The 72089-nt window shown below is 40.4% G+C and overlaps 4 protein-coding genes across 5 annotated transcripts; 2 read left to right on the top strand and 2 right to left on the bottom strand.

Moving 5' to 3' along the window:
• The first annotated feature begins 36558 nt into the window (after positions 1 to 36558).
• On the top strand, positions 36559 to 37687 carry LOC117374498 (somatostatin receptor type 2-like). Its single transcript, XM_033970638.2, has one exon. It carries the CDS (start codon positions 36559 to 36561, stop codon positions 37669 to 37671), a length of 1113 nt encoding a protein of 370 aa, XP_033826529.1. The 3' UTR covers positions 37672 to 37687.
• Positions 37688 to 40482: 2795 nt separating this feature from the next.
• On the bottom strand, positions 40483 to 60196 carry LOC117374497 (ubiquitin carboxyl-terminal hydrolase 22). Of its 2 annotated transcripts, XM_033970634.2 has the most exons (14): positions 59695 to 60186; positions 58938 to 58970; positions 52507 to 52639; positions 50519 to 50632; positions 50319 to 50420; positions 49455 to 49621; positions 48244 to 48403; positions 47403 to 47508; positions 44915 to 45073; positions 43578 to 43704; positions 43057 to 43148; positions 42367 to 42429; positions 41918 to 42067; positions 40483 to 41433 (listed from the first exon to the last, which is right to left on the bottom strand). In XM_033970634.2, exons 1-14 carry the CDS (start codon positions 59812 to 59814, stop codon positions 41391 to 41393), a joined length of 1569 nt encoding a protein of 522 aa, XP_033826525.1. In that variant the 5' UTR covers positions 59815 to 60186; the 3' UTR covers positions 40483 to 41390. The 2 variants fall into 2 exon arrangements, with proteins under 2 accessions (XP_033826525.1, XP_033826527.1); XM_033970636.2 differs by lacking the exon at positions 58938 to 58970 and having other exon boundaries at positions 59695 to 60196.
• Positions 60197 to 67422: 7226 nt separating this feature from the next.
• med9 (mediator complex subunit 9) lies at positions 67423 to 68765 on the top strand. The gene is made up of 2 exons (XM_033970639.2): positions 67423 to 67546; positions 67708 to 68765. Exons 1-2 carry the CDS (start codon positions 67464 to 67466, stop codon positions 67925 to 67927), a joined length of 303 nt encoding a protein of 100 aa, XP_033826530.1. The 5' UTR covers positions 67423 to 67463; the 3' UTR covers positions 67928 to 68765.
• LOC117375042 (dexamethasone-induced Ras-related protein 1-like) lies at positions 68727 to 69983 on the bottom strand. Its single transcript, XM_033971289.2, has 2 exons — positions 69655 to 69983; positions 68727 to 69542 (listed from the first exon to the last, which is right to left on the bottom strand). The coding sequence occupies exons 1-2, from the start codon at positions 69923 to 69925 to the stop codon at positions 69019 to 69021; spliced, it is 795 nt and encodes a 264-aa protein (XP_033827180.1). The 5' UTR covers positions 69926 to 69983; the 3' UTR covers positions 68727 to 69018.
• Between the last annotated feature and the right edge of the window lie 2106 nt (positions 69984 to 72089).

The raw sequence follows: 72089 nt of genomic DNA on the forward strand, positions 1-72089 counted from the left end.
GTCAATCAAAATGTAAGGAGACACATGCTGACAAAGATGTTTGTTTGTTTGTTTGTTTGTTTGTTTGTTTGTTTGTTTGTTTGTTTGCTTCTATGCAGACCACTTAAGCTAAAAGCTATTATGTAAGTAAGGCTCAAAAATATTATTTCTAAAGATATGCGAACTTAACATACAAAGTTAGAGTTGGTGATATAGGCTACATTTGAAACACATCCAGAGCATTAACATTTAAGAAAATTAAAATATGAACTGCTGAATTAATACAAGAAGAATTCAAAACATGTTTTCTGGGGTATATGGCAAGTTGATATACTTAAAAAGACACGAATATTACCTACATTGGTTGTGATTCATTGTGCAGCCCAGGAGGTACTACTACTACCACTGACTGTACTACTACTACTGCCATTACCACTACTGAAAGCATAAACTTTACTTTTTTTTTTTTCAGATCATAGCTCACAATAACCCAAGGAGACTGTTACTTTTACAACATTTCATGTATTTTTGTTAAGGTTTCCAATACTTCTCACTCTGCAGTGTAAAAATATCATACAGCTTGTAGTTTCTCCATTCAGTCTGGCTGTGGCCCTGCTCCGAGACAAAGTGTGCAGACAGGATCTTAAAATGATTTGTGCACTGTGTACGAGGGCTTTCCTCGAGATGTATTTGTCTGCCATAGATTTCTCTGATTTACTGAGAAACTCAAGTGTAAAAGTCTATGAGATCATACCTTTTACGACATCTTAAATCCTTACGGCAGCTGAAATGGAAAGGAATTGAGGAAATAAACATTAAGAATTTTTTTTTTTTTTTTTTTTTTTTTGACAGAGGATATGTCACTAAAGATTTGATTTTAGACATCCTATAATGTATTTTGGGATTCAGTATTTACTGTGTGCACATTTTCTTTGCACTTATGTGGAATTATTTCTTGATTGTTTTGTCGTACAATAAGACTTGAGCTGTTGAGGGTCCAATAAGTAACTTAAATGAATCATTGTGGACTCATGAACTACTTTATGTACTGCAGATTATCGTGACAAGCCCAATTGTTGGTGGATAATGCCACTGTATTATATATTGGTGATTGTTGAGAGCCGAGACAAAACAGGTCCTCTAAAAAACAGCAATTTGTTGAAATATATTTTCAAAATATCATAATCAACATACTTGTAAAGTTAAATCTAAGGGAGAGCTGTACACGCTAAATATTTATTTTGTTTGTTTTTTGAAAAATGTTGACGTACATGTAAATGAGAAATTTAAAGTCAATGGATTTTTTTGGTCTTTGTCTAAGGGTTTTGCGTGTTCACCTGATCAAAATGTGTTTCCCTTTCTCCACTGAACACAGCACTACCACACGCACTCTAGTATCTTTTAAACTTTTTGATATTTAAAAACAATGTTGAAATTTCTCCCATCACAGCTGAAAACTGTCCAGTCTGTCTGTCCTTTATGATACACTAATTGAATCAGTGCTGTGAGTCTAAGCCTGGAGTCTACCATATCTGTTTCAACAACAAACATGAAATTTGAGTAAACCACTGACGTAGTTGACAAATCCACCTGTAGCCTCTAAATGGACAAATTAAATATTATTAAGTTAGAAATGGGTTACATTTCACAGGAAGGATTATATAATATATAGATACAGCATAAATAACATATAATATTTCATAACATCAAGTTCAATGTGTGACTGAAATGACATTTTAGGCTTATGGAGTTGACAATGTAAAGAATAATATTTTAATTCACAGTTTTCATTTGATGGATTATTATATTTTGCATCTCTTGAAATAGTTTGATCAGCTGTCACTTATATTATGAACCTGCTATAGACAAATGCACAGTAAAATATGTAAAATCATTTTCAGACAGTATGAGATTTGTGTCTTTTTTAAACCCACAAAAACTGATCCACCCTAAGAACAAAACCCCGAGCCATAAACAAAGTAATGTTTTCTACTCCATTCAGTGTAGTGAAGAGTGCAGTGAGCGTTACACTGAAGAAACTAAACAGATGCTCCATAAGAGAATGTACCAATACCAGCGTGAGAGCCCCTCTGGACCCCAGTCTGCTGTATATCTCCATCTCAAAGACACTAACCATTCCTTTAAAGATAGTGAGGTTCAGATCTTAGCCAAAGAAAAGAAATGGTTTGAGTGGGGAGTTAAAGAAGCCATTTTTGTTAAGAAAGACGATCCTTCCTTAAATAGGAATGGGGGCCTGAGACATAATCTCTCCCCCATCTATAACTCCATCCTCAGAACAATGAGAACAATAACAGGGTCATTAAAGGCTGAATAGGGTGGTTTCAGATGAAACTGGAAACAATATCTGTTTACAGTTTCAGTGTAGTTAGCCCCTCCCTTCAGATAGATATAAGGCAGTGTCCACCAGTAATCTGACCAGACCAGAAATAGATAAACTCAGTGCCTGTGTGAAGGACATCAAAACCTGGATGACCTTGAATTACCTGCTCTTAAATCCTGAAAAAACAGAGGTCATTGTCGTTGGTCCCAAAGGTCAAAGAGATTCTCTGTCAGACCAGATAATCTCACTCGACAATGTGAATATAGCTTCTAGCCCTACTGTAAAAAATCTTGGAGTCCTATTTGATCAAAATCTCTCATTCACAGCCCATATAAACCTAGCTTGTAAAACCGCATACTTTCACCTGCGAAATATAACTAAAATTAGAAATATTTTACCTAAAAACGATGCTGAAAAACTCATCCATGCATTTGTTACTTCCAGACTTGATTACTGTAATTCTCTGCTCGCCGCCTGCCCCAAAAGTACTATAAGGAGCCTCCAGTTGGTCCAAAATGCAGCGGCCAGAGTCCTAACAGGAACTAAAAGAAGAGACCACATCAGTCCTGTACTAAAATATCTGCACTGGCTTCCTGTCGAGCTTAGAATCAAATTCAAAGTCCTCCTCCTGACATACAAAGCCCTAAACGGTATGGCCCCATCCTATCTGCAAGATGCTATTGTCCCGTACCAGCCAAACAGAGCACTCCGCTCTCAGAATGCAGGACTATTAGTGGTTCCTAGAGTGTCCAAAAGTACAGTGGGAGGGAGAGCATTCAGCTACCAAGCTCCTGTGCTATGGAATCAACTCCCTGCTGATGTTAAACAGGCCCCCACAGTCTCTGTATTTAAGACCAGGCTTAAAACCTTCCTCTTCGGTATAGCGTATGACCAGGTTACTTAGTGAGGGAGTTAGGGTTATTAAAACCCGGGATAAGATAAGCTGCAGTAGGAGTAACTAGCTGGGGGAAGTATGGCAACCTGAGCACTATCCTCTACTTTGCCCTATTTTCTCATCAGCAATGCTATTCACATGTTGTCCCCTGTCCCACTCCCCCTGTGGAGTGTATCTCTTTCAGATGCCCCGATGACAGTTGGATCTCCTCCTTGCCTGGCTCTCCTCCTCCTCGCCCGGCTCTCCTCCTCCTCGTCTGGTCTCCTGGCCGATTTCTTATGTTGTCTGATTTTTCCTGTTGTGTCTGATTTTTCTTGTTGTGTCTGATTCTTCCTGTTGTTTTGTTTTTTGTGTCTTGGCGGCACGGTGACTGAGTGCCATCACTCATGTCTCACAGCAAGAAGGTTGGTTCGATCCCCGGGTCACCAGGCCTTTCTGTGTGGAGTTTTTCATGTTTCTCCCCGTGTCTGGATGGGTTTCCTCCGGGTACTCCGGTTTCCCCCATCAACCAAAACATGAACGCCCTTCGAGACAACTGTTGTTGTGATTTTGGGCGTTACAAAAATAAATGAATTGAATTGAATTGAATTGAAAATTGAATTGAACTGAAGAATGGATGAGCAGAGAAACGTCTTCACTCCTACAACGATTTGTCCAGTTGACAGATTTAAACTTCGGCTTTTGCTATAATTTTTATCCTGAGATATTTTGAAACTCAGATTCATAAAAAATAGATATACTTTATCTGGATACAACAGTAAATAATTGTTATTACAACATAGATTGTAAATAAAACTTTTTGTTGGACTCATATAAATCAAATTTGTGCTGACAATAATCAAATAATATAGGGAAATATGCCTTTAAAAAAAAAGTTTTAATTCATAACCCGTTCCTTTGCATTTCAGTACAGCTCAGAGCTTACTCTACAAAGATATATAACTCTCATGAATGTAGAATGCTTTTGAAAAAACTATTTTCAAAACCTGTTTTGTCTCAAGGATCACTGATATGTGATAAGCAGCTATACATTCTATTAGAGCAATTAAGTGTGAAATGAATGCTTCAGTATGAGCCTGTTTATTCCCTTGGCATTTGACATCACAGGTAATTAGGAAGCCTTCAGTGGGAATAGACTGAATGGAGATGTTGCTGTTTATTACTCTGCATTGGATAATGGGGAGTGAGGAGCAGAGAAAGCTCCATTTAAAGGTCGACTCCCACAGAAACGCCTTGTCACATGATTAAGCTGCAAGTACGTCCAGAGACCACAATGGATATGTACGAACTGAGACACTGCATAGTTAAAAGGTTTTATTTCAACAGCCAATCAATGATGGAGAATGTAGACTATAGATCAGAATACTATAGTAGTTTTGACAACAACGTAGCTTGAGACTGATGGTACAGTAAACATTTTTGGGACTAATAATCCCAAAATAGTGGTGTAACCTACTTTTAAAGAAGTTTAGGAGATGTTTGTTTTTGGGGGGGGGGGGGGGGGGTTAATCACAAAAAGCTATCTCTATACTATTTGGAACTATTCCCTTTCAGTACATTTTATCTCTGCTGTACTAATAATATCTTCACAGGAAAATCTGCATTTGACCAGGTCCTGGGCGTGGTGCCAATCAATTTAGCTGTTAAAGATTTTTATCAGTCCTCTATTTCCTTCTCCCAACCTTCTGAGAGGAATGCGTGCACCAAAGTCAATTATATTTCTTACCCTGTTCTTGTTATTAGATTTGCCAATTAGACTGTGTTACGTTCACTTACCAGTAGAACTTTTAATGAAGCGGGACATTACTTGATTATACAGGTTTTGCAGACACATTGCATTAGCCATTACAAACAGAGGAGAACCATGTCGCCTCCCTCTCCTCACCAGCCTCAGCACACCCCCAACACACCCCTGCACACCCCCTGCACACCCCCTGTAGGACTGCATGCTAATTACTCAGCACACTCCTCCGTATATCTTCTCCTGCCTCCACATTACACCCTAAAGGCAGCCTCCAGTTTGTCCACTTAAAATCAGCTTGTAAAATGAACATCAAGTGCTACTCGAGGTGTGATGAGACCGCCCTCCTTCAGCCTCTGTTTACCCATAATTCACTGCGACGCACCATTCTGAAAACTACTCCAAGCTAAAGCCGTTACAAGAGACAGGATTCATGGTGCAAGAACTGCATCTGTAATGGAGAGAAAGAAATGAGTGTCTGTTCGGAAGAAGCAAAACACATTAGTAGTTTCCCCTTCAATCTAATACTGGGATTTTTCATTTAGTGTTTCAAGACAGCGTCAAGAACGAGATAACAGTCAAATAGCTAATTGAAAGCCTGATAACTCCTAGGTTTAAAAGGTTTGTGCCCGATTTTTTTCCATGTATTTGAGCAAATTTAGCAGCTCTCTCAAAATAAGTCCATTGTGTTCTGTTTACATCTAATTATAACCTGTCAGAGAATCAGAAAGTTCAGATTAGCATGCAATTCCTTGTTAGCATTACCATAATGGCAAAACTCTGCTTTGGCCTGTTGTGAATGTTGTAAAAAGCACGTATGAACTCATTGTGGTGAATAATTAGAATGCTCAGTTATATAAGTGAGGAATAACTTTGGACCACTGCAAAACCTTTTTTAATGTAATGAATGGGATGATGAGTCTTTTCTTCAAAAAACTTCAAATATCTTCAAATATCCATCTTAATATTACACAGATATGACTCGGATGAACTTTAAACCATGTTAGTATGTTGTTACCTCATCAAAAACATATCTGGACTTGTGTTTTGTTTCATTCACACATGCTTGAGTATTCATTTATTATTAGACTGTCTACATCTCCAAAGCTCAAAATGCTCTGTACCACCTTGTGATGTCATGAAGTGGTAGTTTTCACATTAACAGCTCTATTACGGCTCTAGGCCTTAAGTTCTTTTTTTGTTGTTTGTAATTATACATTATGTTTCTTGTGTTTGACCTTGAATCTTCGTCCTTCCCCATAATCATGCATGTGGGACACCTTGGATGCAATTGGAGGAGTGTTTTCCAGCCTGGCCAATCAAGGGGTCTACCTTCAGCCGCCTCTCATGTACTTAGAAGATTGGGGACACCTGTTGGGGCTGCAGGCTTGGAGTGGCCAGTATGTCAATTCATACGTGTCTCTTTTGTTCCAGTCACTATGGCGTAGTGACTTTTTTGTGATGAGACACTTCGTCGTCAGTACTGACTCTGTTTGTTTGTAAGATTTTGTTATTGTGAAATATGTGTTTTAGTTAACTTTACCTTTGTTTTTGGTTTACATCCTTGCAAGGTACCCTTTGTTGAGACATGTTTAATCCATTTTTGTTTAGTTTACCCTTACTATTCCTGTTAATTAAATTGCTTCTTATTTTACCATTTTTCCATCTTGGTTTTCTTTTTGTTGCTTCCCTTTCCCACACGAGCTGGGTCGTAACAAGCTCCTTTTACCTTTTGTGCAGTAGAGGCTGGTAATTCCAGGGCTGAAATTATCCAAATGATTCTAGTGAAGGTGTATAAAAACACAGTGGGGTGCTTCCCATATCACCACATGACATCATAAGGTGGAACAGTGTTTTCTGTTTGAGAGAAGATCTCATGCTAAATATGCAGGGTTTATGTGTTTAACATGTGTGAATGAAACAAAACACAACTCCAGGTCTGTTTTTGATGAGGAAACAGCATTATAATATAGATCATAAAATGGTGTAAAATGGGCAGTTTAATGTTTGTGTCAAGGAGTTAGCAAAGTTAGATCTTCCACAATCTCATTAGTGAATAGTGGGTAATTTGAAGGCACATAATAGCAGCACATATAAAGTGACAGCTGGTCTGACACACAGGAGGTGACACAGTATAACAAGTGCACATGTCCTTCAGCTTTGGTTACCGTAGAAACAGCTTGAAAAAATGTACTTTATAAACTTTAATTTTAAGGAGGATTTTCAAATTACCCAGGATTTGAACCATATCAGTACTTCCTGGCAGCTTAATGGTCTTTGAGGCTACAAGATTTAGGGATCAATTAGATGTTAAGAGGGAATATGAAATGATAAACTAATAAAAGAATCCCATCCGTTTCAGAACATGTTTGTAGAGGTCTAAACTTCAAGTACAAAAGATTTTCTTCTATAAAGGACATGATATTTAGTCATTACATATTTTGCAGCCCTTGCAAATTTAACATTGAGATTTTGTTTCAGTTGTGATGGATTCTGAAACCCTAATGGACTTGATGGCCAATAGGAGCTACATAATAATTTCACATGACATTAAGGAAACCAGCTTGAGTTTCTGTCATCATAAAATAAATAAATAAATAATAAATTAACAATAATAAATTAACAATAATAATAATAATAATAATAATAATAATAATAATAATAATAATAATAATAATAATAATAATAATAATACATTATCAGCTATTAAACAGTCGTTAGTTGCAGCCCTAATGGTAGCTTTAAGATATTTCAGACTAACCTCACATCGATAAGGCTGGTTAAGCAACAAAAATACAACAAAAAACAAGCTCCGCGGTAAGAACTTTGACAGTAACCTATTCCAAAGGGAGCAAAGCCACACTTTTCAGAATCTGGACTCTCTGCTCTGGTGTGCTGTGGTAGATCGGCGGTCATGGAGCTGTCTATCAGTGGGAGTGACAGTTGAGAAAATCCCAGCAATACTTGTGGCTGTGGGTTTATTGGACTCAAAGGGATATGGACAGACAGGCCATGAGCCAGATCAAACCAGTTATGAGAACAAGATAAGATTAAAACGTGTGTCTGTGGATCAGTGTGCTGACAGTAACTACCTAAACAAGATGCTTACACACCAATCTACAATATAAGACGCCCATGCCAGGATATTAACAGGAAATTGCTGTGTGATATCATATTAGCCATGCAACCCTTCATAGATCAGAATGTAGGGCATGGTAGCTTATTATAGCTTAGCTTGGACTTTGGTTATCTATAAGCTTAAGCAAAAAATGAATAGGCTTTATGCACAGCTGCATGTTAACTAGTGCACTGTGTGTCAAAGCCAAGAATCACTTTCATTAAACTTGGAAAAGATAAAATAAACAAATTCATTAAAATAAAGACTACCCAATTATTTTTTTTATATGTAGAATACTTCTGTTTATAGCATTGTTTTAATATGTATTGTGTTTATTTTATTTATGTATTATGTTTATTTATTGTTCCTCAAAATCAGCATTAGCACTGAGACACGAACATCCATCTTTCTAAACACAGTCTCCTCCGGTGAAATATTCATTTTATTTGTATAGCATTTAACATGTTGTCCATGACATCCACCCACAGCTCCCTGTCCACTGCCTTATCTTTAAATATTTATTATTTATTTTAGCACATCTCAGCAAAAACCTCATAGAGATGGAATTGGACAGGTAGTGATGTTAACAGTGAGGTTGCCAGGTGCTGTTATGCACAGAGCTAATGGGTGAACAATGATCCAAAACATGCACATCTTATATGCATATGCAGTTTAGATACTATGTACTTAGCGAGGGCAATAGTACTAGTGATGTGCAAGTGAGTATATGATGAGAATAGCAATATAATAAGTAAATTTTTTAAACTTTATGCTTTACATTCCCCCCTTCTCCATCCAGCAGTGTCAATAGCATCATTAGCATTCGCTCTAATGTTTTGCTGGGTTGTGTTGACTCAAAGGCTTTCACATCTGTCTCTGCAGTGTGTGTCTGTTTTAGTGAATGGGAGATCTGCTGTTTCTAAGGAGTGCACTGATAACACAGCTCTGAACACAGGCCAAAACAAACATGTCCAAAGGGCCATCAAAGGCCACCACGAGCTGTCCAACTGGGTTTCCTATCCTTTGATTCCACAAACTTATCTTCATATGGGTGTCAATAGCACAAAGTGAAAGACTGGTGAATGTGTTTGTGTTAGTGAAAATGTGTATTCTTTTTGTAGATATATAAGACATCAAACATTACTATACATTATGTCACTGCATGTGTTCTATAATGGGAATGTATTGCATATAACGCTGAAGTTAACTTGCTGAAAATGACAAAAAGTAAAATTATCACATGAAAAAATCAACTTCAGAAAAAGAATTTCACACAGATTTTGATAAAGTGTTGTTAATTTGTTAATGTTAAATGTAGTGATATGAATGAAAAAAATGTATTTATATATGTACTTGTACTTCATTATCTTCCACCACTGTAAATCTTTACAATAAAAAAAATGATGCATTAAAAAAAATGAGCAAACCATGAGAAATTGATGAGAGTTTCTTACCCGCTCATGTTTTATCCCTAAAATGGGTAAAGCAAAATGTTTGTTCAATTAACGTTTAACTGTCACCAGTAAATGTATATTTACAGCTCTTCCACTTATTACGTGAAGAGCAACATAAAGATTTGCTCCATTCAACACAATTCTGCAACTTTGTGTTCTCAAGTAGAGCATGAAATTGGAATAGATTTTATTTTATCAAACTAAAATTGCTTCAGTATTTATTTTACTGACATAAACAAGACAGACTTATAATCATTGCCATTTTACACAGCTCAGCTCCAAGACATATGCTTTTCATGAAAGAAGATTGGCTGTAGACCTCTCATTTAAAAAGACCCAAGCAAAGCATTAACATTAGACATGACTGAATTTCAGTCTTGATTAAAATTCTAATAATTGCCCAGCACTAAGCATCTAAAACCATTGATTTTCTTATCCCTCTACACGTTTAAAACCAAGCTTCCCTACACGTCCAAACCAACATCATCTGGCAGTCTTTGACTAAATGTTCTCAAACATCTGACATGAGCGGTCTTTGTGATGTAATCAAACAATTATTTTGGTTAGGGTCAATCTCGAGTGAGGCTGTTGAAGGTAACGCCCCTTCCCACAAGCACCACTGGTTTAGCAGGGAGGGAGTGCTTAGCAACGGTGTCAATCAAACCTGTTGCTAACACTAAAGGGAGCGACCACGGGAAAAGAAGGTGTGATTTGTCTTTTATTAATGTTCCTATTTTGATTTATGGACACAATAGAAATAAAAATTACAGGAACATGTAGAGCGGGTTAATATAGGGTGACCGGACGTCCCTAAATAATAATAATAATAATACATTTTATTTATAACGCACTTTACATTTGACACCAAATCCCAAAGTGCTACAGTACAAAAAGACTTTAAAAACAGAAGACAATTAAAAATCGATATAAAAACAATAAGACAATAGCCGGTATTTAGCTGTAGGCCAGGATAAAAAGGTGAGTCTTTAGTCCTCTTTTGAAAGCATCCACCGGAGCAGCCACTGAGAAGGCTCTGTCGCCCATGGTCTTGAGCTGTGTCCTGGGCATGACCAGACGGTGCTGTTGGCCTGACCGAGTCTAAGTGGAGGTATGTGGTGTGAGCAGTTCAGTGAGGTAAGTGGGGGCCGCACCGTGGAGACAGTGATGAGTGTGCAAGAGGCCTTTGTATTGAATACGGAAATGAATGGGGAGCCAGTGCAGAGAGTGAAGAATGGGGGTGATGTGCTCGTGTTTACGCACCCTCATCAGGACCCTGGCGGCGCTGTTTTGGACATACTGAAGCTTTTGAATGCTCCTGCCAGAGATCCCGATGAGGAGTGCGTTACAGTAGTCCAGCCTGGAGGAGACAAAGGCCTGGGGGTCAAATTCTGTTTTGGAGCCATTTAGCTGCAGGAAGTTTTGACTCATCCACACCTCTATCTCCTCCAGGAAGGAGCTGAGATGAGAGACTGTAGCAGAGTCCCTATTTACCTGGGACAGTCCCAGTTTTGAGCCTTGTGTCCCCCGTCCTAGCAGGTTTACCCAAAACCAACTGATCTGTCCCAGTTTTATGCAAGGCATGTTCCAGGTGTCCCTATTTTTGACCAATCTGATCCCCAGTGAAAAGGGTAATATATTGTCAAATGTTTTTGTTCAAATACAGAAAACCGTGCTCTCAGTTGCAATGACAAGTCTTCCATGTTATATACTGATTCACAAGTGAGTTGAGAATGAATAAAGTGCCTAATAATGTTCCTAATTACAAGCTTTTTATTATTACAAACCACCCCAGCCCGGGTGTGTCCCTGTTTGAAAACTGCACAATATGATGTGAGTAATGAGAGACGATCAGAAAGAAACCAGATGATGCATGTATCTGCAGTGTGCATGTAACTGCAGCCAAAGTTTCCCTGCATGTTTAAAAATCTACTCATTTAGAAAAAGTTAACATATAATCAAATTAAAAGTGTAAACTGTGTAAAAACAGATATACACTGATTTCATTTTTGCCCTTTTTTTTTTTTTTCAACTGCACATCAGTGAAGAGTTAATTGATTTAACAGTTCATGGGTCTGAAAGACCTCCAGCTTTTCCTGGACTCCTTACAGACTGTCCTGTGGTCCTGTCTGTAGCTGGGTTGGTACATTCCCACAGCTCCTTGTTGTGGTGTTTTGTAGAGGGTTTATCCAGGTATAGTCCCCTCCTGCGCCTCCACTTCTCACTATTTTTGGGACCTTGAGAGGGATCATTGTAAGCACCTTGGTTAGCAGCACCTTGGTTAGCCACACATTGCTTAGCAGCGTGTTGGATATTAGAACGTTGGTTAGCAGCATGTTGGTTAGCAGCACATTGATTTGCAGCATGTTAGTTAGTAGAACTTTGGTTAGCAGCTCGTTGGTTAGTAAAATGTTGGTTAGCAGCGTGTTGGTTAGCAGCACGTTGGTTAGTAAAACGTTGGTTAGCAGCATGTTGTTAGCAGCGTGTTGGTTAGCAGCACTTTGATTAGCATCTTGATACACTTGTGCACCGGTGGTCTGGATTTGGACCACCCTCTCCTGGCCGTTCTGGATGTTGACTTTAATGACCAGTTCCTGTTGTTTGGTCTGAACTGGCCTCTTCGTCTGGACCTTCTTGTGAGGGACTGGCTGTCTTTTGTACTGGTTCACCGAGTCCTTCTTTCACACCTTCTTTGAGTTTTTGTTTTTTTTCCAGGGTTGTCTGTGTGCCCTCTTCGGGTGGTGAGTCTCTGCCTCAAGTGGAGGAGTTCAAGTATCTCGAGGTCTTGTTCACGAGTGACGGACGGATGGAGTGTGAGATTGACAGGTGGATCGGCGCAGCGTCTGCAGTGATGCGGTCGCTGTATTGGACTGTTGTAGTGAAGAAGGAGCTGAGTCGAAAGGTGAAGCCCTCAATTTACTGGTCAATCTACATTCCTACCCTCACCTATGGTCATGAGCTCTGGGTCATGACCGAAAGGTCAACATCGCGGATACAAGTGGCTGAAATGGGCTTTCTCCGCAGGGTGGCTGGGCGCTCCCTTAGAGATAGGGTGAGGAGCTCAGTCACATGGGAGGAGCTCAGAGTAGAGCCGCTGCTCCTACACGTCAAGAGGAGCCAGCTGAGGTGGCTCGGGTATCTGTTCAGCATGCCTCCTGGACGCCTCCCTAGGGAGATGTTCTGGGCATGTCCCACCAGGACGACCCAGGACACGCTGGATGGACTATGTCTCTCGGTTGGCCTGGGAATAACTTGGGCTCCCACCGGAGGAGCTGGAGCACATGTCTGAGGTGAGGGAGGTCTGGGCGTCCCTTCTTAAACTGCTGCCCCTGTGACCCGGCTCCAGATTAGCAGAAGGAAATGGATGGATGGGTTGTCTGTGTTTTTGTTGTTTTTTGTATTCTTCTTATAAGTATTCTTTTTGGACCAAAGCCTGGAGGATGGGGTTGTGCTGCTGGACACTGGTGGTCCTGCTCTCTGTCCCTGGACAGTTAAGTGCAGGCCTGTAGACCAAGAGATTGGCACCTTCACTAATTGTTAGGTGAGCCATCCCAAATGTGATCTCCTCCATCATCTCTGTCATGTTGTTTTTCACAAGCTTGTCGGGTGGGACAGAGGTACACTGCACTGGGAGTCTTCCTGTTTAAACCACTCATTGGTTTTGAGTAGGGTTTTGGGTACAACTCCCTCTGACATCTCCCCTGGTATGCTGACGGCATCTTGTTCATGTGCTCCATCGTATCTGCTTTCTCTTCTGTCTGTTGTGTCTGAGTTCTGAAATGTGTGGCAATCTCTCTCAAGTGTTTGTGTAAAATGAAGGTATGGCCCCTTTGTCTCACACAAGTGAACCGCGGTGATGTGATGTTTCAGATTATGATATTCCTGCTGATCTCCAGGCAGCAGCTCCATAATAATGGAACCACTGGAATATGTAAAATATGTGTGAATAATATTTATTTAGCATATTGATTAATTTGCATTTTATTGTTTTATAGAGCTCAGGGTAGAATGCTAAAAACACAGTTACTATGGAAATCCAACAAACATTTGACGCTATAGTTACACAACCCTATATGCTGCTGGGTCACTGCTGGTACAGGGTGACTAAACCCTGTTTACTTGGGACAGTCCCAGTTTTGAGCCCCATGTCCCCTGTCTCAGTAGATTTATCCAAAACCATTGATTTGTCCAGGTTTTATACAAATATGTCCCATATGTCTTTATTTTTGACCAATCTGATCAAAAAAGGGTAATATATTGTCAAACGTTTTTGTTCAAATACAGAAAACTGCTTGAAAATAGCCAGAAGACTGACAGTTGCAATGACAGAAGTCATGTTATATACTGATTCACAAGTGAGTTGAGAACCATTTGAGTGCTTCATAATGTTCTTTAAGCTGACCTATTATGCAAAAACAACTTTTCAGAACTTTTAACCATGTTATAGTTGTTTCCCCTTCTCATTTACTCTCTGAAAATTGTTTGTGGAGTGGCTTGTGCATGTTTAAGCAGTCTTTATTCGCTTATTTTCAAGACATATTGCTGCTCAATCCCTCTCTGTTCTCTACTTCTTCTCTACATTTTTCAATTAAATTTTCTTAATCGATGATGATCTTAATCGAGCTACATAGCCCTTTGTTGTGATGATGTTTATGCCGATGTCAGCTCCCAATGTGGACGTCCCAGGATTTGTTTTGTTTTTTTAAATTAACTCATTTTAGGTGATGAATATTGCAATTTAAAATGTGCAATTTAAAAATTATAACATAATGCCCCATCGGTGTCATAGATTATAACTATACAGCAGATACAAGCACAACAGATCTTATTACAGATCTTATTTACAGGCTCTTTATTATTACCGACCACCCCAAATCCAGGTTTGCCTCAGTTTTGAATTTTGAAAATCTGCTCACCCTTGGCTAATATGAACATTTTAAGACCAAAATGACAAGTCTGATGGCAGCAGGTACAGGGAGAGGGGCGACAGTTTTTCAGTGTAAAATGAATTGGATTCAGAGTCGATGGAGCCATAAGGACGCCCATGCTCACTTCCTATTTGGAACAGGGCGGCTAGCAGTTTAGCTATGTCCCTTTATATGTAGTCTATGATTAGGGTTAGTAATATTATTTGTGAAATTGTGGAAATCATCTTTAACAGTTATAAATTAATCTATAGTAATCTCGCATTATTTAGCAACGGTTTTTAATAGATGTGAGGGTCAACTGGGATTTCACAGCTGCATCCTCCATGGTGATACTTTAATATTAGCTTATCTTATCAACAAGTCACAGCCTAACAACTCCACTGTGTGATGCATGTTTTTCTTTACATATAACATGGACCACTGTTTATTCTTTCATGTTGACCTCTTATCACTGGAAACCAGCGGGCTCGTCACATTAGCTCATGGTAAAGCTACAAGTGTTTATCCCACACTGGGTTGTGCAATACAGTTATTCTTTCCTCTCCCCATTGTGAATGACCAAAAACCCACCGATAATAGATTCAGTCACACAGAGAGCTGCGTGCAACATCAGACCATTGAAGGAGTGATAATGAGGAACAGAAATACAATGCGTTTTGATGAATACAGCATCTATGATTAGTGCCAAAGAAGACAAGCATCCATACAAACTCATATAAAAGACTCAATTTAGACATTTTAACAATGAAAAAGGCCCCATATTGATCTTGGATGTAATTTGTAAAAGTCTCTCAGATGCAGAAGACATCTCTCCTCTGTAATATCCTCATAGGCCTGTCCTTCAACAAGAGAATGAACTTCTTTTAATCCACATTTACAGAGATTAGTGTTTGGCTCAGTAATTCAGCCAAATGTTTACTGTGTTATTTTTCATTTTCTGTTTTACTTATGTCACCATCTTTGTTTATAGAGATATGGACAATGCACATCTCTGATTGGTTAATCAACCAGGCCGAGATACACCCATCAGAACTTGAGGAGATTAGACCGGGTTCTGGACTAAACAGCTGTGTAAAACCGTGTAGTCTTGTCTGACCAGACTGCTGTTTTTAATGTTCTACTGAGGACGAAATAACTGGTACTACTAATTCAAGTACTCAATACATCAAATACCCGTCTCACTCTGCTGTAGAACTGAAGTTTAAAAAGTGCTTTGTCCCCACATCCATCAGACTTTAATGCCCATCTGTCTAAACGGTATTATTTTACAAAAGCAAAACCTTAAATTGTGACCTTTACTATAACGTAACATCAGTTATGTCTTTGCTATGGATCAAATATCAGATATCGAAAAAACACTTTCAAAGCTGCTATAGTGCTTATTTCTACAAACTTAATTATGACAACATGCTTCCTATAAACTAATCTCCAGAGTGGACTAATTAAAATGGAATTAAAGACAAGAATAAATTGAAATTCTAAATTAATTTGCCACAACCGTGACTTATCTCATGTTGATTAAAGAAAAAATAGCTTCAGGCATATTGAGAATGACTACTTACATTGAGCCTAATGCCAATATGATTACAGTGTTTGGTCAGCTTTGTTTACATGTGTTGGTATTCTCTCTTGTATGTTTTCATTCAGTGTTTTCAGAAGTCTTTGCTAACAGTACAAAGCTCAGTGTGGATGAGCTGGACAGACGTGACGTTTGGTACACTGCGTCCTAATGTCTCCTCACTCACGCTGAGACGAGACAGGTCACAGCACAGTGAGGAGCCGGCCCCACTCAGATTTAAATGTGCTCATCTTCAGAGCCAAATGGATCTTTAACCAAACTTGAGCAAAAGAATTTCTATGAAGGTAAACAAAAGGCGATTAAAAATGCACAAATTGAGAAAACTATAAAGGAGCGTTCGATTCGCAACAGATTAAAGTTTAACAAGACAGCGAGAGGCGAGACAGTGTGTGCTGCAGTGATGAGATTTTTGGCTCTTTTATGGGATCTGAATCTTTTGGATCTGTTTATTTCAAAGAGCCGTTCAAAAGACTGGCTCTTTTTATGTTTATTTATATGACAGAAGCCAACGTAAGAACTCATTGTATTTGCAAACTAGTCACAGTTGTAAATAACCAAAGCTCAGATGTGTTTAAAATGGTTCAAACTGAGAGTGGGAGAGTGTTTACTCTTTGGAATTATGCATTATCTAAGTAAAACGTTGAGAATACAATAATAAAATGATCTGTTATTGTGATGCCAAATATGTTTTTTGTGAACAAAGCTCTCACGTGTATCGCCTGCTCTGATTCGGTGCTGATTCCTGTGCTGGTTTCAGGTGAATCGGTATAAAATGCATACAAATTAGGAAGAAAAAGATCTGGTTCTCTTAAAAAATGAGACCCCATTCCAATCATTCTCTCGAAGGATGGAGTCAAAAGAGTCGACTCTTTCATGAATGTCACATCACTAGTGTGCTGTTCTTTCTATTCCAGGAAGCCTTGATTACTGCAAAGAAAACTGAAAATGCAGGTGAATCAGATTTGCATTGAACAAGGCTCCACACTGATGGTCTAGTCTAGTCGATGCAGACAAGAGCGGCTCCCGGGGCTGAATATTGGTTGGTCACAGCCAGAGCCTTCATCTTCTCATTGTTGTGTTTGCATTATACAACACCTGCAGCTAAAATCCATTGTTATTAACTACAGAAATGTCACAGTATCAAACTATGTTCTTTTAGAAACATTTGAGCATTTCTTCAAGTGAATGAATTTTTAATACAGTTTAGTTTTATTTAAAAGTAACTCTCACTCTGTAAGTCAGACCTGGTGATTGGTGCTCAAATGTAGTGTTAGTTTAGACACAGCAAACCGCACAGAAGTACACAAAATAATATATACTACACGTACTGATTGAGAAAAGACAGAGGGTTAGGCCTGTCAATATATGAAACCTGGAATAATATTTTCTTGGAGTCAATATTGTAGATTTTCTTTGCTCTGCTGGACATTTTTTTTTTTGGCTATATGATCAGATTTAAGCAGTAAAAGGTTGAATTAATAACTTCTATGACTCATTACAGATACAAACTAAGAACAAAAGAGTTTCATTCTCCTATTTATTAATCGCAGCTCATGTTTTTATTATTTTTATATTGTAGATTTAGAATAGCTTTTGTGGTTTAAATCAGCTCTTGGGTTGTTGTGTCTTTGTAGCATAAATTTGTTTCAATATAATCGTTTAATGTCTATATATTTACATCATATAGTTATATATTGCGAATCAAACTTATCTTAACGTCGAATCAAACTTAACTTAATGTTATCGTGACAGGCCTGTGAAGAGTGCTCAATCACCAGATGCAAACCACATGCAGATGTAAATAATTAGAGCCTCCCTTCTGCTGTATTCCCTGTTGTCTCCACCTTCCTTCCTTGTTGTCCGTGTCTCCTCCCACCTGGGCGTCGACTTACCTCATCTAACAGATGGTACACCTGATTTCCCTCATTACCTGCAGTATAAGAAGCCTGGTTTTTCATCCACTCCTTGCCAGTTCGCTGTTGATACTACTCCAGTTAGTAGATGTGTTTGGCTCTGCAAGACAAGCTCACTTTTTTCAGTGTTTTTGTTCTACAGTTGCTTTGTTCTGTGTCCAGGTGATTGTGCGGTTATTTTTGGAAGCTGACTGCCTCTCTCCTCTCCTGTCTACCTACCTATCTGCTTGCTAGCCAGCCCAATACCTACCTACACCTCTGGACCCCCCAGCCTGATACTTACCACATTTACCTGATTACTAACCTGGACAATAAACAGTTGAACTACTTAAAAACTGTATGCTGCTTCTGGGTCCTGAGTAAAACCGCAACAGTTTGGTCATGCACACATAGAATCCTTGTATACAAACCAAAAACTATCTGATCTTTTTAGCTAAATGGGTAATTTCTCCAACTTGCACACAAAAAAAAAAGACTAAACCACAATCGTTTAGCTTATTTATAGAAAGCTATTTGCGCAAAGTTAATATTAACACAGAAACATATGCAAAATTCATGCTTTCCAATCGAATCACATCTACGTTGCTTGGAGCTATACCAAAAGATTTCCACCCAGAATCCATTTAATTTAATATTTATGTTTCATTACAGCATCAGTTTTGCTCAATTACACGGCCGTGGCCGACACCAAAAGCAGCTCTGCGTTCCCATCCAATATTAAAAATTCAATGGGAGCGGGGCATGATTTAATGAAAGAGGGCACGCTGCAGCACCCATAGGCGTCTGAGCTCTCCATCTCTGTCAGCAGGGCCCTGTGTTTGTGTACGACTGCACACCTCAGCGGTGCATTAACAGCTCACTCTGCTTCTCTCCTTACAAAGCCATCTGTCCCCAGCACGATGTGGCACAGTGAACACCGCGCGAGGCCAGCGAGTCAACAGGTCCATTTTCTTTTTTTTTTTTTAATTATTATAGACTAGAAAATAGAAACAAAGTATAATTCTATCTGCAAATACTCAAAAAAGATCCATAGCTTCCTATCTGTTTGAAGGTGCACTGTTTAACTTTTCTGGTTGAGGATATGTCACTTTTTTGTGGCAGATGTTATTGCTTTAAATAGGATTTTTCACAGTATGGCATTAAGCTTATGAATCTCCATGGAGACAAGCAGGTGGCACAACCAGGCCAAGTTACACGTCAGATCTGTGAATAAATGAATGTGCGATAGATAAATTGTGGAACATTCCAGGCAAAGCATTAACATCTCTATGTAGACAAGCATTTACTGAAACCTCCAGCAGAAAAGTTACATAGTCAACCATTAAGTCAAACAAGCAAAAACACCATGAATCCAAATTGGTACTCAGTTTAATTAGCAGCGCTCTCGTAATGGTGTGCTTCACATTCAGACAGTGCAGTGTAATGGAAGGATTTATTATAGTGTGTACATTCTACCTAAAGTTTTACTCAAGTTCAACATTGGTAAAAAAAAGTCAAGAAATCTTTTCAGTCCAAAAACATTTTCCAGCTCAGTGAAAAAAATCAGTAGAGGGCTACAGGCAGCATTTTAAAATAGGGAGCACTTCCACAGCAAGCATTTAAACTGTGAGATTGTGTTTTGTCCCAATAGGAAGTATAACTGCTGGACTACAAGATTCCTGAGTTGAAGTCCTCACTTAGAAACAATGAGGGTAACAAAATGTATTAAAACAACAAGTGTACAAGTTTTTTTTTGTTATCAGGGACTTCACATCACATTTAACAACTTACCCTTACCCAATAACCCACCCATGCAGACATCTATATGTATCCTATTAACAAGAGCCTTCAGCGAGAGATTTAAAGGAGTGCAGGTGTGTAATAATGGAGCGAGTGCATCAGGTGTGTCCACACTGAATAAAGAACAGAACACGTCCATAGGAGACAGGTGACAGAGGCTGTTCTCTCCTCCGGATCAAATACAACTTTTACATAAGACTTATCTGCACATTTTGTTTAAAAAATTTGATCCATGTGATCATCAAGATAAAGGGGGATGGGTGGGTTTCAGGCTCTAGAATGATGGAGAGCATAAGGCTTAATAGAAATATAGAAATAGCTAAAGGAGGTGTACAGATGTTATACAGTGAACATGCTACATTACATTTTCAGAGTCACACAAACAGACAAGCAATCTGCTCTTCCAGCAACAGCTATGATCAGACATGGGCAAACTACGACCCAACGACCACACACGGCCCTTTGGTCTTATCAATCCGGCCCGCCAAATTATATTAAAATAGATCAATTTACCTTTTCAACAAGTTGTTGATATTTTGGCACTTGATAAAACTGAATGTGGGTTTTTCGGCTGTCTTTATTTAACTGAAATGTAATCAATTAATTTGTCATGATCCCTGCCCTGCTCTCCCTGCGCCCTCATCTTCCCTCTTCCCTCCTCCCTCACCTGTCTGTCTCCGGAGCTGGGCGGAATCCCGACTCCTCCCGCGCGCACCTGCCGTCCATCAACGCAATCAACACCACCTGCCGTGGATAAGAGGGGTCTGGACGAGTCACTCGGCGCTGGAACGTCCGCGTACTCACGTGAATATGCTCTTGGCTTTACACTTCTTCTGATCGCTATATGCTCATGCTTATCGGAACTTTTTTACCCTCCTCCAGGAATCCGCCGAGAACCAGCTTCGGATCTCCCCTGCCCCTGCACCTCAGCCCTGGTATGGTCCTGTCTCGTCTTGCTCACCATGCACCTCTGTCTCTCCACGTCCACGATTCCGCACCTACGCTCCCCAGCTCCTATGGATTTTGATTCACGACTTGTTAAAGATTCCGAACTAAGCTTTGAACTATTACCTTTGTTATCACGTGTGTGAATAAAGACATTGTTAAACCTTCGTGAGTCTGCACCCTTGGTCCTTACGCCACGCTGGTTATGACATAATTATTAATTTAATTAATGCTTTTGGAAATCAGTTTGTTCAATGAGCCTTGCATATTCATGCTTTGCTACATGTTACATGCCGAATCTAAATACACACATATATATATCTCCTGGCCCGGCCTCTGTCAAATTTTAGAACCCACTGTGGCCCATGTGTCAAAGTTTGCCCACTCCTGAGCTAGATAGTTTAAAGTGAATTTAAAATGTCTGTGTAATCCCTCAGTCGTCTAGGTCTGATCCATAGCAAAAGACGAAGTTTAAATCTGTCAACTGGACAAATCATTGTAGGAGTGAAGACATTGCTCTGCTCATCCAAGCCGCTTCTTCAGTTCTTGTCAGATTGTTGCTGGACACTACCATATATCTATCTGAAGGGAGGCGTTATCTACACTGAAACTGTAAACAGCTATTGTCTCCAGTTTCAGCCTTAATGACCCTATCCAAACTTTCATGGCCCTCCTATTGTTCTCTTTTGTTGCTTTTTATTTGCTTTGGAATCCTAGATCTGTGAGAGATTATGTCTCAGGCCCCCATTCCTATTTAAGGAAGGATTGTCGTTCCTAACAAAAATGGCTTCTTTAACTCCTCTCTCAAACCATTTCTTTTCTTTGGCTAAGATCTGAACCTCACTATCTTTAAAGGAGTGGTTAGTGTCTTTGAGATGGAGATATACAGCAGACTGGGGTCCAGAGGGGCTCTCACGCTGGTATTGGTACATTCTCTTATGGAGTATCTGTTTAGTTTCTTCAGTGTAACGCTCACTGCACTCTTCACTACACTGAATGGAGTAGAAAACATTACTTTGTTTGTGGCTCGAGGTTTTGTCCTTAGGGTGGATCAGTTTTTGTCTTATAGCGTTTGTAGGTTTGAAATGGACAGGAATCTCATACTGTCTGAAAATCCTCTGAAAGTTTTCAGAAACACCCGCAGTGTAAGGGATAGTAACACCTCTCCTAAGTTCAAATTCCCTGTTGTCCTGTTTTTTAGCTCTTAGATCTATTGAAGGCTCATTTTGGATATCCCCAAGCAGAGAGGGTTTTCTCCACATGTTTTTCTTCCTTCACTTTTCCCTCTGTTTGTAGGCACCACTTGAGCTCTGTGGTGTAGAGGACGGATAACTCTGAGTTTGTGCTGCAGCGGATGGTGTGAATCAAACAGAAGGTATTGGTCAGTGTGTGTCTAGACTTCTACCTGGAGACACCGGTCCTCTCCTATAGTTACTGCACAATCTAAGACGGCCAGTTTGTTCTCCTTGTTCTCTTCCCATGTGAACTTGATGTTTGGATCCACAGCATTAATATGTGCAGTAAATGGCTCCAGATCTTGAATTTTGATTTTAGTCCAGTTGTCATCCACATATCAATATCAATGCATGGGTGGTGCCTGGAAATGAGGCCAATGCCTCCTGTTCAAATTGTTCCAGGTATAAATTAGCCATAATAAGAGAGACCAGTGAGCCCATGGCACAGCCGTGGATTTGCCTGTAGAATTCTTGAACGCCTCCCTAGGGAGGTGTTCTGAGAAGTGTCTTGGAAGAGCCAAGACACGCTGGAGGGACTGTCTCTCGGCTGGCCTGGGAACGTCTCGGGGTCCCACCGGAGGAGCTGGAGGACGTGTCCAGGGTGAGGGAAGTCTGGGAGTCACAACCCGGCCCCGGATAAGTGGAAGAAAATGGATGGATGGACTTCTATGTTGTTGTTTTTACTGCAAGCATAAATTAAATAAATCTAATTAAACTGAATAACACCTAAGTTACGTGTATTTACAACAGAAAACTGAGGTCAAACTTAAAACCTTAAAACCTAACGTTTAAAGGTCACCATCTTGTCTCACCAGAACAATATGTGTTAAATCGATCCATCCTGCATTTATGTAAATACAGGTGTTTTTATAGCTCAAAACATTTAAAACTTCCTACTGTGAGCTGGCTTGCCTCTCCAAAGGTCTGATCTGTAACTTGCTATGAGGGTGTCAACCAGCGGTGAGTCCAGACCAAACCAGAGCAAATAAGTTTCAAAGCAGCAAAGACCATACTTCTTCATTATGTGTCATTATTTAAACTGGAAGCATTCTAAAATAACCTTGTAATCAGTGGGAAGGTAATGAAGTACAAGCAGTGAAGTACTGTACTGAAGTGGAATTTTTAGATATCTATACTTTAACTTTACAGTGTATAGTTTTAACTTTTACTTCCCTATGTTTGTGAGCAGTATCTGTACTTTTTACTCCACAACATTTGGACTGAAAAGTAAAAAGTACTTTTCATATGAATTGAGGGGTTATTTTTACCATGTTCGTGGAAACATCCTGACTAAAGGTTTTGAGTTCAAGCTTTGTCTTTAACTCAACAAAAATTAAATACACAAAACTCATAAAAAAAAAACAAAAAAAAAACAACATTGATTTGTATTGCAACTGTTGACCAAAATATGTATCATTTTTAATCAATATCACTACATTTAACATTTTACACAATTTTTAAACAGGTGCTTTAATACTTTTACGTAAGTAGATTGATATGTGACACTTTTACTTGAGTAACTTTATATCTCTATCTGTACTTTTACTTCATTAACAAAATTGAGTACTTCATCCACCACTGCTTCTAATGCACCCTCCGGAAAAATTACAAGTGTGTCTTTTCATACACTCATGTTCAGATTAATTAATTCCATTAATTTAGAAGAAGCAAAATGAAATCACCAGCATCTTGTGTCTCAGCTGGGGAGGGGTATGATGGCTGGGGGTGGTTGGATAACTCTCACACCCAGAGAGATCTGAGAGGGGAAAAACAAGAACATCCCCAAGGTCATATTTGAGTGTGATTTTTCACTAAACAAACAGCAACAAAACACAAACAGCAAAGTCTACACCAGCTTCAAGTCCAACATGTCCAAGGGCTGTCATTAAGGGCCTGATTATAACCCTGATCAGGAACCATTTGAAGCTTAAGGGCTATTTACTGAATGTTTGGGCATTAGCGGCTGGGGAGAAGACTCAGTGCTAATAGGCTAATTTGTTGGCGTATTACAGAGATAGCAGGTGTTACTGTTGTGAGGTTCACTGAGGTCTGTGAGGTGCAGATGGCTGGGAGTTCAGAGTACACCACACACAGATCTGTACTGGACTCAGTGGTAACACACACTCATGTTGATGCAGCAGGACCGTCATAAAAATCAGGGTCCTCCCACACAGTCCATGGGTGCACTCATACACATTCTATAGGTCTATGTTATTCAGTGAAGATGGGGACAGATACATTGTAGATGGAATATTTCAAGTTTAAGTACATAATGGCTAATGGAAATGATTGCGTTAGGATTTGTGGATTTTGCATTTGGATATGTTTAAAGAAAATATCATAAAAATGATGATGTCCTGATGATGTCAATGCTACATGCACAACATAAAGAAGAAAGTTTATGCATGGTACAAAGCTGCAAATACTTTCTTCAGATTTTGTATTAGCATTAGCATTGGCATAAGCTTGACCAAATGTACTGCTGTTCTAATCATGCATCACTGCACACCAAAAAAGACCTGTGCTTTTGGATATCGAGCATGAAATTCTTACCTCTTTTTCAACTGAATTCTATTATTTAGGCTACATTATTTCTTCTGCAAACAACTAAATATACTGTGGTTTTATGTAGAAAACCAGTTAAACATGAGGTTTACTTTAGCACCTACAAACAGATAAAATACATGTATTACAGTCTTCTCTCAAATGGTAATACTGCATTTTGCACAATCCTAAATGTAGGATTGTGCAACATAAATCACAAATCTAATCGCAACTGCAATGCTTGTCAGAAAAATCGTAATTGCTGAAGATAATGATCCAAACTCTTTCAGCCCTAATATTGCATATCCCACGGCACTAACTAACCAGCATAAAAATGACTCTTAGAAGCATCTTTGAGGCACGAATAATTATTCCTTCATATTCATTAGACAAATGCAATAGCTAAACTTCATTTATACCTGCACCTGGCATCCTACTTGTTTTACATTACAGTTTATCCAGCTGGACTGTTTCTTTTAAAACAGACACACTGGTAAAGAGAGACATGGAGAAGCTGTACAAGACTTACATATTGTCATAATAAGGACTATTTTGCCCATTCACAATTAGTCACTTACAAATGAAATCATTGTAACTGATGGTTACAAAATATTACTGCGTGGAGAGTAGGAATATAAATAATATTCAAATGAATACTCCTTAGTAGATTTGCACAATAATAGCTAATGAAAATGTTCCACAAGCAGTCAACAATTGTGTTTTTGATAAATCACATGAAAAATTAGCAGTCGGATGCTAATGCCAACACACTGTGTCTAGTATCATTTAGTTGAAGTGTCTTGCCTAGGATAAGATTTGATCTACTCACCCGTCAGTCCCTCATGTATAGGTCTATAAAGTGTGTGAAATAGAAAATGAAAGCAGAAAGGAGCCTCCTGTGGGCAGTGTAATGTTTTGAATAACTGTGTATATGTCGTAACGGTGCGGATAGGACCAAAGGATGCAGACCAGAGCAGTTTTAACAGTGTTTATTTACAGCGGTGAAAATGCAGTCTTTAAACAGGTCACAAGAGCAGGTACAGGAACCGGGGAGCGGGAGACGGGTCAGGCGGGTGCGGTGCAGGTAGAGGCGGGCAGGACAGGACCAGGACGGGGATAGAAGCAGGTGCGGTACCAGGGCGGGCGGAGCAGACGAAGACCAGAGCGGGGAGCGGGTGACAAACCAGAGACCAGGACCGGACAGGAGACGAGACGAGCAGGAGACGAGACGAGCAGGAGACGAGACGAGCAGGAGACGAGACGAGCTGGAGACGAGACGAGCAGGAGACGAGACGAGCAGGAGACAAGACGAGCTGGAAGCGATACCGGGACTGGAACGTGGCGGCAGGAGCTGGGCGAGTAGAGGCAGGAATCTGGAGGGTGCATAAATCCAAATGAGCATTTGCAGGAAAGTACCATATAACAAAGCTTAGCAAGAAACATTCACGTTTTACACGCGGACGGTCTGGCACCGAGTGTAGACTGCCAAGCCTTCTTGTACTCAGCAGCAGGTGGTGGTGATTAGGCTGATGCACCCCAGGTGTGCACGGGAGGAGTCAGGCACTCCACCCAGCTCCAGACACACAGGTAGGGGAGGGGGAGAGAGCACGGGAGGACAGGGAAAACTGACATCATGACAGTACCCCCCCCCTAAGGTCCACCTCCTGGTGGACCCCCAGGCTTGTCAGGATGAGCGCGGTGGAAGTCTCTCACCATGTCGGGGTCCAGAATGCGTGCCCTGGGCACCCAGGATCGCTCCTCCGGACCGTAACCCTCCCAATCGACGAGGTACTGGAGGCCCCTACCACGGCGACGAACGTCAATCAGGCGGCGGACGGTGAACGCCGGGTGGCCGTCAATGACTCGGGCGGGCGGTGGGGGATCGGCCGGAGGGCACAGGTCGCTGGTCCGGACTGGTTTAACCTGGGAGACGTGAAAGGTCGGATGAATCCGGAGAGACGGGGGTAACTGGAGGCGCACCGCCGATGGATTTATGATCCTCATGATCTTAAACGGTCCCAGGAATCGGGGGGACAGCTTACGGGAGTCCGTCTTCAGCGGGACCGTCTTGGCGGAGAGCCAAACCATCTGGCCAGGTTGGTATACGGGCGCCGGGACACGGTGGCGATCGGCCGTCGCCTTAGTGCGCGCTCCAGCCCGAAGAAGGGCCGCCCTGGCCTTCTTCCAGATCCGGCGACAGCGCTGGAGATGGCGCTGAACAGACGGGACGGCGAGGTCCCTCTCCTCCGTGGGAAAGAGAGGGGGTTGATATCCCAGCGATGCCTCGAAGGGAGACATACCTGTGGCGGAACTCACGAGGGAGTTGTGAGCGTACTCTATCCAGGGCAGGTGAGTACTCCAGGTCGCGGGGTTGGCGGAGGCTGTGCACCGTAGGGCCGACTCCAGGTCTTGGTTGGCCCGCTCCGTCTGCCCATTAGATTGTGGATGGAACCCGGACGTGAGGCTAACCGTGGCCCCCAAACTGTTGCAGAAAGACCGCCATACCTGAGAGGTGAATTGGGTCCCTCTGTCGGACACGATGTCCACCGGGATGCCGTGGAGTCGGAAGACATGACTGGTCAGCTGGTCGGCAGTTTCTTTGGCTGTGGGGAGCTTAGGCAGGGCAACGAAATGGGCGGCCTTGGAGAAGCGGTCCACAATGGTGAGAACCACCGTGTTCCCCTGGGAAGGGGGAAGGCCCGTCACGAAGTCCAAGGCGATGTGGGACCAAGGGCGACGAGGAACTGGGAGAGGATGCAAGAGACCAGAAGGGGGTGAGTGGGAGGCCTTGGCCCGAGCACATACCTGGCAGGCGGCGACATAAGCCCGGGTGTCTGTGTCCATCGTGGGCCACCAGAAGCGTCTCCTGAGGAGGGAGAGAGAGCGACCGGCACCAGGATGGCAGGCGAAACGGGAGGCGTGGACCCACTGGAGCACCTGAGACCGGACAGAATCGGGAACAAACAGTTTATCTGGAGGGCCGTTACCTGGGTCGGGGTCGTTGGTCTGGGCCTCTCGGACGGTGTCCTCGATATCCCAATGGACCGCGGCCACCACACACGAGGAGGGGATAATTGTTTCTGCGGTGACCGGGCTATCCTCCAGGGCGAACTGGCGGGAGAGGGCATCTGGTTTGACGTTCCGAGATCCGGGGCGGTAGGTGAGGAGAAAGTTGAAGCGGCTGAAGAAGAGGGACCAACGAGCTTGACGGGGATTGAGGCGCCTGGCGGACTGGATGTACTCCAAGTTTTTATGGTCGGTCCAGACGATGAATGGTTGCTCCGCCCCTTCGAGCCAGTGGCGCCACTCCTCCAAGGCCAGCTTTACGGCAAGGAGCTCCCGATCCCCCACGTCATAATTGACCTCGGCCGAGGACAATCGCCGGGAAAAGAAGGCGCAGGGACAGAGGCGGTTGTGGGGGTCGAACCTCTGCGAAAGCACGGCCCCCACTCCCGAGTCGGAGGCGTCGACCTCCACGATGAATTGCCGTGAAGGGTCGGGCTGGTGCAGGATGGGAGCGGAGGTAAATAATCTCTTAAGCTTCTCGAAGGCTGTCTGCGCCTCAGGAGACCAGGCAAACTGCAAAGCAGGAGAGGTGAGTTTAGTTAAGGGCGAGATAACCCTACTAAAATCCCGGATGAAACGTCTATAAAAATTGGCAAAGCCGATAAATCTCTGGAGCTGTCTCCGGCTGGTAGGAACGGGCCACTCAGTGACAGCCTGGATCTTTTCAGGATCAGCTCTTACTTGGCCCCGCCCCACAATGAAGCCCAAAAAGCTGACCTCCTCTGCGTGAAACTCGCATTTCTCAGCTTTCACGAACAGTTTATTCTCGAGGAGGCGCTGGAGAACCTGGCGAACGTGCTGGTGATGCTCCTGGGGGGACCGCGAGAAAATCAAGATGTCATCCAAGTAAACAAAGACGAATCGGTTAAGGAAATCCCGGAGCACATCATTGATGAGGGCTTGGAATACGGCAGGGGCGTTGGTGAGACCGAAGGGCATAACCAAGTATTCGAAATGTCCCAGGGGTGTCTTGAAGGCCGTCTTCCATTCGTCTCCCTCCCTGATGCGCACCAGGTGGTACGCATTCCGCAAATCCAACTTGGAGAAGATGGTCGCACCGTGGAGGGGCGTAAATGCCGAGTCCAGTAAGGGAAGCGGGTATTTATTCTTTACAGTTATATTGTTCAGACCCCGGTAATCAATGCAAGGCCGCAGGGATTTGTCCTTCTTAGCCACAAAGAAGAACCCCGCTCCCACGGGTGAAGTGGACGGGCGGATGATTCCGGCAGCCAGGGACCCACGGATATAGTCCTCCATTGACTCGCGTTCAGGTTTAGACAGGTTATATAGCCTGCTAGATGGTAGTGGGGCACCCGGCAGGAGGTCAATGGCGCAGTCATATGGGCGGTGGGGCGGTAAAGAGAGGGCCTTGCTCTTGCTAAAAACCTCCCCCAGGTCGTGATATTCAGCAGGCACCGAGGACAGATTGGGGGTGTCTGGGGACGGATCAGCGACAGGAACGGACCTCCCGGCCGGAGGGAGGGCGGACCGAAGGCACTTGGCGTGGCAATCGGGACTCCAGCCCGAAACTCCGCCCCTGGCCCAATCGAAAACAGGGTTGTGGGCGCGTAGCCAGGGGTAACCAAGGACCAGAGGAGAAGCGGAGGAGGACAGGACATGAAACTGACGGTTCTCTTGGTGGTTGCCGGACAGAATCACGGTGACAGGTTCTGTGATGTGAGTGATGTGCCCCAGAAAACGTCCATTGAGCCCCTGGGCATTTAAGGAGCGTTCGAGGGGCTCCAGGTAGACCCCGAGCTGCTCCGCGACTTGGGCATCAATAAAGTCCCTCTCAGCCCCGGAGTCGATAAGGGCGGAAACGCATAAGGTCTCTGTGCGAACGCACAGGGTGGCGCTGAGCCGCAGTCTATTAGAAGAGTCCAGGATGTGTTGCTCGCCCACCAGTACTCCCAGCGCTACTGGTGGGCCCCCCCTTTTGGCCGAACTGGGCAAGTGACCACATAATGTCCGCGCTCACCGCAGTAGAGGCAAGCCCCGGCCAGACGACGCCTCCGTTGACGCTCCTCGGCCGACACAAGGGTCCTGTTGAGTTGCATGGGCTCATCCGGCGGGGGCGGGGCAGCGCGTGGCTCCGGCGGGGCCGGTGACCGGCGTCTCTCTCGGCGACGAGCCCGTAGGCGGTTGTCTATACGGTGAGTGAGGGAGATGAGGGTCCGCAGGTCGGGGGGTTCGTCCCGGGAAACCAATTCATCTTTCAAAGTCTCGTTCAGGCCCCGCACAAACACAGCCCGCAGCGCGCTGTCCGTCCAGTCCAGCTCCGCCGCATGTGTCCAGAATTCAATGGAATAATCCGCTACCGTCCTGGAGCCCTGGCTGAGAGTCAATAACCGGGAGGCAGCATTGTCCTGGTAGTGCGGGTGGTCAAACACCAGCTTAAACGTGGACACAAATTCATTAAAATCCAGGCTATCCACAGACGTCTTCATTAGGCGCGCCTCTGCCCACTGGAGAGCTCTGCCCCGGAGTAATCCACATATATATCGGATCTTGGTGGCCCCCGAGCTGAAACGAGAAGGGCATTGCTGGAACATGAACTCGCACTGGAACAGGAATCCGCGACAGAGGTGAGGTTGTCCAGCATACGGCTCCGGATCCGTGCCTCTCGGCTCCGGGAGGCATGGTGGCGCTCCAGCTGCAGCAGGCGGGGTGACGAGGAGCGCGGCCACCTGGTGGTTAAGCTGTGCCACCTGCTGGGACAATGTCTGATTTAGCTCCAATAGAGTTCGAATGGATTGTTCGTGCTGACCCAGCACCGCCTCGGGGTGAGAGTGCGTGAGGCGGCGCATCTGGTCCGGATCTGAGCCTGCTTGGTCCATAGTGGCCAGACCGTTCTGTCGTAACGGTGCGGATAGGACCAAAGGATGCAGACCAGAGCAGTTTTAACAGTGTTTATTTACAGCGGTGAAAATGCAGTCTTTAAACAGGTCACAAGAGCAGGTACAGGAACCGGGGAGCGGGAGACGGGTCAGGCGGGTGCGGTGCAGGTAGAGGCGGGCAGGACAGGACCAGGACGGGGATAGAAGCAGGTGCGGTACCAGGGCGGGCGGAGCAGACGAAGACCAGAGCGGGGAGCGGGTGACAAACCAGAGACCAGGACCGGACAGGAGACGAGACGAGCAGGAGACGAGACGAGCAGGAGACGAGACGAGCAGGAGACGAGACGAGCTGGAGACGAGACGAGCAGGAGACGAGACGAGCAGGAGACAAGACGAGCTGGAAGCGATACCGGGACTGGAACGTGGCGGCAGGAGCTGGGCGAGTAGAGGCAGGAATCTGGAGGGTGCATAAATCCAAATGAGCATTTGCAGGAAAGTACCATATAACAAAGCTTAGCAAGAAACATTCACGTTTTACACGCGGACGGTCTGGCACCGAGTGTAGACTGCCAAGCCTTCTTGTACTCAGCAGCAGGTGGTGGTGATTAGGCTGATGCACCCCAGGTGTGCACGGGAGGAGTCAGGCACTCCACCCAGCTCCAGACACACAGGTAGGGGAGGGGGAGAGAGCACGGGAGGACAGGGAAAACTGACATCATGACAGTATAACTGTGTGTATAAGAGTACCCCGGAGCTCTGTGGTGTGTGACAGCTCATTCAGCCACTGGCCCCAGAGAAATGTGATCAGCCACCTGCCTCCCGCTATGAACCACATGATTTATCATCTCTCAGCTCCTCAAAGCAATTTGTGTTTGCCCCTCTGCTGTGGTTCCTCTATTGTGTTTGTATTTCCATGCAAAGGTGTAGCAGAGTGTGAGGGCCACAGGGCTATAAGGGATTCACTGCATAGTAACGATATGGTGATTAGTAATGACTGATTATTACACAGAGGTCCCACTTTATAAAGTGTGACAATAAAATATTTTATGATAAGGTGTAACAATAACCTATCATTTGGTGTAAAAATTCAATTTGGCCCAAATATCTGCTGAAGGAAACTACGTAAACACTAGGTTTACTGTAAGGTCAAAGTATAAAACAAGCTTCTAAGAACTGTTGACTCTGACTCTTGGATGGGAGTCGAAATGTCTTGATTTTAAATCCTTGCCATGGGTGGACCACGTCTGAATGAATGATTGTTTATTCTTGTCAATGCAATCCCTCAATCTAAAATAGTCTGCAGAAGGATTTGAAAAACACAATAGATTTCAGTCCTGAATAGATGGATGGTTTGAATGCCAAACAGTTTCAGAAGGAGACTCCACACTTGCTTTGTGTCATAAAAGAGAAGACAACAACAACAACAACAACAACAACAACAATAATAACAATAATAACAATAATAATAATAATAATAATAATAATAATGCTAATAATAATAATAATAATAATAATAATAATAATAATAATAATAATAATAATAATAATAATAATAATAATAATAATAATAATAATGAATTTGATTTATATAGCACTTTATGGACCTGCAAAGACCCTTCACAGTGCATTATTCATTCACTCCATAGTCAGTGGTGGTAAGTCACTATCACAGCCATAGCTACATCATCCCCTCTGACCAACACTCATGCACACACCACATTCATACCAGGCAATGTGGGTGAAGCTCTTCTCCTAAGGACATAATGACAGTTTCTGCCACTGGTGCTCCACTATGGCACCTGATATTCCCAGCGGTCTCCCATCCAAGTTCCACCCAGGTCCAGCCCTGTTTAGTTTGAGACCAGGAGGTTTTAGCCTCTTATTTTTATGTAGTATGGAAGCTGTAAAAAATGTGCTGAAAGGAAATTGAAAGAAAAAAAAAAAACATGCATTTTCAAGTGTTTAGTACTAGTCACGATCTTCAATCTATAAGCTGCATCTTCAGTCAGACCTAACAGGTTTGAAATAAGTGTCAGAGAAAGAACAGGCTGCCGTCATATTTCCCAAACCAATTTTAGATGGAGCTGTTCAATCCCACGGATTAACATTTTAATCAAATGGATTTCCTGTTGAATGTGTCAAATGTTATTTTGACACATTCACACAGAGAGGTGTACATAGCAGATGTCTAGCCTTGTTGACTTCACTCCTTTGTTGGTTGCCTGTTAATTTTAGACGAGGCCATCTGGACAAAGATCAAGTAACAATGTTTGGAGCTGTTGCCATTATACATGACTATTATCCCCTGTAATTGACAAGGGGTGGTAATAGTGAAGACACAAAGCAGATGCAGTATCATGGAGTTGTTACATTCAAGATTTCTCAGAACTATTTTATTTGCTATTCAAGTCTCTGTATTCAATATAAACTAAAATATTTCCTACAGTTTAGCCAAGAGGTTTGGACACAGGACTCGTGCAGGCCTCAGCATTGTTCGAGCATCCCCTATGGTCTAATTATTTGCTGAATGTTTCTTTCCAATTTTCACCCCAATTTCACACTTGTTGTCTTGTTGAATAAAGCCTGTGCAGGACAAACATATTTAAAAAGTAACATATACAGTGTTTTCCAAAAGTTGTCACTTTTTAAAGTCTGTAGCTCTTGGAGACATTTGTTTAATATAATTGTTAGACATAGACCACAACTAGAACCAGTCTCAATGTGACATTTTCCTCCAGTCGATAGTGACTGGACCTTCACAGCTCACCTCTCACCCAAATGACACTGCAGACAAATCATGTGCCTCTATAATGTGCTTTAATGGCACCAGTCTAATTTATGGCACCCATAAAGAACATTAGAAAAAGCCAAAAGCTTCACTGTGACACTCATTCAATAAGCCACATCTGCTGCTGGCTCACAGTGTTTGTCAGTGTAGCCTTGATTGGAATTTCAGTCAATAGTCTCTTAATGTGTTAGGTACAGGTCAGTAATTAGAAAAAAAAGCTATGCTTGTCCATATATTCAGTTGCTTACTTGTTGCAAAACTTCAATGAATGTGTCAAATTACAAATAAAATTCTGCTTTTGGGATGGGCCAGTCATTTAGGTAAAGTTCTTCTTAGACTAAGAGCAGCATGGATTTCTTCACAGCAGCTGACAGATTAGTCAGAAACAAAGAAATGTCCAAATGAGCTGAAATCAAAAGGTACACACCCTTCTGAACCCCATTTAAATGTTTTTGTTCGTTTAAAAGAAATCATGACTTAGTTACCTCCACCACAAAATACAACAGCTCTTTCCAACTCCTTTTTTGGATCTGAAAAATGTATACATATTATTGCCTGTTGTGGCTTGGAGTGTGTGGCACAGCCTAGAGCAAATGTGTCTTATCAAAAAAGCATATTGTAAATGGTTAAATTAGATTGATGGAGCCTATAGGTCTCATTTCACTGGACAGGCTCATGGTGACCTGACTTTTACGCATGGCAAACAGAACAGCTCAATCTAATGTAAAGTGACATTTACCATGGAGAAAGTGTCTGTGCAGACACTGTATGTACCCAAAGAGCAAACGAGATATATCCCTGGATTGTGTGAATCGAAAGTGAACCCTGAACCAATCTTGTCTTTCATTTTTAACATGTATACTCTTACATCAGGGAGGGGTTTGCAAGTGTTACCAAACACGTCATAAATAAAATATTACTCCCTTATAATGTTGGCCCAATGGGGTTAGTTTGTATGTTAATGTTTCGTCTGAATGGCCCTCATCTGTATGTATGAGTGTGCGCGAGGATCAGTCAGAGGTGACTCTCTCCTGTAGCACAGAGCGCGCACAGCGTCCAGACTCCAGACGCGCCACCACTCCGCTCCTCGCGCTCACCGTCATCCACCACCATCATTTTGGATCCACGCTGTTTGATGGAAATACACCGAGGACGTGAAGTGTTACTGTGTCTGTGGCTCGTCGAAGAAGTTGTGGCAAAATTAAATCAAAAGACTATGAAAGGCTAGAATTTGCTTCATTCCAAACAGAGTGGCATTAGGGGCACATTGGCTCTGAAAGCAGGTAAGTTTTTTAATACTGACATTTCACAAGTCATTGATTGCACAGCAGCCTCTGATACGTAAATGCCGCTATGTATGAGCCTGTAATATAATCTTACAGAACAACCACTTCTTGATTGTGTAAAAATACTTATAAAGACTCAATATAGGAGCTTCTTTTGATTCATTCATCCACACCAACAAGAATGATAGAGCCTACCTGTTGCGTGTCTGCTCAGAAAAATAAAAGGACAATTGTTTGTTCCTGTTAAAGGCATAAAGTTAAATTACTTTTTCATTAATTTTCATTTCATTTCATTTGCACAATCTGCCATGTCTGTCTTATGTAATATATGTTTCCCAGTAAGTGTCATTATACAACATAATGACTCACGACTTCAATCCATGACCAGTGTCCAGTGACAGCTTGACTAAGTAGCACCCTAAAGCATTTTGTTTTATTGGCATGTGTCCAAGTCGTTCAAAGCTAAGGACATTAATCTGACACGCCCTCATCTCTCACTTACTCAAATAATATGAGATGAACACATGCAGGTTTGTTTAATTCCCCCAAAGAGATATTTAGCTTTATATTGGGCACAGTGATTTCCCCTGGCAGCAGTGCAGCACCAATAACATGCGGGAGGTAAGCCTGCAAAACACATCATTTTAGTGACATTTGATATAAGAAGTGTATATGACAGACTGATACGACACTGAATCAATACAGCTTAATGAGAGGAAGGACTCAAACTCAATGATGTATGTGATAAAGAGCCATTCTCTTGCAAAGAGTGGCAAATGAAATATAATCAATACAAAAAAATCAATCAGAGTCTATGATTACTACCCCGACTGTCACCAAAGTGTAAATTGGAAGAATATTGAGTGGAATCAATACTTCTTGTCCTGTGCCGTATCTGTAAACAGACATCCTTATCTTCCCAAGCTGCCCAAACAAAATGGTTCACCTTATAACAATATCATAATAGTATTGCAGAAGACATTAATTGGTGTCATATAAGCCCTAAAATTAAATGTGTAATATCCAGGATGTGTAGACACCATTTATACCCTAACAGTGCTTCTCAACCTGTGGTACACGTACATCTGGTGGCACATGAGCTCCTTCTGGTGGTAGACAGATACCTCTTCAGTTCTAGTCTTTGTCTATGTCACGTTATTGTCCACCTTTGGGCAGTTTCTTGGTTAGAATTACTAGTGTAGTCCTATTTAATGTGTTCTTTTGTCTCAGTTTACACCCGGAATAGTCCTGTTATAGATCTGGTTTAGATGCAGCGGTGCTCGGAAAAGTCCAATCTTTTTTTCTTAAAGATACGCCACCTGCTTGTCTTGCGTAGATGTTGTTGCTTTGCCTAGAATGTTCTACTGTAAGTGTGTGAGCTGCTGTGCCCAAGTGTGGATCATTAAAGTCTATCCATATCTAACATTGCTTAAATATACATTTGAAAACATGCATTCTTACTGTGAGCGGGGTTGCTTCTCCACAGATGTGACCTGTAATTCGGCTTAGTGGCATCACCCAATTGTGTCTATGTAGATGGAAAGGTTTAATGTCACAGTGAAGAACATCCCAGGCAAAGTAAGAAAATCTCCATGGAGACTAGCAGCGGGTGACAGTAGCTCAGTTGGTAGAGTGTTTGTCCGCTGATCCGAAGTTTAGCGGTTCAAGTCCTGCTCTCGACATAAACATCATTAGTTTAGCTTTCAGGTCCACTGACCCACAGGCTGGCGGTGCGATTCCAGCTCCCAGAGTGCTTTGAGTGCCTTGAAGGTGGAAAAGCTCTATATAACAATGTGAGCGTTACCGTTTACGATGTCAAAAGTTGAGAGCCACTGCAGAAATAACCAGAAAAGCTGAATGAATGATCATAGTTTGAGAGATTAACATTTAAATTTGGCAACTGGTTTATATATACATGTGAAATTGACCGAAAACATCATTTAAATGCACATTAGTGTCAAAAGAGAAACAAACATGAATCGTTAATCACTACAATAACCGCACAGCTGTTACATTGTCAACTATATTGTGCATCTCCAGAATTATCCGCTCTGACAGTAATTTTGTGTGCACTGCAGGTCTTTGGCAGAGCAGATGGGACATCACTATCAGGCGAACCCACGCTGAGGTGCTATGGCCTCCTGGATCTTTCCCTCCGCTCCTCCAAATCTCTCTGAACACTTCATGTATGACAGCTTTCTGCAAAATGAATCGGAGTCCAATTTTGGTAACTACACGGACTACGGCTTCAACCGGACCAGCACCATTGTCATCACGTGCATGTACTTCCTGGTTTGCACTGTTGGACTTTGTGGAAACGCATTGGTCATATATGTCATCCTACGCTACGCTAAGATGAAAACTGTTACGAATATTTACATTCTCAATCTTGCTGTTGCAGATGTTTTGTTCATGCTGGGTTTACCTTTTATAGCTATCCAACTGGCTATAGTCCACTGGCCATTCGGTCTGGTGTTATGTCGTGTTGTCATGACGGTGGACTCTTTGAACCAATTCACGTCAATCTTCTGCCTTATGGTCATGAGTATTGACCGATATTTGGCTGTGGTGCATCCCATCAAGTCTACAAAATGGCGAAAACCACGTATGGCCAAGACTATCAATTTAGCAGTGTGGGGCGTTTCGCTAATGGTCAACCTGCCTATTGTCATCTACAGTGGAGTTATCACAAAGCATGATGGGTGTTTTTGTACAATTGTTTGGCCCGAGCCAGAGGAAGTGTATTACACGGCGTTTATGTTCTATACATTTGTCTTGGGGTTTTTCCTACCTCTGTTGGTGATCTGTCTGTGCTACCTGTTGATCATTATAAAAGTCAAATCGTCAGGAATTCGCGTCGGGTCTTCGAAGAGGAAAAAATCTGAGAGGAAAGTTACCCGGATGGTGTCAATCGTAGTTGCCGTTTTTGTCTTCTGCTGGCTGCCTTTCTACGTTTTCAATGTGACTTCAGTGACGGGCACCCTCTCCACCACGCCCATCCTGAGGTCTACCTTTGCTTTTGTGGTCGTCCTGGGATACGCCAACAGCTGTGCCAACCCTATACTCTACGCTTTTCTGTCGGAGAACTTCAAAAAGAGTTTCCAGAATGTTTTATGCTTGAAGAAAGTGGGAGGGCTGGATGAGGCGGAGCGAAGTGATAGCAGACAGGATAAGTCACGTATGATCAATGACCCCACAGAAACGCAGAGTACACTTTTCAATGGAGATCTGCAAACCAGCATCTAACAGGTGTCTCCAGTAGTGGTTAAGTGTTACAGTTGTTACAAAGAACAAACAATGCCAGCTGTTCTTCTCAGAGTGAAATTTTAAGTTAATCTATGGGTAAATAACATTTTGTATTGGACAAATAAAAATTTCCTCTTCAAAATTAGACACTATGTGGAAGGCATATACGATACAACACATTCCTTACAAGATCGCTGTAGAAACCTAGTGTTTGCCTGCAGCAGTTTACATAGAGACTATTCATGTGCAATAGAGTTTACATTTAATATCTTTGCTGCCTCTTTAACCCAATAGGAAAGAGAGAAAAATACTACATTGAACTGCGTCTGGATTGTAACTCCCTCTTTTATAGTGTCCAATTCAAAGTGTTTTGTTGCCCATGTCCCAGATTTTTGAAAACCTTCATATGTAAAACATCTACAGTCCCATTTGTTGTGTTTGTTACCAGAGTTGTAGTTCCAAGGATGTATAAAGTTGTGGAATTAGTTATTTTCCCGTGTAGATACAGTAGACTATACGACACACTGTGGGCACTGTTCAGGAACCGTATAACCTTCTTTGGACTTAGTGGCCTCGTTTCAAAGTCGTAAATCTTACTTGTGAATAAGTAATGATCATGCCCAGTGCTCGACGTGTGCTATTGATTTTTGTGTAAAGAATTGGGCAATTTAACACCCACAAAATGTAAATGAACACGTCTGGTCAATAGCAGTTTGGCTTTTTCGTGCCCGATCACAGCTTCATGTGATCGCTCTGTTTCTGTTGCTGGTGAAGAAATGCACGTAGTCTTTAACCAAAGTGCTGCTAAACTGTAGAAAATCCATCAATCTAATGTATGTTTTTTATATAATTATTGTATTTTGGTGTTTGTGTTCATGAGCATCTGTCTGGTGTATTTATACAACATAATAGTGAGCCTACTGTTTGTCGACTCTGGTGAGACTAGTACTGCTATGGCTCACTGCACTTGTAAATCTCCTCTGCTGCCACTCATGTGCGAGTCTGTGCAAATCTGGAGTACTATCTGGACAGGCAGAAACCACTCTGCATGTCAGCGAGATCTGAATTTGAGAAGGGCTAGAACACTTAAACGTGCACTTTAACTTTTTCTGATGGCATGTCCACCACCTGCGTGAAAATGACATTAATCATCATGGAGACAAGCAGAGGGCGGACCTCCCACCAGAAAAGTTACATAGTGCACCTTTAATCTACAGGGACTTTGGTGTTCCTTTATTGTTATATTCATTCATGACAAGTTCAGTTATGTATAGTTTGGATGCATTTTTGTGCATGCTATCACTGAGGAACTTTTACCTATGATTTACTGAACTTACTAGCTTCAAATTGACTTGTAAGGAGTGGCAAATATGAGGCCTATCTACCTTAATTTTTAGATAAAGTTAAATTTAATTGTATTTTATGTATTGTATATATGTAAAGAACATTAGTATGATGTATTATAGTAGCAGGACAATACACACATAGTAGCATTTTCATTGACTGTTACCCAAATTTATACTGATTACCATTTTCAAAAATGTTCATGTGGCAATTCTGTGGCATTTTTAGTGTGCTGCTGTGGAGTTCATTTATTTCTCTATTATTATTGTATTTTACTGCTGAACGTGCTTACACTCCCCCTCACGGGCGAATAAAGTGGTACTGATTTATTGTTTGTTGTCTATTGTTTACCAGTCTGTAATAAAATGTGTTTCAAGGCATGTCTCCTTACTGCTGCACATTTTTTGGCATGGAAACTTTTTAAAAGGGCACAGGAAAAAGAACCATGTGTTACAACAATACTGCTGGAATTTTGTATGCTCAACATTTTGAGTACTCAAAGAAAATCTGAAATTGTGCAGCCTACAAATTCTAGCCAGGCACGTTTGTCATGGTTTCTTTTGACCACAGTGTGGCGCCAGATTCAAAGATATGAAAATGGATACAAAAGAACAATGCATTATTTACCAAACCCTGGTAGTGGAGAACATACCTAAACCTGTATGCCATTTGAAATGTAGACCACATTCTGTCATAACTGATGAATAGCCAGAGTTAGCCTTGAAAGCTTTGACAGCTGGTGCCTGAAATGTGAAAGAAGAGACAAGACATGGCCCAGAGACTTTCCAGTTTTGTTCTGAGTTTAATCACTGAAACGTTTAATGAAGCTCTCCTATCCGTTTCAGCTGCATCCCTGAATGTCCTTAGCTAGCCTCAACTGCTCCACTGTGATATGCAATAGAGCCATTTGTACACATCTTTGATATCAGTCTAGCAGCAGACCAAAAGAATATGGTGTCAGTATGCAGAAAACAGAGCAGCTTAACATTGTGGGCTAGTGATATTTGATGTGACAGTTTAGGATCGTTATCTTAAACATTTGGGACCTTTTTTAAACAATCAAAGAAAACATGTGATATGAAAAAGAATTACTCAACTGGTCTGACACAGGCTTTACTGCACTGCAGAAGACATCACAAACCACTCGGGTCCACACCACACCAACCACACAGTTGCCATGGAGAATATTAACACTGATGGATTGTGAGGCAGGCTATGGCCGCCTTAAGACAGCATGTGAGTAACCCTCTCATATTGCACAAAGATAAAATGTCGATGGTGACGAGCCGCAAGCCTTGAGGCATTATTGGGGTGGTTTTCACATTTTGCGAGATCTGAGTGTCCAGTAAGAAGCATTGCATTTGCACAGATTGTTGAACTGTACGAGGACAGACCACAGCGCTCCCCCGATACCGATACTGTATACACAAGTGTTCACATTGTCTTACAAAACTCAAAAGCTCAACATTCAACGTACAAGTCAATTTAATCAACGCCATCATTATACCCACAATTCCACAAGAATGAAAGTATAATATAACATTTCCAGTACTAAGACAACAAAGTACACGTGACTGTACTAAAAAGGAAACAAGTAAACAAAAAAGTTGTCGTTAAAAAAATATATTCCCTGCCCTCAATCAAGACGTAAAAATAAAACAGTAAATAAAGGATCATGAGCACACTTAGGTCCAAATCTGTTTCCATAGCAGCACTTCCCCAGCAACTGGCAAAGGCAGCATCTTTAGATTCTTCCACATATTTTTCCTGTTAAAAATAGATGCATACTAGATTCATACAGTATTTGATAACTAAATTCACAAATGATAATAACCATAGCTTTAAAAAATGTCTTCTGTTTTCAAGTTCTTAATACATTGATTTTTATTCATTTTTTGCGCTCAGTCCCTTTAACTGTATATGCATATGAGCTGGACTGTCTTCCATCAAGTTTAAATGCTTGTTAAGTTGAAACAAGAGCACCATGGAGAGAGATGGTAGAAGTTGGTGGTGGTAGGGGGTTTGAAATACCGTGATGTGCCCTCTGACGAACATTATGCTCCACCTATGCAGCAGGTAACAGGGGACAGCAGACAAGATCCTCCTCCAAAGACCTCCCTCCTTCTCTCCTTGTTCACTGGTCAAGTAGATGCCTAAAAGTAGCTCAGTGCTTGTTTTTTTTGTTTTTTTTGTTTTGTTTTGTTTTTTTTAATAAGGTTGCATGATTACACATGGTTTATATTTGCTGTCCTCCTAGTGCTGGAGAAGCAAACTGGTAGTCAAGAGAGATTCAGGTAGGTTTGTGTGTTTTCAATCCTGTCCCCTAGTCCCTTCAGACGCAGTGGTTGTTTCATTGTGATCAGTCTCCAAAGACACTATTCGTATTCAAGGAACTGTTTATGGTAGAATAAGAGATACCTGAAAACAAAAAGACAGTGACTTAGAATTAGTCCCAATACATTTTTTAAACTCAAGATACTTGATACAGATTTCAATACTATAACTACAATAAAAATGTCACATTTTATCCTGTTAATGTGATTTTTTTTTTTTTACTTGCGGAAATGAAAATGTTTTGAGTTTTGATACTTTTTTAGTACTGATTAGTATCTACTAAAGTAAGTCTACAGAGCGTTGCATTACTGGCCAATGTATCAAACGTCCAAAGAGATGCATTGGCAAAAGCTGCTGGATCACTACTGGTAAATGCCTTTTTCACACTATAGTGTCAGAATACTGTTAATGAACACTTTGTTTAGTATGTAGCTTCTTAAATCCATCATTGGCTTTACATTTGGTCAACTGAAAACTGAGCTGTGACACGATTTGATGTCACATGGAGTGGATCTTGTGGGGGTAGAATGAAGTGCCCTTATAACACGTGTCTCTAGTTTAATCTTACCCTTCACTGTCAAGTACGTCCTTGATGCTGGCCTTAGTTATTATGGCATCGTCGCATTTAAACCACTGGTCTTTGTGCTGACGAATGAAGCTAGTATAGTGTCCACTTTCTAATGTGCCTTGGTGATTTACCACTGCAAACAACGAATACCTGGAAGAGGAGCACATCACATCAGTCATAATCAATATCACCCATTCAGACACCAGGGAGACATGCTCGGATCCTCCATGTGTCATGGTGCGAAGAAATTAAATGTCCCACAAAATGTAATCTATTTCAATTGTCACAGTTGAAGAAACAAAGCAGCTTTTAATAGACTTCAATTAAATTTCACTTTTGGAAGTCACAGCCAGATGGTTAGGCTCATTGAAAAGTGTCATCATACAACACAGTTAGAGTCTACACTACAGCCACTGCATCATGAATACTGTAGAATACCATGTACTTACTTATTGTCGTTATTTAATACGTCGACTGTCTGTTGATACTGCCCATTCATTCTGCTTTCTTTACTGTGTAGAGGTGACAAAGTGACAGAAAAAGAGGTAGGCAAAATTAGGAATTGTTGAGACATTAAATTATTTCAGTTATTTACCTTACAAGTGAAACACAATAATTACTACTAATATATTATGCACAATGATTACAGTTAAATTAAACTTCAAATGTTCATAATTGTGTGTAAGGAAATGTAATCTTAATAATGAAACATTCCAAGGAAAATAATAAAATCAATGAGGAAAAGGTTTTGGAGCCTCCACCTAAAAACTTACATAGTGCCCCTTGAAAAATGAATTACTCTTGACACATATTTGTAATACAGTGGAAATGTAACAGGGTTTCTTGTGTCCACTAGATGGCAGCATATTGCAAAGTCTAAAGGCAAGAAGCCATCTCTGCTGTACCACTTGCATCCCCACATCCCTTTGAGCTGAATGAAGCCTAGAGTCAGGGTGGGGCAGGACTGCTGCAAGCTCCACCAGCAATAACATATTTCCAGAATCCGACTCAATTACTGTAAAAACACGTATGTGCCATTTCTTACTATTATATATTACACTGTCCTTCTTTTAGTAGTGTGCAACTATTCCATGGACAGTTATACTGCTAATGTAACACTAATATAATTGGCCGCTTACCTGGATGCCATAAAAGGTGTCATGTCTAACTCTAAAGGAAAGGAAACATATGTGGTAATCTTCCTCCGCAGTTTTGCAGAGTGCTCAAACCGCTGGAGATGGTCAAAATGAAGAGGAAGGGGTGAAGGAGAAAAAAATGGAAAAAACAAGAAGGGGGAGGGGGGAGGAGAGACAGAGCACATTCAGACATATCAGTTTGCATCATTACAATAACGTCAACATTTCTACAGAAAAGAAAGTGGTCTCTAGCTCTCCATCACACATGAACTTCCTTCTATCGTCACTCTGATAATGCCGTTTGATAAATGATATGCTATAGAATTGTAGGACAAATAACACACACATGAATAGATATATAAATTCACAGATATTTGTTGAACTGTCTTTAAATCAACAAATCTGTTTTCTGTAAAATGTTTGCGGTGTTTTGGTGTTGGTTTAAAATGCACCCGACTTGGGCGACTGTCACAGTTAATGTAACAAGTGATAGCTGTCAGCATATTGCTCCCAGGCTGACTCACTTTGAGATGGAAACATGCTACGATGGGGAGCTTCTTCATTGTCAGCTGTTTAGTCGACTCCTGGTAACTATGGCAACCGCCACACTTAATTTTGGCACTGCTTCCTAGATGCTCCGGCCGTGTAAACCTGCAGAGACAAGGACAAGAAACAAATGTTCAGTGATAAAATGATAAAAAGGTGCATTAAATAAGGATTTCACTCCATAATTGAACTTCTAAATGTCACAGATTGTACATGGCGTCTTGATACAAATAAGAAAATAAAAAGGTATTTATCTTTATTTATATAGGGATGGAAAGAAAAGGTTTCTGTCGCATTCAGACTCAAATGTATGGAAAACTGTTAATGGGAGCGAGAACTAATAAATATTTTAAACAAAAAAATACCCTACTAGTAGAATGACAATAAGTAGGTTGCATATGAAACAGGCCTGGTTGCATCCGCATCTAAGCCCAAACCCCTGGTATTACCAACCCCGGTCACCATGGCAACAGCTCTAACCACTTTCTGTACCTTTAAGAGACTTGCTGCAGCAACTAGGCGTGTGAGCAAAGCTGCAGCAGAAAAAAAAAATCGGAGGCAAAGAAGGCGAGAAATGAGACACAGGGAGGAGATGAGATACATGGGGGGTGAACACTGAGAGAAAGAAGAGGGGAGGAGGTAAAAAAGAAAAAGAAGGGGAAGACAATTTGCCATAATGAATAGGCAGTGAAGGATATGGGAGATCGCACCTGCTCTAACAACCTGCTGATGCTCAGAGATGAGGGATTCAACAGAGGTTTGGAGTGGGCCTGATTTAGGTGCAGGAATTGATGATAATTGATAAGGATTGGACAGTTATATATAGAAGGGGTGAAGGAGGAAATCAACTTGGACAGACATAAAGACCCCACTCATCAACAAATGCAACACTATTCAGGGTGAGAGATAGGGCTGCAGGTTAATGATGAATGAAAAATTAGTATTTGATAACTGTTGGACAATAAAATAAAAAAAATACTTGAGATTTTATTTTGTTATTGTATTCAGTTCAATATTAACTGAAATTCAAATAATCTTATCGAATGAAGCATGCATCCGTCTGTTGGAGGATCATAACATATCCGTGGGTTTTAGAGTGATGCAAAATAAGGGCCGTTGCTATAGGAAAAAATATAACATCTTTTGATTTGTCAAATGTCCTCAAAATGGCACCTACAACAACAAGCTGAAACCCTTGAAGACTATTACTAATCATATTTCTGAGACATGTACTTGTTGTTCTATGTCTCTATATTGTGCAACCACTGACGATTCACTGCAGAGTTGATCAATGCTGAGAGAAAGAGTGGTGCACCTCCGAAGGCAGTCTGTTAATGTGGTGGCTCCTGACAGGTGGCTCTCCCCGTTCATGGTGCTGCCATCTCCTCCAGGACTGAGGGGCCAGAAAGGCGTGGACGAACCTGGCAGGTCCAGACTGATGTCCCAGAACGGATCTATCGTTGTGGAAACCCCACTGCAGGGAGAAGAAAATTGAGCATGGTCAAGAATAACGAGGTTGTGTGCATTCTGAGGCGTATAGATTTCATGAATAAGTCATGGGGAGGGGTGGCATCGATGGCAACACATCGAGAGACTAAAAACCCTGAGCACAGCCTGTGTGGATTCTAGTCATGTTTCCAACAAATCCTTCTAGAGATCCAGAGTGTGCATGTGCATACGATTCACAATGTTCTGCCCACATCATTTGCAATTCAGTGAGTTACATCAGAAATAAATTGGCTTTGTACAAAGAATAGTTAGGTTGTGTTCAGGCACTATAATTTGATTATGTCAGAATTTCAGATGCAGGGCAGGTGCATAAATATATACTGCAGCTTTATGTGACATTCATTGTTTTAAAAAAAAAAACAACAAAAAAAACACATCCAAACTTATTATTCACAAATGTTGAACTTCATCATTATTTGTCATGTACTGGCTCTACAAACTGTCCATATTATTAATACTAGGGCTTAAAGTCCTTTCAACTGACAACAGCCCTGCTTTCTGAAGCTACTGTAAAAGAATAACAGGGAAAGGTTGGTCACTGTGAGACTTTTTGTACGGACCCAGGAATTACAAAAATATTTCCCATAAACATTGTCAACAAATCTGCATTTACTCAGTGAAACAGCAAATTCTACCATAGACTTCTGACCTGTCCTCGAGCTCAATTTAAAAGTAAAGTGACAAAAAAATGTTATGATGTTACATAAATGCAACCTATTAGGCATGATGGACTGTAGCTGTAATGACAAAATAATACAAATATGAATAGACAAAAATAAGCTGTTGCATATCATTACTGTTAATTAGAAGACTAGTTAGGCTTGACCAACCAGAAGATGGTTCTTGACAAGAACTCAACTGATCTCATGGAAAATTAGACATTACTTTGTGGTAGATGCAGGTGAAATGAGATTGGTGGGAGCTGCCTGTGAGAATGAACCCAGTGAATTTGGTGGCACTAATGACAAAGGACAGCTCTGGAGGAGGAGGCTCACTTTATGCTGCGTCTGTCCTGCCCCCTTACAGTGAGTCTACAGAGACCTTACCTTTAAATAAAACCACAAGCTTGGACAAGCTGATTGGTACACCTATCCTTTGAGGATTCTGCTGTTTACAAAAATGACATTACAAGAACTGAATACGGAAACTTATATATATATATATATATATATATATATATATATATATGTATATGTATGTATGTATATATATTTTAACATATATATTTGTGACTATATGTACCCAAAGGTAGGGAACATATTGAAATATTGTAACTGCTGTTTTGAAAATACTGTATTTGTCACTATGTTTGATAAGTTATAAAGATGATTAAAGGTCCTATAAAACACATAACTGACTCTTGTGAGCTAATCCATGTTATAATGTTGTTACCTCCTCAAAAACATACCTGGAGTTGTTTTTTATTTCATTCGCACTCGCACATGTTTAAGTAACCCTTTATTATTAGTCTGTCTACATCTACAAAGCTCAAAATGCTCTGTTCCACCTTGTGATGTCATTCCACTTTTCAACAGATATCTTTTACTTTTAGTTCAGTAGAGATGGGCAATTCCAGGGTTGAAATCATCCAACTGCTTCTAGTGAAGGTGTGTGGAGTTTAAAAACACAGTGGAGCACTTCCTGTATTACCACATGACATCACAAGGTGGAACAGTGTTTTTTGTTTGATAGAAGAACTCAGCCTAAATATGCAGGGTTTGTGTGTTAAACATGTGTGAACGAAATAAAACACAACTCCAGGTCTGTTTGTGATGAGGAAACAATATTAGAACATAGATTTTTTTTTTTTTAAATAGCGTAATATGGGTTAGCTAGAGACAATTCATACTATTTTTAATAACACCAGTATGTTAAAAATACAATACTTTAATCTTAATTTTAAAGTCCATTCACTTAACCAAGACATTTAAAAGGCACGTTTCCAGCGTCAATATGATCTAAATGTAATGAATAGACTTTATCCAGTAGTTAAGTAGTAGTATAGTAGTAAAGATCATTTCTGTCACTGTCGCCCACCCCAGTTATAATATGCTAATCAATGTGTTAAGAAAATCGCCATATTCTTAAAAATTTACATGTGACATTAACAATATATTGCTTTTTCCAAAAACAATTGTCAGGATGGCATTTTTAAAGGTTATACAGGGTCACCCTACATCTTTCCTGATGCCTTTGCCATGGTGTCTTCTATATGACTTGCATATAGAAGACACCATGTGTGAGAATGCATAAAATAAAGTAAAGATTAAAATGTCTTTATTATACTGTCTTACTGGCAAACTTGGCAGGTAACATCTGATTGCAGGCCACCGGTGAAGATTTGGTCTATGATGCAGTTACAGTGATTTGGATTGTTGGCCTTCTTCCCGTTGTCATCTCCTGCAAAAGACAGAGGGTATAAATACACAGGGGGATCAAAGCGACAGCCCCTTTAGCACCTCTGAAGGACTGTCTGCCCCTCTTTCTCACTTACAGCGTGGCCCTGCGGTGGAGCATAACTGGCACTTTACAACTGCCCGGAGTGCCCACAGCCAATCAGAGTTAGGCTTACTGCGGGGTGTGGGGTGAGTCAGCCTGTCATTGCACTGCAGCAGGCCCTATTGAAATTCCTCACACTGCTCGCTCGCAATCCCCCGGTACTCACATTGTCAGTCTCCTTCAGTAGCATAGGCAGTGCAATCTGTGGGTACATCTCTTAGCTCTGATCGAGACTCTTTAAACCATGTATTAAAATAAGAAGGGTACATGGTGTTTTCCATGCATCTATATTTCAGTCTAAGGTTAGCTGGGGACAATTCATACTATTTTTAATAACACCAGTACGTTAACGAAATGAGAATGACTACTAAAGTCAAATGTTTCCATAAGCAAAAATACTGTTTTGCAGGGTTGCACAAATGCACGAACAGACAATGTCATGTCAAGCATGGCGATTAGACTTTTGACAAACGTATTCAAATCAAGATTCATTTCACACTTGCAAATTCTAAAACACAAAAAAGGAATTTTTAAGATAACAATTAATTGTGCAGCCCTTCTGGATTTTTTTATGCTTTACAACTTTTTTATTTAATTCCATTTTTCCTGATAATGATTTGTATGATTAGTGCTTACTGATGGTGTCTCCTTTGCAGTGCCTGTGCAGTACGTCCAGCGCCGCGATGAGGAACTCATGGGCATCTTGCTGTTCATAGCCCGCAAGGTGCCGCGCGTGTGTCCACACCAGGTGCAGCAGCCGAAAGGGAATGTGGGGTGAGCGGTGTCCCGAGTAAAACTGTACACAGGGAAGACAAATGAGATACAGGGTTAACCTATTTTTCCAGGTGACGCATGTTGAGTTATGTTTTATCAGCGATGTCATCCATTATTCACTATGAGATTGTTACAGCACTGGAGCCATCAGTCTCAATGAGTGTCTGGCTCTTAACTGCCTTCCGCCACAGTCAATGGAGGAATGACACATCACCAAAAGTACCAGCTGAAGGAGGCCCACGAGGTTAAAGGGAGCAAAGACGAAGTGGTCCGGGTGATGGGAAATAAGAGTATAGCAGTAGGAACATCCCTCTATGATGCATTGCAGTGTCTCAGCGTTGCCATGGGGATGTAGGTGAGTGACAATCTATTTCAGGGCCAGGTAATGCAGGTATCAAAGTAGCCACAAGAAACTAGGGATGGAGAGATGGTACAAACTGTACTCACTGAGCACTGAGCAAGAGACAAGGACACATGCACGATATATAAAATACATACGTTGACATTTTTAAAACAATGCTTTTATGACCCCTGAGATTTAAGAACACTGACTTTATATAGGGGCTTGTCAAAATGGATCAAAGAATGACTGAAAAGTAAGAGGAGAGATCACTAAAGAACCAGCTGTAATGGGAATTGTGGAAAAGGGGATTGTGGGAAAGGATTGTGTTCTTTATGTTGAGTCTACTCATTATTGTCATCATTTGCCATCTGTGAGAGGAGAAGGAGCCAAGCAGGGCCAAGCAGTGTGACAGAAATTGGAAGGATACGATCTAGCTCCAATATGTTTATTTAGAAATCTGTATTAAATGCAGCATGGGTATCCATCACTGGTCAGACTGAATATTCACCACTGTGGTCTGTAGATTTGCCATCCATCTCAATTTTGTTCTTTTCACAACAAAAGGCCAGAGCAGTGACTCAGCCCTCTGTTGTACCCAAGGACATTCTCTAATCCACTGTATTGTTGGGAAATCTCACTTCACTGTTTCACTTTAACAAGCTTTGAATCTCTCTGTGGAATTGCACAAATAAAGGTGACAGGTTTTTTTTCTTCCATCATTGCATCATACCTCCTGAAAAAGCTGCGACATCTCACACACCAGACAGGAGTTTGATTGCATCTCGCACTTGTGTCTGTCGGAGAGGAAGAAATCTCGCAGCAGTGGTGTATGCGTTAAGGCTTGAACAATACAGTTCATGAAACACGTGTTCCCGAGGTTTATTAACCCTCGTAAACCTGAAAGACACAAACAATGACAGCATTTTATTTAGGATGAGATTAGTCCTGGGGCATAATGAAACAGTGAATTGGAGCACATTATCAATATGTTAAAATGTGTATTGAGATGTGGTACTTTGTTTGTATATTGTAAAAATCACATTATGACATTTGTTCTGATTATGAACAGAAGGATGGTCAGTAATGAGTCTGCCTACATACAGTATGTAGTGTGTTTGGCACAGAGGCTGTGTGTAGCCTCGAGCAGACAACCAAACTGTGAATGGATTCATTAAAAGAGAGAGAGAGTCTAGACTCCTGACCAAAAGACCAGGAAACAGGTGAGACACAGCATGATCCTGGTGTAAGCCCAAAAAGCACAAAGGCTGCTTCAGGAACAAAGTGCTTGGCATCAGCTTAAAGATTTGCATGTACACACATTTGCCAAACAAGATAACCAATTAATTTCCTGATTCATAAGGAAAATGAGTAACACAAAATGTAGAGGGCAGAAAGGGACCAAATTGAACCAAACAGCCAATTGATTAAAGCACAAATGAGCACAAGCCTTCTGCCTCGATTAGAGAAAGAACACCATGTCCTCCATCTCCCGCCACTGGAGCACTGGCCAATACAGCTCCACTTTGATTGCACATTTAATTGCATGTCAAACCCCAGGACATTATATAGTGGTGTACAGTAGTCTATTACCTACCTATTGTACAGTTTGTAGTGATTTTCCTTCGCTTTGGATTGTGTCGTAATAATTCTAGCTCCCTCTTGGTCGGCTCCCACGTGGTGTATTTTTCTCCAATGCCTAAAAAGAGACAAAACGTGACAACAGTAAAATATAGAAAGTATATGTTGAAAAAATCTGCAGTACACCTCTGAGACAGGCTTTTACAGCTTTTCTACCTTGTAATTTCCACGCTTTTCTCTGCTCCTCTTTGGCAATCTGCTCCATGTCTTTGTCGTATATGTAGTCTTGACAGACAAAACAATATATTCCACCGTATAATAGGTCTATTGCTGGAAAAAAGAGAACAAATATTTTTAAACATTTGCCAGGACATATTTTGACATGAGCAGTGAGGATGTATTTATGTCATTCACCTGTGCTTTTAAACCAACCCTTTTCATTCTCAAACTCAGTGCAGCTACAGTACCGTACCTCTATCCTGTTGCCATGACAACCTATTTTTAGCGATTGGACGTTGTTTTTTTTCTGTTTTTGGCTCTGGCCAGTACCCACGCATAAAAGTGTAGCCAATATATCATTATTTGGCATGAAAATTAGATTTTATGGAAGAGCATACGTTACACTAATCAGGCATAAAATTATGACTAACAGCTAGATATTAAACTCTGCTCCCTTCCCTTCTTTGAGGACAAAATGTTCACATATTGCTCCTAAATATAACCTCTATAACTGGCACCACAAAGAAGATGTTTGCATTACTCATGTATTCATTTGTTATCATCATAAGAAATCCTAAAATCGACCATTGCCTAAAAATGTCTTTTGCAAGAAAAAGCAAAAAGCATGTACCATTTTATTATTTTGCTAGGGACAAATGAGAAGAAAAGATAAAATGAATTCAAAAGAGTCTAGCTATAAAAGGTTGTCACTAGTACCAGCTAAAATAAATATGAAAGGATGTCACTAAAGAGAGTAATTCTGTCTGGCAGAAAACTCTTAATTAACTTGGACTTTGCTCTTGGGTCATGTAAAAAAATGACACTCATTCAAAGCTGCCTTTTCATAATTTCTTTTGTTTTGTGCCATTAGAGTGTCTTGTCAGGTTAATAAGAGATCTTGTTAATTAGCAACACTGACTTAGCATAATTAAGATGTAAGGTTAAATCTCAAAGGGCTGGAAGCTACAGATGTATTCAGCTTTGCAGGTGTACAGGGAGTAGACTGGCTTAAATTCTTGATGGCATTTGACTGGATAAGGTCTAATGTGCTGCAGTTGGAGTGGAGTTCAGCTCAGAGGAGGAAGTTGTCTATAGTGATGCTGTAATCCTTCACTGATAATAGCTGATGCTGCAGAGGGGAGGGAGGGGGGAGGTGACGTTATGAGGTGGAGAAATGGCTGGATTGTGGAAAGGGCTTGGCGATTTAGGAAAAAAAAAAAAAAGGACAATATTTTCCTAGCATTGACCATGAATTTTGCTCTTGATTTTTTCTTATTAAAAAATGAATAAATATAGCTATAATGTTTTTGTTTTTTTTCACAAACAGAAAAAAGACAAAACTTTAATTAGTGTCATTTAATACAAACCAATATCAACAAAAATGTATACTAAAGTCTGAATTCTGCTCAAAACAACATGCTAAGTGGAGTGTGCATTTTCTGTGGACTTTTGACCAATTAAAGTTAACATTACATTGTGAAATTGCTTGTGCTGCTATGATCTATTAGAAAATCCATCAACCATGGCTGTAATACCACTGACATGTTAAGTGATTAAAAGCAATTTGTTTGATCGTTTCAATCAATGCACCTAATTACTTCATTTTAATTACTTCATTTTTGCGTTATTTGCTTCCTTTGAGAGTTGACTGATCAATTGAGTGTGATTGGTTGATGCTTCCTGCAATGAAGTACTGATCATAGAGCGAAGATTGTGAGGTGCAAAAGAAAATTCAACATGTCTAATGCAGGGCTGTGGTCGACTACAGAAATTCTTGGTCGACTAAAGACATGTCCTGCTGATCGATTAATCAAAAAAGGGGGCTTGGCAAACCATGTATGCAGAAAAAAGTACAAGGAAACAATGTAAGTATATGAAAACAGATTAAAACTTGCAAACCCTGACTTTAATCTGCCTTTTAAAAAAAATAAATTGGTGAAGTGACTTAAGGACTAAAGGCTCTACCGTAATGTAATGCAACTTACCAAGATTGTGTCTTTTGTTCTTTGCGTGTTCGTGAATGTGTTTCTTCGTAAAGCAGCCAAAAAACACACAGTAGAGGCAGGAGTGGAGTCTGTTCAGGTGGGCACCACACATATGACAGATACACGATTTAGCCTGGAGGAGACAATAGGGAGAGGAAGGCAGGGGGGAGAAAAGAATTGGACAATGAGTATGATAAGAAAACAGCAGGCTATACAAGCTAACTGCATGTCAACTCAACTTGAGTGCATCTCCACTTTGACTCTGTCGCGCAAGCACTTGAGAACTGCATACTGATATAAATTCAATTCAAGATGTCTGGCCCGCTTGACAAACTGAATTCCAACAGCGCATATCCGCACCAAGACCCCCACTCGATCACATATTCAGAATTGGTGGGATTTAACGCTTGGTCGGTACACAGAGGGAGTCAGGTGGGATCTAGATCAGACACAAACCATTGCATGTAAAGCCTAGGAACATGTAAAGCCGTATTAAACTGGTGCAATAGAATGTCAAGACCAACTACTGCTAGACTACTGTGTGGCTAAGTACTTGCGAAAATGCTTAAAATTGAATATTAAAAAGGTGCATCAAGTATGTTTTCTGGTGGAGAGTGCACCACTATCATGTTTTTTCAAGACATGAATTAAATTGCAGGCACTGCACCATTTAAACCATTTTCAATCTTTGCTAAATTCAGGGCCCCAAAGAATTAAAATAGCAAAAGGGGGCAAAAACAAAAAAAAAATCTAAATGGATAGAAAGGGGCGGTACAAGTTCATGCTTACCTTCCCGTAAATGTAATAATACAATGAGACGTGTATCTCGCTTAAGCTATCCAACATGAACTTAATGACCTTATTACGTATTCTCTGCACATTCATCTATTGATCGCTGATACAATGGCACCACCTGACACCGTCTGAACAGGATTAAAGTTTATTGTTTAAGAGAAACACAAGAGGCTCAGTCAGTTACTTCATACCACCTCCATTCTAGTGTGGTCTAGTACAATAGGCAAGGACTACACTGTGAGGAACTTACTCTATTTGAACATTTCTAGTACAGTCTATACAACAATACCACTTTTAAACCACAAAAAGCTCACTCTGAATTCGAACATTAAAATAAGCTTTTCCTGCGATGATATCACGTAACATTATGTTGATGAGTACCTTGTGTATTTTAAAGGCTCTGCAGTTCCACACCTCTCATATTTCCCCACACGTCTGGACTTTCATATTGACTTTTGAGCTGGGGAGAAATCCATTTCTGCAGGGTTCTGTTCATCTATTGCTCAGTGTCAAAATCCCAGGATTCATCTCTCATTCCAGGGCTTTTAATGCTCGATTAGATCACATATTGATCCAGGCCGACTCAAACGACTGGACAAGTGTTTCACAGGTAGTAATCAGCCTCTGTGTCAGGTAGAATGACCCAAGAAAGATTGTGATAAATATGACTTCAAATCAACTAAGATGCTGTCAAGATGGCTCTGATAGATTTTGAACAGCAGTGTGAGGGCTGCTTAAGTCTATCAACTGCTTAGAGATCATAATGGCAATACTCAGCTTGGCATAGAAGCATTAACATTTGAGAACAAGAATCCCATGCGTTTCACAACACATTTGTAGAGGTCTAAACTGCGGGATTATCTGGTTTGGGTTTTCTTTTCAGTAAAAGATAAGACATTCTGACATTAACAAAATAACTGTAGCTGGGATTCAGTAACTACAACACTTCAAATTGTGAGCTGCTCTCAAACGGCTCCATCTCATTCTTGCCGTGTCATTTGTGTTGATGCATTGGTATATGAGGCAGTAATATGATGAGGTGTAAGTGAGGAGGGCGAGCAGTGATCCTGGACAATGGGCAGCCTTCACTGAGAATGTTCATACAACAGGAGCCATAAGAGCAGTGACTCACCATGCTGCTATTGCTCTGCAGCTTCAAAGTGCTTCTGCTGCTTTTAATTGGATGGCTTATATAACACATGTGATAAAATTAAGATCTTACAGGAATGTGTTCATGACTAAGCCTCCAACACACTGTGCTATTCGGTTAAAGGAAACGACAAGCCAAATCGAGTTTTATGAGCTTGTGGTTCTCCCTCATCCCTCCCTCAAGGTTCCATTTTGATTGATTCCTGCAGGTTTGAGTAATCTATAATTGTCTTGCATTAATGGCTTGACAGCTCAAGAAAATTTCTGTTTTCACCTACCCCCCTATACCACTTAAAAATAACTCATACTTCGAGTCATATGCGAATGATTCAAAAATACTGCATAGCCATTTCTCAAAAATTATGACATGTAATATGCTTCTTGCTACAGTGAAATACCATTATGAGGGGGTGGGGTCTCTCAGGTCTGCAGGTTTAATTTCTTTTATCAAGCCGTTCATAAAATATGCCCAGTGTTGCAGTTTACAATAAAGAAAATGTAAAATAATGATGTATGTTTATCACTACATCCTATATCCATCAAGATGAACCTATAAAGTCAAAACTGAGTGACTGACTGAATCACTTTTACACACATTTACGCACAAAAAAATATAAACTCAGTATGAAATGATACACCTACAATTGCTGTATTCTGCTACTTCTGCGTCCCTTCATCTCTTGCACCAATAACACTTTTTTTGTTTTATTTATATAGGTGGGCCTGTCTCAAAACAAATCATCAGCAATTTTTTTCCTTCCATTAGGGCCACAAGATTAAAAATGCACCATGTAACATTTCTGGTGAGAGGGCTACCACACCTCTTTGTCTCGAAGGAGATGTCAGTGTGTTGCCTGGAATGTTCATCAATGTAGCAATTAATTACATATATTTTTCTTGCTTAAAAACATCTTCAAAAAATGCATTCTTACAGTGAGCAGGTCTGGGTACAAGATTGGCCTGGTGGCATCACCTGCTTGTCTTCATGCTGAATAGACAAGTTTAATGCCATAGTGTGGCACATTCCAAACAAAGACAAAATCTCTATGGAGAAAAAGCAAGGTTCTACACCATAAGTTACATAGTAATGTAAATCACACTTGAATCAAGATTGCAATTTGAAAGGTTACAACTGGTAAAGGCTTCAAAGATTTTAGAATTAACAGTTAATTATTCAGTCAACTCTAAATGTTAATGGTCCAAATTAAAAATGTAAATCTCTTATAATTACAATGACAACTTCACTGATATTTGTTGAGAGACGCCTTTTAGTAGACAGCTTCAGAGGCATAGGCTGAAGAAACAGCTGAAGTGCTTATAAATAGTTGCAGACAGCCAAACATGTGTGGCACTAGGGCAGACCCTGCAGGCCAGAGTACGGTTTTGTTTTGGTCAGCACAGATGGTTAAAAGTGGAGCTGGAGTTTAACAAAAGACTGTCTGATCATTTGTCAGACCTTGCAGCTACCAGATGCCCACTGCCAACCCACAACAGCCCAGAGATGGACAATAGATTAGAAGAAAGACACCATCCTCCCCATTTACTCTCATACCATCATCTATGCAACATTACCCAGAGTAAAATGACTTGTCCCCTGAAATGCTGCCACTAGAATTTACAAAGACAAGTGAATAATTGAGTTTTCGTAGCAGTTAAGATGGATGGGCTTTTGGGTTTTTTGGGCTTGGTTGGCCCCCGGAGAGTGATTGACAGCTCATTAGCCAGATGGCAGAACTAAAGGAGGGCTGGAGAGCTTCCTATTGGTTTGCTCTAACTCTGACCATCAGCACTCTGAAGCAGTGAAGACACCGAGAGTGAAAGGGGAAGTACCGTGACATTGCTACTTCAAATGGAAAGAGAAAGCTGGAGGCAGTGATGGGTAAAGCTCACACAGGAATGGGATGTAAAAAGTGTATATGTACTCCGTGTAAGTACATCACAAATGCATTTCAGAGTTGGACATTGCATCATAATAATTGTATTTCAGAGTTATATCATTATTCAATTTCTTAAGTAAGACGTATGAGGGGAAAAAGGTTATAATCAAGTTCTCTTTGGGACAGATTGGAATAAATAGGATTAAAATGAAGTACATCAGACAGACAGCTCAAGCTGATTTTTTTGAAAACTTGGAGAGGCCATATTCAGAATGAGATGTTCTGGACTAGGGGTGGGTGATGATAAACTGGAGATCACGTTTTGTTCAATAGAGCGGTCTATAAATCATGACATTGAATCATTCATTTTCTGAACACTAATGTCATTACAATACTAAAATTTCACACTCCATACAAATAGGCTCAATACAAAATAAATACATTTCTAAAAGTAGTAATGAAATTTCCAATTTATGTGACTTTCTTTTCAGCATCGATACCTGAAGAGTATCTAGTTTCAGTATAGATTTGTGTCTAGGTTGCATTTTTGACAACCCTTCTGTAACTTAATAGCTTTTCCTTTTAACTTCTTAACAAAATGAGCACAGGGAACTTCTGTAATAAATGAAAAAGGACTGATTTAATGACCTCTGGCAATTGGCAGTCAAGACACTTAAGAGTCAGATCCCAATTTGCTTTAACATTGTCCTATCTCCCACCCCTTGTCGAGACATAAACTTAGGTAGGCATTTCCCAGAGATTAAAAGGGCAAAATGTTGCATGTGAAATGTGCCCACAAGGCGACCAGGCATAACACTAATCAGAGAGAAGGTTATGGACCTTCAGCCATTCGTTTAGTCTGACTCACAGAGCTGCAGCCGTGATGACTGACAGCCTGCAAGCCACATGAGACAAGACCAGGCAGTGACACAGACAAACCAATGAAACATGGAGGAAACAGCGCTGGAAAGGGGCCAAAACCCAAAGTCTGACATCATCAAACGCACTCCACATAATGAGAACAAAAAGGAAGGTTTGAAGCAAGGCAATGCATTTTTAAACAACTATGAAGAAAAACAGAACAAAAATATAAAAGCGCTCCTTCGTTTTGGAACAGCAGGTTCAAGAGATGCTGGAAGAGGAAGCTGAGCAAGGTACAAAAAGATATTATAAAAAAGCAAAAGGGAAGAGGATGAAGAGGCGTGGGAGTGCGTGCAGAAGAGGAGCTGACGATGAGGAGGAGGCAGGAGGAATGCGCTATAGTCGAAAGTATGCTGATGAGTCAGGGAGCAGGCCTGTGATGTGATGAAGAGCGATCTGACAGAAAGATCTGCTCTATGCCCGGGTACGTCTCCTGAGAAGTGAGGTCGCTGTTGTGTGGCACTTAATGTGTAAATCCTACCTCTGTGATTCTACCAGCAACAAGGAAAAATGTGCAGTATATTTCTTCTCTCATCATCAACAGGATTTGCAGGGCTCCGAAGGGAAAGCGGGGTTTTAGTGGCAAGGCCTCTTATCATATATCATTTATCAAAAGCAGAGGATGAAAAAGTTGACTTCAGTTGACTCTCTAATCATGCCCCTTAGCCCTTTAATCTAAATGACAGCAAATGCATCAAAGAAGCTAGAGCTGTAAAATACTGCCAAGCCCACCCACTCAGCTTTCATCTCAACCACTTTTGACTCTACGAAAATAATAGCATGGCTTCATTTCTTTTCTGTGCATAGAGTGTGGTGGAAGACAGGAAGCATCCTACATTGTACATATGAGTTATTTTGCCAGTGCACAATATAAAAGATGAGTGTAATATTTCTTCTTCTGAGTCAGCATGTAGAATCTTGTAGCCTACATCACAACAGCAAACCATAGCAATGTTTTACCTAATATAGACAACTTCCTTCTCATGAAAAGGTTATTGTCCAGTTCAACACAATTCAACATGATGTTTGAATACAATTAATAAGCAAGGGAACAGTAATTATGGCAATTACAGCAATGAAGCTCACACTAAACATGTACTGTAAAGTGGACAGCGCTTCTGAACTACAATTCCTCATTTCTCATTTGCTAAATATCATCAAAACAATGTGGCCACTATGTTGTCTGCTGCTGTATAAAATACAAATATACCATCCCATCCCAATCATCATGCTTAAAAGCTGGGGTGCCCAAAGTGGAACCCAAGTTACAGCAAGGGAGTACAGAGTATCCATTTTCATTAATTCAGAAAAGATGTCAGTAGATGAAAGGGAGCGCTGTAGTCCATCCTACTGAAAAGCACAATAATGCACTAACAATAATGAATAATGAAGATCCTTTTATCATAAAGAAATTTGCAGACCAAGTTTTTTTGTTTTTTGTTTTTTTTTTATAATGAAAAGATTAAAAGGTTTGGCTTTAGGCCCGCAAATACATATTCATTTTTTGCTGTCGGGGGAAACATTTTGGGCACCCCTACTTTAAAGCCAAAGTGTACCTCCTATTGACTCCAAGTGAGTATTACATTCCTGTTCAAGGCAGAATCCCAAGAAGCAGCATAACAGTAGAAATAGTGACGAACACTACATACTATTTGATGCTTATAAGATTAAGTGTATGTGTTCACTTACCACCACTGACAGGCCTGCATTTCCCTGAGGTACCTATTTACCAGAATAGAATGAAAAAAAAAATCAAAATCAGTATATTTACAAAGACTATGACCCATCTAGCTACTTACAAGATGTTTCAAAGAATCAGCAATATTACATTTATTATTGAATCTTGATTAGGAGGTAGAGTTAGGAAAACTAAAACACACAGATTACATCACTCTTCAGAGGTGTGTAGGCCGAGCAGGAGTGTGGGACTAACAAAAAAATCTTGGCTAAAGCAGCCACACAGGCGTCACAGCATCCTCCTAACCCGGGCTGAACTACTGCAGGAGGCTGGCAGCAGACAAGAGGTGCACCGGGCAAGTGGACACAGTCAAACACAATGGTTCTATTAGACTGAAACCTAGACACCAACTGAACAAACTCGTACACGTCTGACCAGGTTACTTTGTAAAACGCTCATCACGAGTTATCTCTGTAATTAAACGTCTCTGCACTGCTGTGCCGCAAGGAGATATGTCGTAGAACTTTATAAAGCAGTTTCTTGCAAGTGTATTTACAGGTCTATAAGTGGTACCACCGCTAGCCTAACAGAAGACACATCTGGACGTAAACACAAGTCTGCGTTTACATGCATCATGTGGGCCAGCCTTTATCCCTAGATCCGTGGCACTGAGTATAGTACTGTGCGTACTGTGCATGGTGTAAAGTCAGATCACTTTGCTCAGAAGCTACCGTTACAGTTGCTGTGTTTTTGAAAGGAGTTTTTTACCTTGCGTCTCCTGGTTTCTGCAGTACCACTCCAGACAAAGCACTGGTAAATGACTCGAAGATTTTGTTTCCAATTATCCACCTTATAACCGTTCACATGGGAGCACCCGGCCGGACTCATGACAGACGAAACATTCAGTTTGAGAATTTAGGTGACAATAAAGAGTCTCCTGGATGGTTTACTTTGCTAGCTACCAAGCTAGCTCGAACTATGTGTCCAGAGATGGTTTCCGTTTGGAAATGGGACAATCGTTGTAGTATCCAAATTGCTCCTCGGGCATCTGATAGCACGGTCTTTGATTAAGTAGTTAGAAGTATGTTCATTGAGTCATTTACACGATTTATCACGTCACTTGAAATGCTGTTCCCCTTGCTGCTTTGACAGTTGTCTTTTCCTTTAACGTTAGCTCTACTTCTACTCTCACGATTAGTTAGCTTTCTTTCTCTAGTTAGCCTGCTAGTATTCAACTACGGCTTCACAATGCCCGCCCATGGGCCCGCCCCGCGCGCGCCGTGATTTGCCAACACAAAGGCCTTACGTCACTACGTCGAGGTAAACGCACGTTGGGTTCGCTTGTTTTGTGTCCTGTGTCCGCCAGGCCGGGGGGTAAAAGAAAGTATTTTTGCCATTAATCAGTCAGACAGACTACTGTTAAATCACCGATTATGCTCTCATAAATGTCCTATTGTTTCTGATGTTACAATAATACGTTGCACTGTATTTTGTTTAGGTCCACTGCTCAATTCGTGAAGTGCCATTTTACTTTAAGTGTAGATAATATGCTATAAATATAAACTTTATAAAGGCCTAACCTGTAGTGAAAGAAGATCTGTCGTTATAGGCCTAAAACCTAGTCTAGTGATATCATGTGTGTTTGTGGTATAAGAAAAGAGGGCCACAGAATGGTGTTGTGTAAGTTTCATCAAGAATAGGGCGTAGATCTCCGCATGCTACGACACAGAAAATCAATCACAGTAGTCGTACATTTGTAAACATTCTTGATAAACTGAGGTGTGGTCTAAGGTAACAAAAGACACATGATACAAAGGATACAAATTAGGCTACTTCACACAAAGCCTTTTAATTAACATCATGAGGGTTAAAACACTATGTGTCTGTTGGTGGGTACCATGACAGATGTCGCGGTCATTTGAAGTGTCGCACTGAATAAAACTACATAAAACTGTGTGAATGCATTCTCCTGTTTCCCCACACACCACAGACTGACACGCACATCACTAGACCTATAAAATGTACACGCTAAGGCCTGGTCTGTGGTGAAAATGACTTTTACTATCATACAACACTCTGGTCTATCTGTCTGATTTTACTCATCTGTGACGATATGAACGTAAATAGATGAGGGATGAAGAAAGAGAACTGCAGGGCCACGTTTCATCAATATATCATGTCCAATGAGCTGTCAGTCAGCGGCCAGTGCACGTGTGCGTCATACATTTGGCCTGTGTAGTTCATGAAGACAGGTGAAAGTAGCTGCAGTTGTTTTTCTTCTTCATCCGGATAGGATCATGGTAAGTATATTAACGGTGCCTACGTAGCCCTGTCGTGTGGCCGTCCGCCTGCAGCGCCTTAACCGCCCTGCTCATCTTAACCACATCAGGTGGTCCATCACAAGGTGCGACCTACAGCATGCTCCTAGTTGGTGTCACTAAAATCACACGTTAAATAAAAAAAAATCATATCATCAACCCAACCCCTCTTCTTTCAATCATATATAAACCCTCAGATACATAAAACATCACAAATATTTAAATAAAGGGCCTACTCATTTACAGTTGTATGCTGTGCTTGTATGTATCAAGGTAAATATGTTATTTGATTTAAAAACGAAACAAAAACGATTTATGAGTATAAATATGAAAATGTAATTCCTATAACTGACGAAATAGAAAAAGAAAATCTAAAAACCAAACACACTGACGTTAACATGTGAAAGCAAACTCTTTCATGTTGAAAGAGTGAAAATCTTTTACACATTATTACACTTCTATTGAACACACAACTTACTAAACACACAAACAACAAAAAACACAAACATATGACCATAATCATTTATAAGACAAAAGATGAATCTAACACTGAAGAAAAAAATAAATAGAACAAGTCAAGAATCATTTTGTATATTCAGTTCGAGAATAGTACTGTGGTTGATTGATGGAGATTGAAGAATCTGTAAAGGTCGAACTGGTGACAGAAACATATTTTTCAATGGAGTTGCAAATTGCTATGAAAGGGGTACTACTAAATATACTAGCCTATATATTAAACTGTCACCTAACTATAACTTCACCCTAGTTTACTCTTGATCTCTGTTTTCTAAAACAAGAAGCCAGTTACTTTGAACACCTTAATAAAAACTGCTGTCATCACCAACAACATCCATGTATACTAGCCTTGTTTCCACCTACAAAGATGCAATATCAATATAGCCAAACTTGCAAACTTACAACTTAGTCTTATTCACTATACGTCCAATACAAGAGCACTTTGTACAACTGACGATTGGCTCATCAAACCACCTGAAACCTCCACTCACTTTACATGTGTCTTTCTATGGAGCTCAACAGTGATCTCTCATCCTGCTGTTCCAGATGTACATTTCCCATGCATTTTTCTCATAGACTTTCGGTGAAAAAAACGTTAATGTTAATAAAGCTGGATGTGAAAATTTAAATTTACCTGAGCGAGTGGCCACTGATGAGCTCCATGTCAGGGATACTTGGACTTCTTACACAACAAAACTGACACAATACACAAGCTCTTCACTTTGCCCTCTATAACATCCCTTGACTACAGCTGGTTCAAGTTTGCTCGCTCCATCAATTACTACGCTGTTTGTTTTTTCTTCCATCAACACAACAAATCACTTAACTTGTCATTTCAACACTTCCACTTACCTTCTTTCATTGCTCATTTGACCCACTACATCCCTGGTTAAATCTTGTTTCCCCACACTCTCTTTTGTTCTAATGGCCATAGTGCACTCCTCTCTGTTCACTAGTCCAGTCCCACCACCACTCAAAACTGCCTCAGCTACACCTTTAATCATGAAACCTGGATTTGATCTCAAAAGACTAACAATACTATCCAATTTCCAACCTTCATTTCATTGCCAAATTATAAGAATGCAGTTTTAGCTCATCCCCAAGACCATCTTCAGTATAATAATCAGTTTGAGCCCTTTCAATCTCCTTTCTGCTCAAACCATAGTCATGAAACTGCACTGGTCAAAATAACCAATGATCTCCTCATAGCAGCTGATGTACATCTTCGCACCATCCTCCTCTTCCTCAGTGCTGCCTTTGATACCATCTCCCATGCAGTTCCACTAGAGCGTTTGGCTGACACCGGGGTCACAGGCGCTGCATTAACATGGTTTACCTCCTATCTCGTGGACAGAAAACAGTGAAAACAGGTCAAAACTACCAAATCAGCATTATCATTACACCATGGAGTTCCCCAAGGTCCCGTCCTAGATCCACTTCTGTTTCTTATTGGCTCCAAAACAATTGCTGCTCAAGTCCCCATTCCACACTATTTGCACTGATGGCTCTGGTTCCATTTCCTCACCATTCAAAAGTAGGGTGACCAGATGGAAATCAACCAAATGTGGAACAGCACCTCTGTTTAAGTGGGACAAAGCGTGAAAATGAGGGACATCTTGTTGAAAAAAACATGCCTTTTTCTTTTTTCATTGCTTCTCTTCTCCCCGTTTGAACAAGATGCCTTAATTCCTGTATTCTGCTGCATTTTTTGCCAATATTTTTGGTAAAATCTAGGAACCAAAGAAATAAATATAACATTAGACTGGACAGCCTGCCGTTTGTGCGGTTTGTGTCTGCATTGTCAGTGTTTTCACCGTTCTACAGTGGGTAAATGCCGACGGTTTATTCTGACAAGATCACGGAAAGTGTTCCGTTGTCATAAACAGCACCTTAAGATGCACGTCATGGGAACTTTTCTAAGCTTCAGGATCACTTATGAATAAAAAGAGGACTTGACAGCTCTACATAGGCTGTGACAAAATGGAAAAATGCTTCAATACTTTTTAAATTCTTGTCTACTTCTGATCTATTTTCATTATAATAGTTTTTTACCAACATACATAGTGCACTCCTATGTCATGCAATGTGCCTGGAAATTAAGAATACCTTAATTTTCAAATGTGTTGCATTGCTAAATGTGTATGATTATACTATTGTGTTGATTTTACTAACATACACTTTGTTTCCATTGTAAAAGCAGTGCTGTGTCAGTGCGTGTAAACCCTGTGCAGGCCTGTGCTCAGTGATGCTACTGGGATGTCTTCTTCTTTCTTCCTCTGGTCACAGATTTACAAAACTGCAGGCTACTTGATTGTATGTTATCTATAGTTTTTTGTGTCTTCTTCCTCTTTGTCGCTGTTCGCTCTGTCCTTCTCTCCTTGATTAATGTAGACTTTGATTGAAAGTTATTATTTATTTATTTAATAATGTAAGTCATATTTGGAAAAGAGAAACTTTCCCATCAAATGTCATAATAAGAGCTTATCTTTGCCTTGAGGCAGGTCCAGACAGTTCTCTCATGGCACAATAACATATCCCAGAGATAAAAATGTTTCTTTGCATGAATCTAATTCAGCTGTGAATGATGAGGAGTTACACTGAACTTATTGTTGTTTGGGAAGATTTGTTCATGTTCCTTGTTAAAACAGTAACAACTGCTTGACCTTGCTGGAAAAATATCATTACATGGTTTTGAGGCCAAGACGATCTGGTGTTTGGCCTGGATGAAATTCACCCTCTTTGGTAGATGTAGTAAAAGGGAAGCATCAGAGCTCCCTTGAAACAGCTGACTGAGTTACATTGCAGTCATTATCTTTCTATTATGAAATAACTTTAACAAGACAGGGCTTGTTTTTTTTTTTTAATAATGTCCACTTGTCTGTCTTTGTTTTAGTGTGTCCTCCATCTTAGCAGTTGGTGTAGGATTTGTAGTGGTCACAGGTATTCTCTCTCAGCTCCATTTGCTTCTAGTAGTACATTCTTCTTTTGCTGATGTTGTCAGAAGTTGTGGGTCAGGTTCAGCATCAGACATGCAGAAGGAGCACTGCCAGGTCATCTTCACCTCAGACAGACAACAGATAAAATATATTCATAAAATGAATCAAATACACTTACTACTCATTGATTATTTAGTCCCTGTGTTATTGTTCAATAATCATGATCCAAATCAATTTACCATGTCTGATTCTTGGCTATAGTTTGAGTTTAAAATATCCCACATAATGTTTTGTAGTTGAAACATATAGTTTTTTTATCATCCTGGAGGAAGTTTCTCTTTTACATTGAAGACAAAACTAATACTAAACACATTGAAAACACACAAACAACAACACAAAACCTATTGCTAGAAAGAAAGTTCAATGAAATGTTCATATATATATATATATATATATATATATATATATATATATATATATATATATATATATATATATATATATATATATATATATATATATATATATATATATATATATATATATATATATACATATCCTACTGTCGCCTAGTTTATAGTAAAGTTATCAAAGTATGCCACCTAGTGGTTATGTTAGCCTCATGACTAGCCTCAAGATTTTTATTATTATTATTATTTTTTATCTTTCGTATCTTTGTTGATGTGAAAGAAAAACATTTTATTTTATTGATTTAATTGATTTTAAATCTCTGAACACGTGGACTTTGAGCCCATTTTTGCTTTATATATATATATATATATATATATTTTTTTTTGGCATTTAAATAAGCTATAATAACCTACGCTAAAATAGATTGGAATTAGATAATTCATAATTGATAATCATGCATGCCAAATTTCTCAAATTTTCCCCTAGGGGGCACAAGTGTTGCAAAAATAAGCAGTTCCTTTGGGTTTCATGGTGGTGGTTACTGTCATGACCATGAACAGATGAATCTTCAACCCTGCCCTACATACCCTGCATGTAGGATTTTTTTTTTGGCTTATTTCATAGAGATGTAAACTGTTCTCTTTGAGCGACATTGGCACAGTGAATTCAGTTTTGGTCATTTTTTGGTTATTTTAAAAGGTGTTCTCAATTGATATACCTGCAATATTGAATAAATAATAATAAATTAAAGTCAATGTTTTTGGTGTATTGCCCCTTCATCAAATATATTAATTGAATTTAATACAAAATACACAAACAAAAAATACTAATAGGCCTACTGTTTTGTGTAGGCCTATATATCCTGTACTTCCAAGTTTCACAAATAATCTACCTGCATGTCTGTCTAATTTCTAATGTGTTAATGAAATGACTTGTGGCTATTTCAAAAGGCTAAATAATCTCTACAACTACAGCTAGACCTAAGTGTTTTTTCAGAAGTCAAATCAAACTTTGGAGACCATATCAAAGCGTTGGGATGGCGTCACAGAAAAGGTAATGATTAAACATGAGACCAAGTGTAACACATCTGCTGCATCCATGTATGCACACTTTTCATTTTGTGCCACTACACACTCATATGTGGGGCCCATATAAGACAGACAGTCTACTTGAAGTTGCTAGGCAAATCTCTTGACACCAGCGATTGATGTTTGCTCTGTACATTAGGTTATATGCCCTAATTCAGACAGATGTAGGCTAAAGGCCTTACTAGGCCAGAGGGTCACTACACGTTCATTCAAGTTTAATGTTAAATGGAAACTTATTAGTAATAAATTAGGGGGAAAATAAATAGCCTGCTGTATTTAATGTATCCTTTTTTTGTATTATTATTATTCGACACATTAAGGCCTATTTATCTTTGATGCAAGCGCTGAGCTATAACAGATGTAGTTTAGGTTATTTCAGAACAAATATTAAAACCTTATACTTAAATGTTTAATGGCATGTTGTGTGCAGAGGAGGATATTATATTAGTCTTATAGAAGTACTCTATAGTAGCGATCCACTTGTTTCTGTGGAGACTGCACACCTGACTGGGCGACAGGTGAGTTGGAGGAGAGTCCCTTAGCTGAAAGATTTTAAAAAGACTTCCACACACTGTCTCATTCTTAGTTCAATGTTATTAGTACAATGATTCTGTCCCTCTGACCTTCCTCAGGTATAGTAGTGATCCATGAAATTGATCAGGTTGTCTAAGAGTAAAACTTGGTATAACTACTCTGCAATGTGTGTAATTTGAAATCATTGTAGAGCAAATTGAATGGACAAAACATTAAATAACTGACAAATATGTTTTCAAAGAGTAGAGCATAAAATGATAACGAAAGTAACTAATATCTTAAGGAACAGTGCAAGAAACACAATACATTTAATATTGTCAACATTAAGCTTCTGTCATTTACTCATGTAAATGTACTATATATGTTATATATTGTAATGTATTACTCCAGTATAATTGAACATTAATGTAAAACATCTAGGCTATGTGTAAAAAGCATGGAAGTATAAGATCTAAGTTCTTATTATGTGAGACAGGCCTCTACTTTGACAATGTTTAAATCCAGGCTCAAAACGGTTTTTTATCTGTGCATATGACTGAAAGGGTTTTATTCTGCACTCTTCTCTTTTAATGTTAATTTTATAATGAGTATTTGTGATTATTTAGGTTTGCTTGTATTGTGATTTTAATGCCTTTCTTATTGTGTACGGATTGTGCTGTACAAATAAAGTTCATGGTAAAAGGAAATTCAGTTGTCGCAATCTGTGACGTCAGATTTAAGCGCCACGGTGGATCATGATGGCGACTGCCCAAACCACTCAAGAGAAAGAAAATGAAGATTGGTCTTTATTACCTTTGGTTCACGATATTATAAAATGGTAATGTTGTCATGTATGCACGTCTGGTTGTATGGATTTTCTATTTCATGGTTGTAATGCGTGTGTTTGTGGCTAGACAAACACTAGGCTAGCTGTGCACATTTCACTCGCTTCAACTCGAGTTGGGTTCTTTGTACTAACCTGTTTTTTTATTTGTTTAGCATGGACAAGGATAGTCAGGATGTCCACCAGGAATTGGCCAAGCTAAAGTCCAAGATCCAGGAGGCACGGGAGCAGATCTCCAACATGCCCGGTATCGACTGCAGCCCACAGGAGCAGCAGCAGCAACTCTGCACACTACGAGAGCAAGTGCGCACAAAGAATCAACTACTGCACAAGTATAAAGGTCTATGTATGTTTGATGTGCCCAAAGCATCATGATGTATAAATATATTTAAGAGACTGTGGTTCACATGACACGCAACATCTTCGCCAGTTTTATTCAACAACTGGATTATGGTCACGTGGATATATTCCATTTTTTCATGGATTTGGTAGCAGATTATTCTTTTCGACTCCTATCATTTTTGAGTTGAGTCAATGTTGAGTTTAAGTGGCATTTCTGCTCATTTGCACCTAAATCCCACACGCATCCTCTCACTTCTAGATAATGGACTTAATGTTTATAATGAAGAAGAGACAAAAAGACACATTTACCCAACACATTTTTGGGAGTGACCTTTAACGCCAACATTGAAAGTTAAAGAGATATTGAATACTTTGTTTATTAGTTGCTAAGTGCTGGCACAATATCCTTCTATCGAAACAGAGACTTAGACTTGGCATGTGTTTGAAAAGTATGATTTTTCACATTTCTAGCTAGAACATAAGGTTTGTGTTTGAAAAAGACATTTTTTTTACAGATGTTTCATTTTGTTGTTGCCTTTCCTTGTATTGGATTTTATAATAAATGTTCTATTCTATTTGGTTTTACACACAGTGAATATTGAAATGGTTAATACTCCGATAGCGCTGGACAGGTGGTGAAAATGTGATTGAGATCTTAATTTAATTGTGTAGTGTGTTGTGCTTGGTAGATTTTATTTCAGTTTTCAAGTGATGATCAATTGTTTATCAAATCAATTATCCAACTCTTTTAGTGACAATACATTAATTACATTTCCCACCATTTGTAAATAAGAGTAAATAAAGGTTTTTGTTTTCTTTTGTATTTTATTTTCTCTGTACAAAAGTTGTAGACAATAAATACATACAATTCATATTTGTTCAGCTACATACATTCAAGTCAGGTAGCAAAAATGTAAACATTTGTAAGTGCCACTAAAGGCTACGGTACATTGATAAGACCTAAGACATTCCAGAGCATCTACTGTATTACTACAATATAGCCTGTAAGAATGAGGTGAGACAGCTGCACTTGGTTCTGCATGGACCAAAACGTCCACAGTAATAAGGGCTGATACGCCCCGTAAACTTTTACACAAGTCCGTTGTCCTTTTTAAAATAAACTGTCAACAGATGATGCAGCCCTTTTCTTTTGTTTGGCTGCCGCCTACGGCTTTCTCTTTTATGTACATCAAGTCACTGTGCACACTTGGTCTGCGCGCAAACGGTGCCACGATGCCATACGCGTTCCCATCCTTGCACTTCTTGCTCCTGAACGATTTTCTGTGTAGCACATCGCAGTACTGCAGAGTAACTTTGCAGTGCCGGTCGGGGCTCATTTCGTTGGGCAGTTTGGCCATTGTGAAAAGAGTTTGAAACATTTGGTCCACATTGATGTTTTTCTTTGCCGAGATTTCAAAGTACGCACAGTGCTCGTCTCCACCAACAAGCTGCTCGATTTCTTCCTCCTGGATTTCACGGTAAAAGTCTCTGTCACACTTGTTGCCGCAGATGACCAGCGGGACATCCACGTTCTCTTTGGTCTTGTTTCGCAGGCAGGACTTGGTCTCGTGGATTTGGCGCTTCAGACGCTGCACCTCCTGGAACGAGTCCCTGTTGTCAAGGCTGAAGACCAAGATGAACACATCACCTATAAAGACAAGAATGTTTATTAGTTAGGCTACTTGTATTATTGTGATGATAGAAGATAGTAGGCCAGGTGACAGTCAAAGAGATATTTTTAATAATATGTGCAGACTTACCAGTAAGAATTGAAAGTCTCCTCATGGCTGGGAATGGGTGATTTCCAGATGTGTCCAAAATATCCAGCTGATAAACGTGTCCTCGGATGCTGTAGAATTTTCTATGAAAGTCCTCAATTGTAGGTGTATAGTGTTCGTCAAATCTTTCGTTGAGAAACCGAGAGATGATGGCGGTCTTCCCAACTTTCGTGGAGCCCAGAATGACCATCCTGTGGCAGTTCTTGGCCGGTATGTCAAACTCGTTTTCGCACGAGGACGTTTTCTTAATCATTCTTGCTGGCGTTTGCGATGCTTTGTGATAGAATAAAATCCCTTTCAAATGCGAGAGAGGTGAGCGCTCTCTGTCTGAAGGCTGAGCGCGACTGACGGGAATTTATAGGAGAAGTTGTCGCGCCTCCCCAAAGCGTCATGCGTCATGGCGCCTCTCCTCCAGCTTGGAGAGCAGGACCAAAATCCTAAATTATAATGTTACTATGGTTGTTTTTGTGCGTCACAGCTGCCAAATCCTCAGCAACACAAAAGAGTTTGTATTGTTTTTGTAAGTATTAGAAATTAGCCTGCTAAATCTGTGCAACGCGACACATTCAAATAGCACAAAAATAGCCAATATTGCAGGTATTTTCGTAAATAATGCACACGTATACAAGGAAAAAATATGTTTTAAGAATTCAATTCACTACCTAATAAAAAAAGTGACCACTTTGTTTATTATTTAAAAATGCTAAAGATAACTGAGTGATTTAATGATTAAATTTGTCAATTCTGGGCAAACAGTTTGTCTATGTGATCCATATTTGCATCAGAATTGACCTAATAAATAATAAGCATAAACATGGACTCAAATACTAATCACTGAAAAGTGTGAAAGGTTATTACAGTGGTCCTTATAGTTAGTAGTTCATAGTTTATAGTTTATAGGCTATTATGCCATCACTGTGGCACTCTAAAAACAGGTTATTTTTATGTTTGAGGCTCCATGTGCAAAATGTAAGAACGTCACATAAGTGTTAAACAGCTATGTGTGTATCTACTGCTTGAGAGCCATGTCAGTCCAATTTGTATTGACTTTCCCATATGTGTAAATTGAAATACCCCACAGGCAGTCTAAAGATAGAGCCTGGTGCCTGTGACTCAAAGCTGCCTCAATCACTTTAGTACCTTAACCACCTATCACTTTCTCTTCTTTTTGATCATTGTGAGAGAAAAACATGCACTACATTTTCATGGTACAAAAAACTCTCTTTAAGTTACACATAAGGACAAGTTAACTTGCTCTATAGCCTATGTTTTTTTTTTCCAGTTTTATAGTAGCTTATTAACTGCTGTGCTCTGGCAGTACTGTAGCTGTCGCATAAATTGTAAAAAGTAAGCCTTACTACAGCTATACTGTACTACTACAAGTAACACATGGAGTAAATTATGTAATTAGGTTTATTACTTAAAAAAATAAATACAATACAATACTATATTAAAGACTTGTACTTGTACTGCTAGTTTACTACTTTTACCAGAGAAGGCTGTAACATTTCCAGGTGTTTCACTTTTTTATTTGATAACAGTTTGCACTGACCTATATAATTAGTAACCCAATAAAAAGTCTGTATGTATGATCGCCAGTTTTATTATTGTGTGTACAGTGGGGCATCTATTTACGTGATTTTGAAGGAGCCAATACTGCTGACCTTTTTGTCAGTAGAGTGAAATCAGATAGGTGTACTTAAGCCTGCTTGTCCAAGGGGTGTGCATTAGGTTTGTATAACAGGGTCGAGTGAACCTCTGGTCTATTGGTCTGTAATGAAGCCAGTGTGTTCCCAAATGTATAATAGGACACGTGCACAAGACCCTGTAATATAAACCATCCACACAGCCTATGGATTATGAGCTTAGTTTACATATAGACCAAAAAACAGAAAAATAATAGGGTAATGTACATGTCTCTCCTTTAAGTAATCGAAACTTGATCAACAGAATGGTGGTGTACGTTCAACTGAGACTGAAAGTCACTTTGCCTTTTGATGTGACACGCGCACTGTGTAAGTTTGTTTTCAGGTGGGGGTCTGCCACCTGCTTGTCTCCATGGAGATGCTCTTTGCCCAGAATGTTCCACACTGTGGTATTCAACTTATCTGTGTTGGATTTATTTTTATTTTTTATTTTTATTTTTAAAAGAAAAGCATGCATTTTTCCTGTGAGTGGGGTCTCCACAGATCTAACCTGTAACTGATTGGTAACTTCTGCTCTGGTGGTATATATGTGTAATGTTATATACCATAGAACATTCCAAGCAAAGAAATAACACAGAAAACAGCTTAATTTCACATTCTAGATTGTATTATTTCTTTTTTTTTAAACCATGAGCTGTAGAAATGTCCTTCTTAATTTACAGCTGAGAACAGACATCAACATAAACTACTTAAAAGGGAAAAGGCAATATC

The sequence above is a fragment of the Periophthalmus magnuspinnatus genome, chromosome 8 (assembly GCF_009829125.3).
Source record: "Periophthalmus magnuspinnatus isolate fPerMag1 chromosome 8, fPerMag1.2.pri, whole genome shotgun sequence".
NCBI classification, from domain to species: Eukaryota; Metazoa; Chordata; class Actinopteri; order Gobiiformes; family Gobiidae; genus Periophthalmus; species Periophthalmus magnuspinnatus.

Excerpts from the sequence above, each read along its gene's own strand:
- LOC117374498 (XM_033970638.2), top strand. The coding sequence starts at position 36,559 with ATGGCCTCCTGGATCTTTCCCTCCGCTCCTCCAAATCTCTCTGAACAC.
- LOC117374497 (XM_033970634.2), bottom strand. The coding sequence starts at position 59,814 with ATGAGTCCGGCCGGGTGCTCCCATGTGAACGGTTATAAGGTGGATAAT. Across the intron at positions 48,404-49,454 it reads TGTCGCAGCTTTTTCAGGAG|TTTTACTCGGGACACCGCTC; the intron begins GTATGATGCAAT and ends CCCTGTGTACAG. Across the intron at positions 43,705-44,914 it reads TTAACAGACTGCCTTCGGAG|GTTTACACGGCCGGAGCATC; the intron begins GTGCACCACTCT and ends TTGTCTCTGCAG.
- med9 (XM_033970639.2), top strand. The coding sequence starts at position 67,464 with ATGATGGCGACTGCCCAAACCACTCAAGAGAAAGAAAATGAAGATTGG. Across the intron at positions 67,547-67,707 it reads GTTCACGATATTATAAAATG|CATGGACAAGGATAGTCAGG; the intron begins GTAATGTTGTCA and ends TTATTTGTTTAG.
- LOC117375042 (XM_033971289.2), bottom strand. The coding sequence starts at position 69,925 with ATGATTAAGAAAACGTCCTCGTGCGAAAACGAGTTTGACATACCGGCC. Across the intron at positions 69,543-69,654 it reads GAGACTTTCAATTCTTACTG|GTGATGTGTTCATCTTGGTC; the intron begins GTAAGTCTGCAC and ends TTGTCTTTATAG.